The following is a 71014-nucleotide window of genomic DNA, read 5'->3' on the forward strand; positions in this document are numbered from 1 at the left end:
TCCTTGCTCCACCTCAGGAAGAGCAGGGATTTGAAAACTGGTTTCCCACCCCACCTGAGTGCCCAAAGGACAGGGCATTGAGCTATAAGGGAGGTGGGGGCTGCTTTGCCACTGAGGCTTTTCCTGAGAAAGGGCTGACTTGGCATTCTCAGCTGAACGCCCTGTCCAGCTAAGGACAAGTGAAGACAGGTGCCACGTTACCTTGGAGGGGCTGGGCTTATCCCGGCCCACTCCTTGGCATTACCCACTGGCTGACGTAGGCAGCTCCCTGCTCCGCACACCGGCTGCTGAGCATCCTTGTCTTAGGTGAGTGACTCTCCCCTAATCGTGCCTGTGAGTTACTCACTGCAATACTGAACATTGTGATACTAAAGTCCTGTCATCCCTGGCATGGTGCTTGAGGCTGGCTGGGGCATGAGCAGGGGTACAGATCTCAGACGGGGCTTCTGCCAGTGAGGGGTGTCCAAGGAATTGGGTCTTGGGTGGTCAAGCTGTGGTACAGTAGGTGGGTTTGGTTTGGTTTCTTGTCACTGGCAGCCCAGCTCTGAAACCCCAGGGCAGAGAGTCTGCAGAGCCACCTCCTGGAGTGTGTGCAAGTGCCACTTGTGGGCCCCTCTGGAAGGCCCTTGCTGAATTAGCACCAGGGTGTAAATCACCTGCTTGGAGCTGGGTGATCCCGCGGCCACTGCAGTGATAGTGGGTGGGTTTTTACTCTATGCAGCCTGGGTTTCCAGCAGATCGGGGCCGGTCTAGCCCTCACACACACTGCGCTGCAGGGGCTTGGGTGAAACAGGCCACATTTATTTACAGGAGCCACTGTCTAGAGTCGCACCGTTCTAGGCAAGCGAGCTCTGATTAGTGCATGCCCTGGTGATGAATCGTAGCTGGTGCAGAGTGTTTGGCTGCACCTGCTTTTGGCATTGGGCCATCTTCACCCCTCGGCAGCATGAAGGAGTGTATGTGGGCTAAGGAAGTAGTGCTCCAGGCGCTCTGGTAACCATTCCACCCCACGCTTCTCTCCTTCCCTGAGTGCAAAAATGCAGCTTCACAGCTTGAGGTTCTGCCCGATCCAGCCCCGGACGGCGGTGACTTTGGTGTAAACGCCAGGGAAGTAAGGCCTTGCACAGCCATAGCCCCAGCTTGTGATTCCAGCTAGAAACCACCGCCCTGAGGGTTCCTTGCAGGCCAAGGGGCCACCTGCATCGCCCTGCGGAAAGAGGGAGACCAGCCTGTGTCAAGGCAAGAGACCCCAGCAGTCCTTGACATGCTGGGGTGCCCCATGCCTGCATGCTGCTTACAAGTGCTCTTGCTCCCAGCAGCCAGTTCCTGAGAGTCACCTTCTCAGGGGCCCAGCCCAGCTCCATGGGGAGCTGCTCTCCACAACTCCCTGCTTCTGGGGTGGCTCTGCATATGAGCTTGTGTACACAGGCTGTGGCCTGAGATTAGGGGTCTCTTGTGAGGAGAGAGGCCCTGGGAGTGGTGACTGGCAATGAAACACAGGGCTGTTAGCAGGGGGAGGACAGCAGCTGCCCAATGCCCCCTGGCCACCTGGTGTTCCCCTGCCGCTCCCTGTGAGGGGCCAGCCAGGGAACAGTCGTGGGGGGGGGGGGTGAAGGAGATCCCAAGCAATCAGTGGGGGAGCAGGGCAAGGGCCCAACAAGGGAGAGGTTGGGCTGAGGGAAGTTTCTGCCCTGTGGGCCCAGCTCCAGGGCTCCCTTGGTCAGTCTGTGCTCACCGAGCAGCTGTCGATGGTGCCCTGCGGGAAGCCGGCACACACCATCCTGCTGCTGATCTGGATGGGGTAGAATTTCTTGCAGGCCTGGTCGCCAATTATATTTACTGCAGCCTTTTGCAGGTGCTTGGACATGAGGCCTATAAAGACAAAGATCACTGTCAGCCTGTGTGCCTGACCCTGGAACTTGGGGAGAGAGGTGTCCTGTGATGCTTGGCTGCAGCATGTGGCACCCAGGCTATGGGCCAGCTCTTGTGGCATGCGGGTGAGGCCTCGCTTGGGGAAGGCTGGGCTCTCTTCCTGCCAGAGCAGGTGTGCACTGGGCAGCTGGATACGTTAGTCATGGGTTGTGTTGATGGGAATGGTGCAGGTGTTCACAGGCAGATGATTTAGCTGGAGTGTGGGAATCAGGGATGGCACAGGCAACAGCCAAATGGGGGTGATGCACGCATCAGAGCAGGGGGAGTGGGAGCACAGCTGTAAGGGACTGACATGGATATTGGCTGCACTGGACAGGTGCGTGTATCATATGGGAGGAACAAGCTAGAGGGGGTGTTGGTGTTGGCTGGAGGGGTACGGCGCGGTGTAGGTGTTACTGGAGGGGTATGGCATGGAGGGCACCTCAGCTGTTGGCTGGAGGGGTAGGGCGCAAACAGTGCCCAGTTGGGGCAGCGCATGCATTGGCTGGACGCACAGGTGGCCATGGCTGTACTGTGTACAGCACGGTACCATCTGGGTCCCTGGGGCCATACCTCCTTCCTTGGTGGCACCCCAGCCTGTGATGAAACAGCGGGCCCCTTCCCTGAAGACGTGGGAATTGTCCGGGAGGCAGATGGGCTTGATGGTGCTGGTGAACCGCACAGCTGTGGCCAGCTCCAGCAGCGCCACGTCATAGTCCAGTGTGTAGACATTGTAGAATGGGTGCTTGTAGATGCGGAAGATTTTCTCCACCCTCCCGTCCGTGCCACTCAGGAAGGGCGTCCCCAGAACGGCCACCCACATCTTGGGGTCACTGTAGCTGCAGCATGGGAGAGAGCAGTAGGGCTGTTTAGGAGGAGGCTCAGCACAGCCAGCAAGGGGGCCCATTCCTGCAGGCGCTTGGGGCTGGCATACGCCATGGCAGCGCTTGCTGAGCCGTACGAGGAAGCGTTTGCCCCAGCCCTGAGCTCAGTGAAGGCCCAGCAGCCGGCAGTGCTGGCAGCAGCCCTCCCCTTGCCCAGGGTTTCAATGGCAGTGCCCCTATGACTGGTTCTCCATGGTCCCTGCCCCGGGCAGTAGCTGTGTGGTGGGGCTCTGACACTGAGCAGGAGTGCTGGCTTGGCAGCCTAGAGCCTCCCCCAGGGCACCCTGTGCAAAGGGTCTGAGTGGAACCAGGCAGCGTCCTGGAGGGGTGATGGACGGGGAGGCTGAGGACACGTGGAGGAAGAGCTGAGCAGACAGCCTGCCTCTGGTGGGCCAGAGGAGGGCCCGGCTGGGCCAGGCTGTGGTGACCCTGTCTCACTTACACATCGAAGCAGTGAGCTGCTGAGAGCAGCCATTTGTCAGCAATGAGGACGGCCCCACACTTGTGCTCCTTCCGCCGCAGCCAGAGGCTGACCTGCCAGGGCCACTCGCCCCGGGCCGCTCCGCTGCCACCCACGATCTTGCTGAAGGCCATGGCAGGGGTCTTGCCGCAATCTGAGACAGAGGGAGAAGGCAGCTGCTGGTTAAGCAGACATGAGAGTCTGAGCTCCCTCCCTGCCCCACAAGGGGCAGGTTCCTGGGAGAGGCGTGGGCAGCCCACGGGGCAGTACGACAGCCAGGCCCATGGAGCTGCCCTAGGATGTTAGTGGGGAGGCCAGGGGGACTGGGGGAATGGCTGTGGGAAGGGAGGAGCTGGGTTTGGCAGATACGGAGTAAACTGGTTTTGCTGGGACCCTGGTGCGAAGGACCCAACGGCTGTCACGGAAGGGTTGGGTTGGATGATCAGGGGGTGCTTCCTGCCCAGGCAGGCTGGGCCGTCAGGCTCTATGGAGCTTCTGGATTAGATCATGGTCAGACTTGGGTGGAGTGGCAGGCCGCGGGGAGCGGCCTGGGGGTAAGTGGCAGGATGGGAGCGGGACAAGCGGCAGGCCGTGGGTGTCCACTTCCTGTCACAGATTTGTACATTTTGGGTGGGGCTGGGCCTGCAGCTCCCCTCCAGAGCAGGGACTGACTCAGAGGAATGGGATGGAAGCCTGGGTCCCCAAGGCTCAGGCTGAGTGACAGGGGCAGGAGCAGCGTGGGGCCAGGTGACAGAACTGGGAGGGGAGAGCTTGGTAGGTCTTGGGGGGGGGGGGACAACAGTGGCGCATGCAGGGCTGGGCAGAGGGGAGCCAGGCGGGGCTTGGCTTGGGGGCAAGACAGTAGAGAGGGCTGGGCAGGCGGGACGGCTTGGCAGGAAGGCAAGTGGGGACAGCCAGGCAGGGCCAGGCAGTGGGGGTGGGGAGCAAGGCGGGGAAAGAAGGCCTGGCAGGGCCAGGCAGTACGGAGGGCCGGGCAGTGGTAAGGGCCAATCAAGGCCGGGCACTGGGAAGGACCGGGCAGTAAGGCTGGGCCAGGCAGTGGGGAGGGCTTGGCAGGGGGGGACCAGGTGGGGCTGGGCAGTGGGGACAGCCAGGCAAGAGGGCTAGGCAGGAAGGCCAGGCGGGGCCGGGCAGTGGGAAAGGCCGGGCAGCACTCACTGCAGTTGCGCTCGTCAAAGCCGTTGCTGCAGTCAGTGACACCGTCGCACTCCGGGTTCGCTTTCCCAATGCAGATCTTGCTGGAGCACTTGAAGGTGAAGCTGGTACAGGGCACCACTGGAAGGTGACAACCCACAGCCCACTCAGCATGTGGCCTGCGGGGCTGGGCCTGTCTGATATGGGGCTGGATTGTTCCCTGCGACGGAATGTGCTTGCTGCATGGCAGGAGCGCTTGTCTCCCCCATACTCCACCGGTGCAATGGAGGTGCCCCCCCACTGGTGCCTGCCATGCAGATTGGGTGCCTTCCCCTCCTCTGGTGACTGATGTGTGGTGGGGGCTCTCCCTCCCCGTTCACAGGCACCCCAAGCCTAGCCCGAGTCTGTTACCTGGGAGCTGGCTGGGCCTGGCAGCCCCTGTGGTCTTTGGAGCAGCAGTGGTGGTTTTCCTGGGGGTAGCAGCTGGCTTGGTGGTAATTTGGCTGGCTGGGCTGGTGGTTGCCTCATTGCTGCTGGGCTGGGCTGGGGAGCTGCTTGTGGTGGAGGTCCTGGCAGTTGCCGTGCTGGGTGAGGTGCCTGCTCCAGAGCTGAGGTTGGGCTTGGATGAGATGGCATCTAGGATCCAGTCCTTGAGTTTGGTTATTCTGGAGTACACCCCCGGCCTCTTAGCCTGAGCACAGCCAATCCCCCAGCTTACAACACCGGCCAGGTAGAACAGGCCTGGGGTCTCCTCACAGGCCAGCGGTCCACCCGAGTCCCCCTGGGGAGAAGCCAGGCAGTGATAGCTCAGTATACTCTTTCCAGAGCCCCTGAGGGAACTCCTCAAACAGAGGAACCGCCAGGTGCTACAGAGAAATGGACAAGAAACTGTGCATTGCACACTCGTGGAATATCCTGCTTGTAGGGGGAATTTCACCCAGCCTCTCAAGGTCAGCTCATGCCCTGAAGCACCCATACCCTCTCACCCCATCTAGCGTGACTGTGCACACTCTCTTTAGCTAATTCAATGGCCTGTTGTGTTTAGAATCTGAACCTCTGGGCCTTACTGATATCGTGGCATTGAGTTCCACAGGGTAACTATGTAAAACAGTATTTCCTGTTTTGAGTTTTCAGTGCACTGCCCTTCCCTTGTACAGAACAGCTCCTTGTTCTCCTGTCAGGAGGGTTTGGGGTCAACAAGTGCAGCTCACTGACGTGCCTTACGTGCATTTCTACAGGCCTCCAGGAAGCAGTCACAGTCTCTCTAGACAACCCTATGGCCAGCCATTAGGGGGCAGGGGCAGCATTTTGTCCCTGGGGTCTTGAATATTCCTGCGGTGTAGCAGAATTGTGGTTTAGAAGGTCACTCACTAAACTGCATGGGGCTTCATTTATCTTCCCTAAGATAGTAAAGAGCCAAGCTGCCCGCCGATCCTGGCAGATGGACCGTCCTTCTCATCGGTCCATGTCAGAGATGGGCAAACTTTTTGGCCCAAGGCCAAGGGCCACATCTGGGTATGGAAATTATATGGTGGGCCATGAATGCTCACAAAATTGGGGGTTGGAGTGCAGGAGGGGGTGAGGGTTTTGGTTGGGGGTGTGGGTTCTAGGGTGGGGCTGGGGATGAGGGGTTGGGGGTGCAGGAGGGTGCTCCAAGCTGGGACTGAGGGGTTTGGAGGGAGGGAGGGGGATCAGGGCTGGGACAGGGGGGTGGGGTGCAGGAGGAGGTCAGGGGTGCAGGCTCCGGGCGGCGTTTACCTCAAGCAACTCCCAGAAGCAGCAGCATGTACCCCCTCCAGATCCTAAGCAGAGGCACAGACAGGAGGCTCTGCGTGCTGCCCCATCCGTAGGTGCTGCCCCTGCAGCTCCCATTGGCCGTGGTTGCCAGCCAATGGGAGCTGCGGGGGCAGTGTGCTGAGCCCCCTGGCTGCCCCTACGCATAGGAGACGGAGGGGGGACATGCCGCTGCTTCCAGGAGCCGCACAGAGCCCCGGCATGCAGGGAGCGGGGCAAGCCCCCAACCCTGCTCCCTGGCTGGAGCGGGGCAAGCCCCCAACCCTGCTCCCTGGCTGGAGCGGGGCAAGCCCCAGACCCCGCTCCCCAGCTGGAGCTCGAGGGCCAGATTAAAACGTCTGAAGGGCCGGATGCAGCCCCCGGGCCATAGTTTGCCCACCCTTGGTCCATGTAGATCTTGCTTATGGCAGCACATGGACAAAACCTCTGGAAGAACCACAGTTGCTGCACAGTCTGTCCCCACCTTCCCCCAAGGCAGATGCTGAGCCCACGAGCTCCCAGCCACTCTCTGGGTCTTTCCAGGGTGGCCTGGAGAGAGTCAAGAACTCCAAGGTTCTTACCTGGCACGAGTCAACCCTCCCCTCCAGGAAGCCTGCACAAATCATCCGGTCAGTGAGGGAGAAGTTGTAGAGAACATTGCAGGTCTTCTGGTCAATGATGCCGACAGAAGCTTTCTGCAGGCTCTCAGGCTTTGTGACTGCATGAAAACAAAGGGATTAGAAAGCATGGGCATGCGAGGAGAAGGGGAGCTGATGCCCACTTGCTCAGGGCAGTCAAAGTCCAGATGGCAGCCTGCAGCTCTGACACAAGTGGCAGCCCAGATTCCAGGAGGCCACACTCCACACTGAGTACAGCAGAGGCCACGCCGATCCTGCTGGGACTCAGCCTTGGTGGACTGTATTTCCCAGCTGTGCAGCCCTTGGGTTTCTGTTACGCTGCCAGGCTGGCTCTTGGGGGGCTGGAGCCAGGCAGTGCTGCTCTCCGAGCTCAGCGACCGTGTAAGCAGGACCTGAACGCGCTCTCCCCTGACATCTAGTGATGCGCTGGGGGACAAGCCCCATCAGGAACAGGCCTGGTTTGCATAGACGCCTGCTCTGCCTAGGTGTGCAGCAGGCGGCTACTTTGCCACAGGGATCAGTTTGGGCTGGTTTGGGGTCACAAACCCTCCTGTATTGAATGCTGTTCTCCTGAGGGACCAGTAAAGGGCAGCAGCATGCCCTGACTGAGCACAGTTCTGTCACCTCAACTGAGCTCACTTGCGAAGCAGGGGAGGGCTGCCAAAACCCAGTGAAGAGGAGGGGGGTGGGGCCAGATGTTCTTACCTCCATGGGACCCTCCCTTCTCTTGGGTTTAAGGATGAAGCCGGTTGGATTCCATGGAGAGTCCTGAGTGCTGGTCAGTGATTGCTGGAGCTGAGCTCCCTGAGGGGCCGCTAACCCTTGGAGCTGGAGTGGGGCCAGTGCTGCAGCGAAGGCCCAGGAAGAGGCTGCAGCAGAGTGGCTCCCTGCTACCCAGCAAGGTCATGGAGAGCTGGACTCGGGATGTGGCATCACACAGGTGGCCGGTGGCGGCGGCAGCAGGTGGCCAGCAGCAGCAGGGGAGGCATTGCTTGACATTCCCCCCTTCCAGGGGCAGGGCTGAACCCATGGGAATGCACCTTTGAGCTCTGGGTCTTCGCTGACTAAAGGCAGCCAGCTGCAAGGGGGTGTAGTGCAGGGACAGGGGAGTGGTGTGTTCAAGGGACATTGGTTTGGACTTTCATACAGCAAGGCATAGGACACTGTGGGTAGATGTTTGTTTATGGTCAGGTGCTTTTGAACATGGTGTTTTCCCAACTGAATGCTGGGTTCCCTTGGGGGGGTGATGGATTCTGCCTGAAGGGGAGGGGCATGAGGTCCTGTCCCCTCCATGGCCACGCCTCTGTCCCCTTCATCCCCCAAAGCCCCACCTCCTGGCCAAGCCAGAGCCAGGCCAGGGAGCCTGGGTCCTTCCATCTGCCCAGGATGGGGGGCCCTGAGAGGCACGCTTCCCCACAGCTGCCTGTGTGACTCTTACCCTGACCTGGCTCTGGCCTGGCTGGGGGATGGTGCCTCCAGGGGAAGAGGAGGGGCAGGCGGTCAGGCCAGGCGAAAAGAGGACAGGCCAGCCCCTTTGCCCCCCTGTTCCGGCGCTCCTGGTTCCCTTATCCCTTTTAGTATAAGCTTTATGCACAGACTCAGTGCTTGTGAGGGGGGAAGTCTTGCCTCTCAGAGGCACCCAGGGGTGGTGTTTGGTTTTCCCAGGTTGCTGGGTGGGGGTCAGAGCTGGGTCTGTTTTGTCTTGTTAAGAGGATCCCCTAGATATTGAACCCATGTTGCTGCTGCCACCGCTGCCTGGCAGAGGGGTTCCAGATGTTTAACTTCTAGTGCCCAGGATCTCAGCAGCTTCCTGGTGGTCTCTGTCCCCTGCCTAGCAGGGCAATAGGCTCCCTTTGCTAGTGCATGTGCCTTAACCCTGTCCCCTCCCTAGTGTCTATCCCCCTGCCCAGTGCCATCAGGTCCAGTCTTAGCTGTGAGCTTGAGCTGTCTGGGGCAGGGACCTCGTCAATGTCACTAGGTAGCCCCTGACGTTCTCTTGGGCAGTTACTACGTATAGACAGGCAATGCTCCACCACACTCTGCCTCAGGCTCTGGCCAGCTGCCAGCTCCCTTGTCTTTCTTCCTGAGGGCAGAGAGTGCTTCCTTGGCCCTGATTCTCTCCTTGGGGTCCCAGAGCTCTTGTTGATTTCTGGCTCTCTCTGCTGGACACCTCCTTCCTATTCCCCTGGCCTGTTCAGCTTGGGCGGATGCAGCCGTTTGCTGCTCGGTCTCTCACTAGCTCACAGTAAATCAATGGATAAATCACATTAATAGAATATCAGGGTTGGAAGGGACCTCAGGAGGTATCTAGTCCAACCCCCTGCTCAAAGCAGGACCAATCCCCAGACAGATTTTTACCCCAGTTCCCTAAATGGCCCCCTCAAGGATTGAACTCACAACCCTGGGTTTAGCAGGTCAATGCTCAAACCACTGAGCTATTCCTCCCCCGTTACTCACTGTTGCCTTCTCTGACGTTTCCCCATCCAGAAATCATGCACTTTTTGCCAACGGGAAACTTCTGCACAGCTAACGGGAGGCACACGGGTTGGATGAACTTGTTGAAATGAAGGGGGCTGGCCAGTTCTAGCACAGCCACATCAAAGTCCAGGATGATGGGGTTGTAGGAGGGATGCTGCACCACTTTCTTTATACTGACTTTCACCGCGTTGCCGTCTGCGCCAGTTAAGGATGTGGTACCTAGGTAGGCTTTCAGATATTCCAGCTTTGTCCTGCAAGTGCACAGTGCCCCCCCGCCACATGGACACACACTGTGAATTCGGAACAGCTAAAACTTAAGCATCTTATGAGGGTCAATAAGTTTCAGGACCTGCAATGTGCTGTTCTGCGTGGACAGAACCTTGCTGGTTAATGTGCTCTTGTGAAAGGAGGCTCTTGCTTTTGGGTGACCTCTCCTTGGCTAGAGAGCAGCACAACTATCACCATTCAAAACAGCAATTCCATTACAAGGCTAATGCTCATCCGCCAAGGGCAGCCATATGGGATTCCTGCGGCTTCACTCCCCTGACAGCCGGGGCCTGTGGGGCGCACTCAGGCTCAGTCGTCACCTTTCAGAACTGACACTCTACCAAGGACTTGCTCTAGTGGAGGAGAAACCTGGAGCTAATTCGTTACAAGCCCTACAAGTCCTTTTCTAAAGCAGCTCGTGGGGCTGCTCTCGCCACATGCTGAGATGCAGGCACAGAGGAAGGGCTGGCCTGGGTCGGGCCCGAAGGCTGTCCAGCCCAGTGTCCTGTCTCTGACTGGCCAGCGCCAGGTATTTCAGAGGAAGGTGCAAGAAACCCACGCTGGCAGACATAGGGTAATCTGCCCCCCATGAGGGTCCCAGTCTAAACCCTGACAGAGACTGGTTTAAACCCTGAAACACAAGGTTTCATTTCCCTCCAATATTCTTGTTGTTTGCATTAACTATTGTAACTCTGACTATTCTTGTTGTCCATGATATAAAAGTCCAGTCCCTCTTTAAATCTTACTCAGTTCTAGACCTCAATGACATCCAGTGACACTAAGTTCCACAGTCTAATTCTGTGTATGTAGGGGTAAAAGCATTTCCCTTCATCGGGTTTGTACTTTTCAGTTGAAAGGAGACTACTCTTGGCCTTGTGCTGTGAGACAGGGAGAACAGATGCTCCTGACATATTTCTACATGATTCATTATTTTTATAGACTCTTATCGTGTCCCTTCTTCTAGTCTCCTCTCTAAGGCAAACAGTCTCAGTCTCTTCAACCTCTGATCCTAGGAGAGTTTTTTCAGTTTTGTTGCCGTTGGCTGAATCCTTTCTAATTCTGTACTATCCTTTTTGAGATGGGGTGACAGTGCAGCACAGTTTCCAGATGGGGTCGCTCATTGATTTTTATAGTAGCATTGTAATTGTTTTTGTATTCTCTTTCATCTCATTCCTTATGCATCCTAACATTGTGTTGCCCTTTCCTCTAGCTTGGTTCGAGCACTCTGAAGTTCCTCACGTCCTCTCTGGTCCTGACTCACAGCAATAACTGCAAATTTTAATTCCTCACTACTCAACCCCCTTCCTGCATCATTAGTAAATGTATTGAAACACCCTGGGACCTAGTACGGTACCTTGAAGCACCTACTGTTCACCGTCTGCCATGGTGAACATTGGTGATGGATTCCTATTCCTTGTTTCTGATCCATGACAATACTTTGCCTCTCACCTCATGACCACTCGGTAACAAAAGCTCTCACCAGCCCCAGATGATGCAGTGTGGCTGGGGCTGCAGAAACTGGAACAACACAACATACAGAGCTTTCAAGAGGAGATGGGCTCTTACTGATTGAAGCAGTGAGCTGCCGACAGCAACCAGCGCTCCCCAATGACAGTGGCCCCACAGAAGTGCCTCGACCCCTCCTTCAGGCTGACCTGCCAGGGGATTTCTCCTTTGGAAGCCTCGATACCTCCCACGATCTTGCTGGGTTTTGAAAGCCCAGGTCGCCCTCCGCACTCTAAACAGAAGCCAAAGCACAGCCCATCAGTATTTTCGCTGCCTCTGGGGATGGGTAAGGAGGGAGCCCTGACCCCTGCTGGCTGGTGACAGCTCAGGGCCAAGTCAGGGACATTTATCTAAGTCAGAGGTAGGCAACCTATGGCATGCGTGCCGAAGGCAGCAGGCGAGCTGATTTTCAGTGGCACTCATACTGCCCGGGTCCTGGCCACCAGTCCGGGGGGCTCTGCATTTTAATTTAATTTTAAATGAAGCTTCTTAAACATTTTAAAAACCTTATTTACTTTACATACAACAATAGTTTAGTTATATATTATAGACTTATAGAAAGAGACCTTCTAAAAACGTTAAAATGTATTACTGGCATGCGAAACCTTAAATTAGAGTGAATAAATGAAGACTCGGCACACCACTTCTGAAAGGTTGCCTACCCCTGAGCTAAGTCCTTCCTGCCAAGCTTGCTATTTCCACCAACAGGTGCCCCACTCCCCCAGGAGATGCCTAGGTATAGCCACCCATGGTCATCTCCAGGGCTTCCGCCAGCTTTCACCAGGACTCTCAAGCCCCTTTGTTCTCAGCGGCAGCGTGCTGGGATGGGGCTTAGAGTCACTGGGGCCTGCACTCCAGTGACCCCTCATACCCATGAGCCTCCACCAAATGCCTGAAACTGAAGGAACACCCAAAAACTACCTCCTCCCTCAGAGCCCTTCCGATGGGTGGCTAAGAACCAGGTGCCATGAGCTGTCAAACACAGGCTGGCTTCCGGAGCTTGCCCTGCTCCCTGGCCGGTGTGGGGCTGCAGGACTCTCTTTGGGTGCAGAAGTAGGCTTTGAACTGCCAGGAGATCTTTGAGTGGCAAAGGACAGCGAGGGCCTTGGGAGCAAGCACAGCCACGTGCAATTCTGCTACCTCAGCCACTGTGCTCAGGGCATGGAGAGAATTCCTGGTGTTTCACCAGGTAAGGGCTGGCAGTAACACTGCCAAGATCCCAACACACCTGCGGCTTCAAGCTGTGAAGCGCCTGATCTTCAGAGTGCAAAGTGTGCACAAAACTGCATGTGCAACTTAGATGCTTGGGAAGGCCACTGTTGGGGCTCAGGAGATCAGGGCACTTCCCAGCAGAGGCTGCGTTTTGTGTTTGAGGCTCATGTGGGCCACGCTGGACACAATAGAAAAGGCTGTTTCAATTCAGTGGAAAGGCAGAGCCCTGAACTTCAGGCCTGGGAAGATCATTGTAACTAGACAGCCCGACCCTCCCAGCACCTTGTGGACGGGAAGCAGTAGCTGGCTTGCTGGCAGCAGGCACTGATAAGGTGGTGGACACAGGTCTGTGTTTGCTCGTGGTGCTGTTGCTGATCCCTTCCATGGTGGCAGCATTGCCGTTTGTGCTATGAAGTGTAGTTGGGACAGTGAGGGCTGTGGGTATGGGGAAGGTGGAGATAGCATCAAGGATCCAGTCTCGGAGTTGGGTCACTCGGGCGTAGACTCCAGGCCGCTTGGCTTCAGCACAGCCAATTCCCCAGCTCACGATACCGGCCAGGAAAAACTTGCCAGATGGCTCTTCACAAACCAAGGGGCCACCAGAGTCACCCTGCAAGAGACAAAGAGCATGCGTCACTGAAGTCAGCGCCAACTCCAAACTGGGCACCATGCACTCCGCCTCCCTACACTTCGCTCTGTGTTCTAACCTTGTGTGCAGCATTGCTGTGTGCTGCTAAAGAGTTTCTGTGTACCACCCCACAGCTGGCTGCATTTCAGGGGTGGGTGAAGGATCCGAAATCTGTAATGTCTTTTGGGATCTGCTTGGATGAAACACATTAAGTGAATGTAACTAGTGGAGACCAGGGCCGGCTCTAGGCAGCAGCAAATCAAGCATGTGCTTGGGATGGCACATTTTCAGGGGCGGCATTCCGGCCATCTTTTTTTTTTTTTTTTTTTTTCTTTGGGCGGCAAAAGCCTAGAGCCGGCCCTGGCAGCAGCAGCGCGTCGTGAGCGGGGGGTGCCCTGGGGCCGGTGTGGTTCGCACCGTGGGGGAGCAGCACCCGCACCTTGTTGCTGGGCCGGGCAGGCTCTGAGCGGCCGACACTCGGGCTGGGGGCTGTCCCGCAGGGCACAGGGAGCCACCTGCAGATGCCGCAGGGCGGCCGCCCTCCAGCGCTGCAGCCGGGGCTGGGCGAAGCGGCCCGAGCCGCCCAGGGACTGCGGCAGGGTGGCCAGGGCGGCCAGAAGCAGCAGCAGCGGGGCCATAGAGGGTGGGGCACTGCCGTGCGGGGCCCGCATCCCGCTCTCCGGGGCTCCACTCCCTCTGGGGCTACCCTGCCCCGGCTCCTCAGCCCCCTGCCGGGGCGGTCCCCCGGCTCTGCCCTCCCGGGTCCCGGCTGGTCCTGGAGGCGGGAGCCCTGGCTGGAGGGACCCTGGGCTGAGGCGCGGCCCAGGAGCCTTACTGCTTACCCTGATCCTGCCAGTGCTGGACTGGCTGGAGGCGAGGGGGGAGTGGACAGAGTCCGCACTGGTGGGGGGGAGCCTAGGGCTGGGCCGGCAGGGGGTGCGGGTGGGGGGAGAGAGCCCAGGTCTGGGGCGGCAGGGGGTGCGGGTGGGGGAGGGCACTGGTGGTGGGGGGTGAGAGCCCAGGGCTGGGGTGGGGGACAGCCAAAATTTTTTTTGCTTGGGGCGGCAAAAAACCTAGAGCCGGCCCTGGTGGAGACACTTAGCTGTGGAGTGGCCTCTCAGGTGGCCAGCCTTAAATCCGAGCCCTTGCTGCACATCAAGGGGGAAATTATCTTTCCAGTGACCTAGGCCAATAGCTTCCAGCTCTTAACAGTCTCCTTATTAATGAGACTGACCATCAAGTCTTAGGTCAACCTTGATTTTCCTCACTGGGCCCAGTGCTCCTCCTGGGCTACTGGCTGTTACTCATCTGGGCTGTATACAGAGCACATGTCTGAGGCTTTCCTCTTCACCACGTGCTGAAGTGAAAGAGACGATGTTTCATCGGTTTGCACTAAGGTTTCAGATTTGATCTTTGGCCCTGTTGTGTGATTGCTGGGCAGATGCATCTGGAGCTCGCAAGCGACTAAGTAACAAAGATTACGTTCCAACCTCAAGTCTTTTGCAGCCCATCTAGGCTGTGACACTGCACCCATCCTCATGGTATCTGAGAGCCTCTCAAAGTTATCCAGTGCTGCAAAGATCTATCTTCCTCTAGGCTGTTCCAAGGAGGGCAGGGCTGGCTGTGGGCTTGCGGGTGGACTGTGACTATGGGCGGGCCAGGCTGCAGGAGTGGGCTGGGCAGTTTGCCGTGCCCAGGCTGAGGGGTTTGCTGCAGAATTAAAGGGCATTTTCCCCTAATGGATTTTCATGTTTTCATAGAATCATAGAATATCAGGGTTGGAAGGGACCTCAGGAGGTATCTAGTCCAACCCCCTGCTCAAAGCAGGACCAATTCCCAACTAAATCATCCCAGCCAGGGCTTTGTCAAGCCGGGCCTTAAAAACCTCTAGGGAAGGAGATTCCACCACCTCCCTAGGTAACGCGTTCCAGTGCTTCACCACCCTCCTAGTGAAATAGTGTTTCCTAATATCCAACCTAGACCTCCCCCACTGCAACTTGAGACCATTGCTCCTAGTTCTGTCATCTGCCACCACTGAGAATAGCCTAGCTCCATCCTCTTTGGAACCCCCCTTTCAGGTAGTTGAAAGCTGCTATCAAAACCCCCCTCAACTCTTCTCTTCTGCAGACTAAATAAGATTCATATATGATTCATAGAATCATAGAAAATCAGGGTTGGAAGGGACCTCAGGAGGTATCTAGTCCAACCTCCTGCTCAAAACAGGACCAATCCCCAACTAAATCAATAGTTCCCTCAGCCTCTCCTCGTAAGTCATGTGCCCCAGCCCCATAATCATTTTCATTGCCCTCCGCTGGACTCTCTCCAATTTGTCCAAATCTCTTCTGTAGTGAGGGGACCAAAACTGGACACAATACTCCTGGTGTGGCCTCACCAGTGCCGAATAGAGGGGAATAATCACTTTCCTCGATCTGCTGGCAATGATCCTACTAATACAGCCCAGTATGCCATTGGCCTTCTTGGCAACAAGGGGACACTGCTGACTCATATCCAGCTTCTCGTCCACTGTAATCCCCAGGTCCTTTTCTGCAGAACTGTAGCAGTGCATGGGATTCTTCTTTCCTAAGTGCAGGACTCTGCACTTGTCCTTGTTGAACCTCATCAGATTTCTTTTGGCCCAGTACTCCAATTTGTTTAGGTCACTCTGGACCCTATCCCTACCCTCCAGCGTATCTACTTCTCCCCTCAGCTTAGTATCATCTGCGAACTTGCTGAGGGTGCAATTAATCCCATCATCCAGATCATTAATAAAGATGTTGAACAGAACCGGTCCCAGGACCGATCCCTGGGGCATGCCACTTGATACCAGCTGCCAACTAGACATCGAGCCGTTGATCACTACCCGTTGAGCCCGACAATCTAGTGAGCTTTCTATCCACCTTATAGTACATTCATCCAATCCATACTTTTTTAACTTGTTGGCAAGAATACTGTGGGAGACTGTATCAAAAGCTTTGCTAAAGTCAAGATATATCACGTCCACTGCTTTCCCCATATCCACAGAGCCAGTTATCTCAGCATAGAAGGCAATTAGGTTGGTCAGGCATGACTTGCCCTTGGTGAATCCATGTTGACTGTTCCTGATCACCTTCCTCTTCTCCAAGTGCTTCAAAATTGATTCCTTGAGGATTTTGCCAGGGACTGAAGTGAGTCTGTAGTTCTTTGGGTTCTCTTTCTTCCCTATCTTATTGCTCTTATATAAATCCATGGTACGCCCATTTCTTTAATACTGTGTACAGATGTGGTCTCCTCATCTCACCAAAGATATACTGGCATTAGAAAAGGTTCAGAGAAGGGCAACTAAAATGATTAGGGGTTTGGAACGGGTCCCATATGAGGAGAGATTAAAGAGGCTAGGACTTTTCAGCTTGGAAAAGAGGAGACTAAGGGGGGATATGATAGAGGTCTATAAAATCATGAGTGGTGTGGAGAAAGTGAATAAGGAAAAGTTATTTACTTGTTCCCATAATATAAGAACTACGGGTCACCAAATGAAATTAATGGGCAGCAGATTTAAAACAAATAAAAGGAAGTTCTTCTTCACACAGCACACAGTCAACCTGTGGAACTCCTTGCCTGAGGAGGTTGTGAAGGCTAGGACTATAACCGGGTTTAAAAGAGAACTGGATAAATTCATGGAGGTTAAGTCCGTTAATGGCTGTTAGCCAGGATGGGTAAGGAATGGTGTCCCTAGCCTCTGTTTGCCAGAGGGTGGAGATGGATGGCAGGAGAGAGATCACTTGATCATTACCTGTTAGGTTCACTCCCTCTGGGGCACCTGGCATTGGCCACTGTCGGCAGACAGGATACTGGGCTGGCTGGACCTTTGGTCTGACCCAGTATGGCCATTCTTATGCTCTTAGTGGCATTGCAACCTTTTGAGGCTTCGCCCAGGAATGTGGACCCTAGGCACATGCCTAGTTTGCCTGTGTGTTCATCCAGCCCTTGCAAAGGAGGGCGCTGGTGGCTGCTCAGAGCTCACCCCATCGGGGCGTACAGATGCAGCTGGCTAGTGTAACAAGTGCCAGAGCCTTTAGCTGGGCAGGGGTCTGTAATGGGCCGCTTGCAGGGGCTGAGTGTGTGACTGGAAGGGAATGAGCCCCTGCCCTGGGAGTGGACGCCCACAACATCGCTGCCCGGTGCTGAGAGAGGCCCCTCCTCACCTGGCAGGAGTCGATCTTCCCCTCCAGGTAGCCGGCGCACATCATCCTGTCAGTGAGAGTGTGGCTGTACAGGCTGGCGCACAGGGCCTGGTCCAGCAGCTCCACTGTCGCCTTCTGCAAGGTCTCTGGTTTCACCACTCATGGGAAGAGACAAGGCAATAAACTCGATCTGCCTGTTGGGCCAATAGCCCCGAGCCCATGGGCCCCTCTTCTCTGCAGAATCAGCCCCACACCAGCCGCACACTGAGCGACTGGATTGGGAGCTGCCAGCACAGCGGCCAAACACTACAACCCCGTGGTTGGGCAGACTGCGGAACCCGCCGGTGCTTCTGCACAATAAAACACCCCCCGGCCCTTCTTGGGTGTGGCCCCTCCTGCCCCCCACCCTTCACAGAGTCTCCCCCAGATCTTCTCAGAGTGTGCCCCCTCCCGCCCCTGCCCTTCACAGGGTCTCCTCAGCTCTTCTCAAGGTGTGCTACCCTCTCCCCCTGCCCTGCACAGAGTGTGTACCTAGGGTTGTCAGGCATCCAGTTTTCGACCGGAATGCCCAGTCGAAAAGGGACCCTGGTGGCTCCGGTCGGCACCACTGACCAGGCCGTTAAAAATTCGGTCGGCAGCACAGCAGGCTCCCTGCCTGCCCTAGCTCCACGCAGCTGCCAAGAAGTGGCCGCCAGGTCCCTGCGGCCCCATGGCACATGGGTGGCCAGGATGGCTCCGTGCACTGCCCCTGCCCCTAGTGCCAGCTCCACAACTCCCACTGGACCAAACTGCGACCAATGGGAGCTGTGGGGGGCGGCGCCTGCGGGCAGCATGTGGAGTCTCCCTGGCCACCCATGTGCCTTGGGGCTGCAGGGACCTGAGGGCCTGTTATAAACATACAGCTATGGGTAGCATAAAATCCCTCTTTACCCTGTAAAGGGTTAATTCCTCTTTTACCTGTAAAGGGTTAAGAAGCTCAGAAAACCTGGGTGGCACCTGACCAAAAGGACCAATAACGGGAGAAGATACTTTCAAATCTTTGGGGAAGGTTTTTTGTCGGTGTCTCCCGGAGTCAACAAGGAACCAGGGGCAGGGAAAATATATCTCCCTAAGCCATATCTAAGCTAAGCATCTAATATTGCAGAAATAGTAAGTAATAGCAAAGAAAGGCGTTATCTTTTGTTTTAGCTTGTGAATTTTCCCTGTGCTAAGAGGGAGGTTTATCCCTGTTTTTGTAACTTTAAAGTTTTGCCTAGAGGGGAAATCCTCTGTGTTTTTGAATCTTTTGTTATTCTGTAAAGTACTTACCATCCTGATTTTACAGAGGTAATTCTTTTACCTTTTCTTTAATTACAATTCTTCTTTTAAGAACCCGATTGATTTTTCATTGTTCTTAAGATCCAAGGGTTTGAGTCTGTACCAATTGGTGAGGATATTATTCTCAAGCCTTCTCCAGGAAAGGGGGTGCAGGGCTTGGGGGGAATATTTTGGGGGAACAGGACTCCAAGTGGTCCTTTCCCTGATTCTTTGTCTAAATCACTTGGTGGTGGCAGCATACTGTTCAAGGCAAGGGAAAATTTGTGCCTTGGGAAAGTTTTTAACCTAAGCTGGTAAAAATAAGCTTAGGGGGTCTTTCATGCAGGTCCCCACATCTGTACCCCAGAGTTCAGAGTGGGGAAGGAACCCTAACAGGGCCGCTTCCTGAGAGCTGCAGTAAGTGCCGCCGGGACCCCACACCCTGAATCCCCTCCCACACCCCAACCCCCTACCCCAGCCCAGAGTCCCCTTCCGCACCCAAACTCCCTCCCAGAGCTCGCACCCCCCAACACCCCAACCTCCTGCCCCAGGCCTGAGACCCCTCATCCCTGGCCCCACCCCAGAGCCCACACCCCCAGCTGGAGCCCTCACCCCCCACCACCACTCCAACCTTCTGCCCGAGCCTGCTGAAAGTGAGTGAGGGTGGGGGAGAGTGAGGGACGGAGGGAGGCAGGATGGAGAGAGCAAGGGCAGGGCCTCAGAGAAGGGGCAGGGAAAGGGTTTACCATTTAGTGCAATTAGAAAGTTAGCACCCCTATGTGCACCCTCTCCCCTGGCCCTTCACAGGGTGTACCTCCTCCTCCCCCCTCAGGATTCCCACACACCCACAGCCCTTCTCAGGGTCCCGCCAGTCCTTCTTGGGGTGTGCCCCCTTCCTCCCCACCCCCGGCCCTGCTCAGGGTGGGCCCCCTAGCTTTTCTTGGATTCCCCCCACCTCTGGCCCTTCTCAGGAGTCCCCACCCTCTCCTCTTCCCTGCTGTTCTTGGGTGCCCCACCCCAAGGCTTACAGAAGTCTTCCTTGAGATAGCCCCAGCCAGAGATGAGGCACTTCCTGCCGGCCGGGAAGCGGTGCCCAGGGCCTGGCAAGCACGCAGGCTGGATATACTTGTTAAAGGGCACGGGGCTGTCGAGCTCCAGCACAGCCACGTCGAAATCCGCGGTGTCGGTGTTGTAGGAGGGGTGTGGGATGATGCGGCCCACGCCGGCTTTCACGGTGCTGCTGTCTGAGCCACTGAGGGAGATGGTTCCCATGTAGGCGGCCCAGACTGCTGGGTCCTGAAACCTGAAATGCACAGACATGTGTGATCCCTTCCAGGCTGCCCCTGCACAGTCGCTGTGTGTGTCAAAGGTGAGGCATGGCAGTAGCAGAGGCTGCTGGGCCTTGACCTGAGCTGAGCCACAGCCATTGTGACAAATGCCCCACCATGTCCCAGTGCCCTGCCCTCATGGCACAGTGCGTCCCCATGGTGCTGATGTGCCAGGCTGCATGGGCTCAGAATGGCTGGAGTTGGGCCGTAGCCCTAGGCCCAGGGCTGGATTTACACCTTACGCACCCCTAGGCTCAGCATCTTCAGCACCCCCCTGACTACAGCTGACCTTCATGTTGCACACAGTTTTAGAGCGGTAAGGTGCCCCTAGAACACTGGCACCCATCGGCACGTGCCTACTGTGCCGAATAGGAAATCCAGCCCTGCCTAGCCAGTACAGCAGGAAGCAGGATCCCAGCTGAGATGTGGCAAGAGGCTGAATATGGGGCTAGAGCAGTGCTTCTTCAACCCGCGGGCTGCTTGCGGCCCAATCCCATGAGCCATCCTCAGGGCCATACAGGTAGTATATATAGTGTGTGGATGCAGCCCCCATAACACAGAGAGAACCGCACATGTGACCCACATTGGTAAACAGGTTGAGAAGCACTGGGATAGAGGGCTTCTCAACCTGTTCCCTTCCCTGATCTCGGCTCTGCCCATGGGAAGGGGGTCAGGGAAGGTGCCATGGTCGGGGCCGTACTCATTGAAGCAGTGAGCTGCAGACACCAGCCACTTCTCAGTGAGGATAGTTGCACCACAGAAGTGTTCGTTGTTCTCCCTCAGGCTGACTTGCCACGGGAACTCCCCTCTGGAGGCCTCGGTGCCACCCACAATTCTGTGGGCTGTCTGCATGGTGGGGCGGCTCCCACAGTCTGAAAGGCAGAAGAGACCTTGTGTGAGCTCTGCAAACTCCCTCACTCCAGCCATGGGTGCAGACAGAGGCAGGTGGGTGCTGCAAACCTGCCCCAGCAGCCTTTGCTGGGGGTGGGGATGGATTCATTTCAGCAGAGCATACACCCATGGCCCTACCCGCTGAATGCCCCGGAGAGCGAGGCCATTGCCTGGAATGCCACAGATGGAGCATATTTTAAATTACCGTATATACTCGATCATAAGCCGGTTCGTTTATAAGCCGACCCCACCCCCAAGATGGATAAGTAAAAATGGAAAATTTTTATAACCCGTTCATAAGCCGACCCTATAATTCAGGGGTCAGCAAACTTTGGCTCCCGGGCCATCAGGATAAGCCGCTGGTGGGCCGAGATGGTTTGTTTACCTCGAGCGTCCGCAGGCACGGCGGTAAACCTAAGTAAACAAAGCGTCCTCGCGTGCCAGCTGCTTACCCTGACGGGCTGAGATAGCAACTGGTGGGGACATTTTTGGGGGGTGAGAAGCTTGGAGTCAGCGCAGTAGCCCCTGTGACCACTCCCCACATGACCCCACCTCTAGCCCGGGACCCCCACACTCTCCCCATCCCATCCCTTCCCACCTTATCTGGGGAGGGCCAGGGGAGGATGTCTCTGACCTGGCTGGAGCTGCTCCGGCAGGCTGGGCAGCACAACTGCAGCCTGCTGCGGTGGGCCAGACCGGTGCGGCCGCAGCATGTTCCAACGGGCCGGGTGGCGCGGCCACAGCCTGCTCTGGGGGGCGGGGCCGAGCGGCACGGCTGCAGCCTGCCAGCCCCGGAGCTGCAGCTGCTTTGGAGGCTGGGGGGGGAGCAGCGTGGCCAGAAGCGGAGAGACGCTGGCCCCGCCTCTTCCCTTCTGGCTGTGCTGCCTCTCCTTGCTCCCTCTGTTGGGGGGAGGGGCTGTGTCCCACCTCTCCCTCTCTACCCGTTCATAAGCCGACCCCCTTCTCTGGTGCTTCCCTTTTTTATTAAAAAAATTCGGCTTATGAACGAGTATATATGGTACTTTTGGAGTAGCTCTAGGAGGCCACGGGACTGGTGAGGACCCACGTAGTGGGGACATGCGAACACCCACAGAATGAGGATGGATGGGGACCCATGCAGCAGGGATGGGTCGCCAGGTGCCTGGTTTTCGAAAAGCCCAGTCGAAAAGGGGACTTGGCAGTGTCCGATCAGGCTGCAGCTCCGGAGCAGAGGGAGTCCAGCTGGGGGCGGGGGAGGGAGGTGGAGAGGATTCAGCTACAAGGAATGGGGTGTGGGGAGAGCAGCAAGTGACGGGGGAGAGGGGAGAGAAGTGAACAGGGGGCTAGGCCTTAGGGGAAGAGGCAGAGCAGGGGTGGAGCCTTGAGGGAAGAGGTGGAGCAGGGGATTCTGGTTGTCAGCTATTACAAAGTTGGCAACCTGGCAGGAACGGGCAAGGATCCATGCAGTGGGACATATGATTCGTGAACAGTTTCCTCAACAGAAACCAGTGTTCCTTACGGTCATCCAATCAGGGAATGGAATCATATCACATGATCTGCGTCCAGTAAAAACCAACCAACAAAGCTTGAATATCCCTCAGTGACCAGCTGGCATATGAGCCTAGCCCAAGGTGCCATGGCAGGGAAGAACTTGGAATGAGTTTCAACTTCATCGCCTGTGAGTTCACCCAGGAAACTACAGACCAGTTCTGTGCCAGGGAAGATAATGGAGCAAGTAATTAAGGAAATCATCTGCAAACACTTGGAAGGTGGTAAGGTGATAGGGAACAGCCAGCATGGATTTGTAAAGAACAAATCATGTCAAACCAATCTGATAGCTTTCTTCGATAGGATAACGAGCCTTGTGGATAAGGGAGAAGCGGTGGATGTGGTATACCTAGACTTTAGTAAGGCATTTGATACGGTCTCGCATGATATTCTTATCGATAAACTAGGCAAATACAATTTAGATGGGGCTACTATAAGGTGGGTGCATAACTGGCTGGATAACCGTACTCAGAGAGTTGTTATTAATGGTTCCCAATCCTGCTGGAAAGGCATAACGAGTGGGGTTCCGCAGGGGTCTGTTTTGGGACCGGCTCTGTTCAATATCTTCATTAACGACTTAGATATTGGCATAGAAAGTACGCTTATTAAGTTTGCGGATGATACCAAACTGGGAGGGATTGCAACTGCTTTGGAGGACAGGGTCATAATTCAAAATGATCTGGACAAATTGGAGAAATGGTCTGAGTTAAACAGGATGAAGTTTAACAAAGACAAATGCAAAGTGCTCCACTTAGGAAGAAAAAATCAGTTTCACACATACAGAATGGGAAGAGACTGTCTAGGAAGGAGTACGGCAGAAAGGGATCTAGGCGTTATAGTGGACCACAAGCTAAATATGAGTCAACAGTGTGATGCTGCTGCAAAAAAAAGCAAACATGCTTCTGGGATGTATTAACAGGTGTGTTGTGAGCAAGACACGAGAAGTCATTCTTCCGCTCTACTCTGCGCTGGTTAGGCCTCAGCTGGAGTATTGTGTCCAGTTCTGGGCACCGCATTTCAAGAAAGATGTGGAGAAATTGGAAAGGGTCCAGAGAAGAGCAACAAGAATGATTAAAGGTCTTGAGAACATGACCTATGAAGGAAGGCTGAAAGAATTGGGTTTGTTTAGTTTGGAAAAGAGAAGACTGAGAGGGGACATGATAGCAGTTTTCAGGTATCTAAAAGGGTGTCATAAGGAGGAGGGAGAAAACTTGTTCACCTTAGCCTCTAAGGATAGAACAAGAAGCAATGGGCTTAAACTGCAGCAAGGGAGGTCTAGGTTGGACATTAGGAAAAAGTTCCTAACTGTCAGGGTGGTTAAACACTGGAATAAATTGCCTAGGGAGGTTGTGGAATCTCCATCTCTGGAGATATTTAAGAGTAGGTTAGATAAATGTCTATCAAGGATGGTCTAGACAGTATTTGGTCCTGCCATGCGGGCAGGGGACTGGACTCAATGACCTCTCGAGGTCCCTTCCAGTCTTAGAATCTATGAATCTATAAATCTATAAGAACAGTCATACTGGGTCAGACCAATGGAGCCCAGTAGCCTGTCTTCCAACAGTGGCCAGTACCAGATAGTTCAGAGGGAGGGAATGAGCAGAACAGGGCAATTCTTGAGTGATCCATCCTCTGCTGTCCAGTCCAAGATTCTAGCAGTTGGAGGTTTAGGGACACTCAGATCATGGGGATTTGTCCTTGACCATCTGGAGGACAGGGTCATAATTCAAAATGATCTGGACAAATTGGAGAAATGGTCTGAGGTAAACAGGATGAAGTTTAATAAAGACAAATGCAAAGTGCTCCACTTAGGAAGGAAAAATCAGTTTCACACATACAGAATGGGAAGAGACTGTCTAGGAAGGAGTACGGCAGAAAGGGGTCTAGGGGTTATAGTGGACCACAAGCTAAATATGAGTCAACAGTATGATGCTGTTGCAAAAAAAGCAAACGTGATTCTGGGATGTATTAACAGGTGTGTTGTGAGTGTAAGCAGAGTCAGGATGAGCTCTACCCTGACATCTGGTGGTGAATTATGGCGAGTGTGGAAAAGAACTCCAGGGGCTGATCTTGGTTGCATAGGCACACCCTGGCATGGCATGAAACAACAGCAACTGAAAGTGGTTACTTTGGCTGGTGTGGGATCCCCAGTTTCTCTATTATTGGGACAGGAAGAATAAAGTTTTGTTACCCTGATTCTGTGAATCAAGGCCAGTGGAACTGTTGTATGACAGAAGGACTGAGTGAGTCCTTCACCATTACCTAAGTAGCACTTGCTTGACAAGGGGCATGGGTTACAAAACCCAGTGAATTGAGAGAGGATGGGGACAGGTATTTGTGCCTGATGGTATGGGCCCCCTCTGAGGGTTTGAAACACCAATTGTACCACCTCCTCGCTCCACTGTTGAATGTCAGAGCTAACTTTGATTCTATTAGGAGTCTAGTTACAAACTGCTGAGCTGAATTCAATTTGGGCCAATGCAGCACCAGCATTGGGGCTCCCCTACTATACTATGAGCTGAAATCGCTAAGAGCTGAAATCATAAAAGAGCTAAAAGTTATTAAGAGCTGAGATCACTGAGTGCTGTGTTAACTAGTGGGGGAGCCTGAAGCTATATTGCTCAGCAGCTGGTGGAGCAATTTGTGGGGACGACTGGAGGAGCAGCGAGCGGCGCGGAGCCTTGCGGGGCCGGTTGGAGTGGCCCAAGGAACGGCGAGCGGAGCTGTTTGCGGGGACGGCTGGAACGGCTCACAGGTCGGTGAGCGGAGCGGAGCAGCTTGTAGAGCGGAGCAGTTCGTGGGATGGCAGGAAAGTGGACTGGCTTGTGGTGAAGGCTGCGGCAGAACCCCCACGGGGAAACAGACGGCTGGCCAGCCTCGGATCACGTAAGGTGCCCCTTAACACTCTGCGTGCCCCCCCTTTTACTCTGGGGCTGCACTGACCAGGGACAGAGACTTTGGGGGTTGTTGGACTTTTGGGACTTTGGGTGGTTGCTGGACCCAAGAGACTTTGGGGGTGTTGGACTTTGGGGACTCTGGGTGATTTTTGGGTTGCTGGATTCAAGAGCCAAAGGGAAAGGACACAGCCCAATTTGCTGGGGTGGGTTTTGCTCATGGTTTGTGTTAGGAATCCTGTTTGTGGTGTTTTTCCAATTTTATGCTGATGTCGTTTACCTCATGTTATTAAACATTTTCTGCTACACTCAGACTCCGTGCTTGCGAGAGAGGAAGTATTGCCTCTTAGAGGTACCCAGGGGGGTGGTATGTAATTGTCCCAGGTCACTGGGTGGGGGCTCGAGCCGGTTTTGCATTGCGTTATTGAAACAGAACCCCTAGATACAGAACCCGGCCCTTGTTGCTGCCAACTTAGATGGGCAGAAGGGTTACATGAGCAAGACACGAGAAGTCATTCTTCCGCTCTACTCTGCGCTGGTTAGGCCTCAACTGGAGTATTGTGTCCAGTTCTGGGCACCGCATTTCAAGAAAGATGTGGAGAAATTGGAGAGGGTCCAGAGAAGAGCAACAAGAATGATTAAAGGTCTTGAGAACATGACCTATGAAGGAAGGCTGAAAGAATTGGGTTTGTTTAGTTTGAAAAAGAGAAGACTGAGAGGGGACATGATAGCAGTTTTCAGGTATCTAAAAGGGTGTCATAAGGAGGAGGGAGAAAACTTGTTCACCTTAGCCTCTAAGGATAGAACAAGAAGCAATGGGCTTAAACTGCAGCAAGGGAGGTTTAGGTTGGACATTAGGGGAGAGTTCCTAACTGTCAGGGTGGTTAAACACTGGAATAAATTGCCTAGGGAGGTTGTGGAATCTCCATCTCTGGAGATATTTAAGAGTAGGTTAGATAAATGTCTATCAGGGATGGTCTAGACAGTATTTGGTACTGCCATGAGGGCAGGGGACTGGACTCGATGACCTCTCGAGGTCCCTTCCAGGCCTAGAATCTATGAATCCTATGAATCTTCGCTAATAGCCACTGATGAACCTATCCCCATGAATTTATCTATTAATCCAGTTATAGTTTTGGCCTTCACAACATCCCATGGAAATGAGTTCCACAAGTTGATCGTGAATTGTGGGACAAAGTGCTTTCTTTTGTTTGTTTTAAACTGCTGCCTATTAATTTCATTGGGTGATCCCTGGTTCTTGTGTTATATGAAGGGGTAAATAGCACTTCTTTAGTCACTTTATAGACCTCTATCATATCCCCCCCCCCCCCATCCCTGGTCATCTCTTTTCCAAGCTGAACAATCCCAGTCTTTCTAATCTCTGCTCATATGGAAGCTGTTCCATCCCCCTAATCATTTTGTTGCACTTCTCCCAATTCTAATATACTCTTTTTGAGATGGGGCAGTCAGATCTGCACGCAGTGTTCAAGGTGTGGGTTTACCATGGATTTATATAGTGGCATTATGATATTTTCTGTTTTATTATCTATCCCTTTCCTAATGTTCCCTAACATTGTTCACTTTTTTGCCTGCTGCTGCACATTGAATGGATGTTTTCAGAGAACTATCCACGATGATTCTAAGAGCTCTTTCTAAAGTGGTAGCAGCTAATTTAGACCCAATCATTTTGTATGTATAGCTGGGATTATATTTTCCAATATGCTTTACTTTGTATTGATCAACACCGCATTTCATCTATCATTTTGTCCAGGGCCGGCTCTAGGCACCAGCAAACCAAGCACGTGCTTGGGGTGGCACATTTTCAGGGGTGGCATTCCAGCCATCTTTTTTTTTTTTTTTTTTTTTTTTGCTTCGGGGGGCAAAAGCCTAGAGCCGGCCCTGGCGGCAGCAGCGCGTCGTGCGCGGGGGGTACCCTGGGGCCGCTGCGGTTCGCGCTGCGGGGGAGCAGCGCCCGCACCTAGTGGCTGAGCCAGGCAGGCTCTGAGCGCGGGACACACGGGCTGGGGGCCGCCCCGCAGGGCACACGGAGCCGCCTGCAGGTGCCACAGGGTGGCCGCGCCACAGCCGGGGCTGGGCGAAGCAGACCGAGCCACCCAGGGACTGCGGCAGGGTGGCCAGAAGCAGCAGCAGCAGCAGCAGGGCCATAGAGGGCGGGGTGCTGCCGTATGGGGCCCGCGTCCCGCTCTCCGGGTCTTCGCTCCCTCTGAGGCTACCCTGCCCCGGCTCCTCAGCCCCTTGCCGGGGCGGTCCAGCGGCTCTGCCCTCCTGGGTCTTGGCCGGTCCTGGAGGCGGGAGCCCTGGCTGAAGGAACCCTGGGCTGAGGCGCGGCCCGGGAGCCCCACTGCTTACCCTGACCATGCCAGTGCCGGACCGGCTGGAGGCGAGGGAGAAGCGGGTGGAGTCAGCACTGGTGGGGGGGAGCCCAGGGCTGGGGTGGGGTGGAGTAGGGGGAGAGCCCAGCACTGGGGCAACAGGGAGTGCGGGGGGGGGAGAGAGAGCCATGGGCTGGGGCAGCAGGGGGCACTGGTGTGGGGGGAGGGGGGGAGAGCCCAGGTCTGGGGTGGGGGCAGCCAAAAGTTTTTTGCTTGGGGTGGCAAAAAACCTAGAGCCGGCCCTGATTTTGTCACCCAGTCACCTGGTTTACTGAGATCCCTTTGTAACTCTTTGCAGTCAGCTTTGGGCTTAACTATCTTGAGTAATTTTGTACTGTCTGCAAATTTTGCCACCTCACTATTCACCCCCTTTTCCAGATCATATATAAATATGTTGAGCAGCACAGGTCCCAGTACAGATTTTTGGGGGACCCACTGTTTATCTTTCTCCATTGTGAAAACTGACTATTTATTCCTATCGTTTGTTTCCTGTCTTTTAACTCGTTACAGATCCAGGAGAGGACCTTTCCTTTTATCCCATTACCGTTCACTTTGCTTAAGAGTCTTTGGTATGGGACCTTAGCAAAGGCCAAGTACACTATATTCACCTTTGTCCACATGTTTGTTGACACTCTAAAATAATTCTAATAGATTAGTGAAACATGATTTCCCTTTACAAAAAGCTGTGTTGACTCTTCCCCAACAAATTGCGTTCATCAGTATTTATGATAATTCTGTTCTTTACTAGAGTTTCAACCAGTTTTCCTGGTACTGAAGAGGAAGTTACTTACCTGTAACTGGAGGTTCTTCAAGATGTATGGTCCCTATCTGTATTCCACTGTGGGATGCACACCACGTGCCCAGAGTTGGAAAATTTGAAAGTAGTGTCCGTTGGTCCGCGCATGCGCCCTGACTCGCCTCATGCTCCTGTCCAAGGTGATAAAGGGCGGGGCGGTCCGACCGCAGCTCCAGTTCCTTGTTCACTGTGATTCTGACAGATCCAGAGCAGAGGGGAAAGAGGGTGGGAAGTGGAATACAGATAGGGACCACACATCTTAAAGAGCCTACAGTTACAGGTAAGTAACCTCCTCTTCTTCGAGTGGTGGTCCCTATCATATTCCTGTGGGTGACTGACAAGCAGCACCTACATTGGAGGAGGATGAGGACGGCAGGGTCGGCGTAAAATTGCTGTACCAAAGGAGTCACCCACCGCCAAGTCTGGCACTAAGGGGTAGTGTGGTGTGAACTTGTGAACAGAAGTTCACGTGGCTGCTCTACATCTGTCTATGAGAGGCACTTCCTGAAGGGATGCTGTGGTTGTTGCTTGAGCTCTAGTGGAGTGAGGCTGTGGGGGACATAGATTCAACATCTGGTAGCAGAGTTTAATACAACTGGAAATCTATTTGGAGAGTCTCTGGGTGGAAATGGCCTGTCCCCTGATTCTCTCTGCCACCGCAATAAACAGTCTAGGGGACTTCCTGATTATTTTTGTTCTCTGTAGGTAAAAGGCCAAAGCTCTTCGGACGTTGAGGGAATGGAGTCTACGTTCTTCTGCAGATACATGTGGTTTCAGAAAGAAAACGGATAAGTGAATGGATTGGTTACTATGAAACTGGGAGACCACCTTTGGTAGAAATTTCCATGTAGATGTAAGGAGAGTTTATTCTTGTGAAATATGGTGAATTGTGGATCCACCATCATCGCTCCAAGTTCACCGACTCTTCTCACTAAATTGATAGCAACAAGGAAGGCAACTTTCATGGAAAGGAGGGACATGGAGCAAGATGCCAGTGGTCCAAAGGGTGTGTGTGTTAATACTGATAGCATTAGATTCAGGCCCCATTGAGGTGTGATCGTTTCAAGAGGTGGGACAGTTCTTAGAATCATAGAACCATAGAATCGGAGGACTGGAAGGCACCTCAAGAGGACATCTAGTCCAGTCCCCTGCACTTATGGCTGGGTTAAGTATTATCTAGACCATCCCTGACAGGTGTTTGTCTAATCTGCTCTTAAAATCTCCCATGACGGAGATTCCACAACCTTCCTAGGCAATTTATTCCAGTGCTTAACCTCTCTGACAGTTAGGAAGTTTTTCCTAATGTCCAACCTAAACCTCCCTTGCTGCAATTTAAGCCCATTGCTTCTTGTCCTGTCCTCAGAGGTTAAGAAGAACAATTTTTCTCCCTCCTCCTTGGAACAACCTTTTATGTACTTGAAAACTGTTATGTCCCCTTTCAGTCTTCTCTTTTCCAGACTAAACAAACCTAATTTTTTCAATCTTCCCTCGTAGGTCCTGTTTTCTAGACCTTTAATCATTTTTGTTTCTCTTCTCTGGACTTTCTCCAATTTGTCCTTATCTTTCCTGAAATGTGGCACCCAGAACTGGACACAATACTCCAGTTGAGGCATAATCAGCGCAGAGTAGAGTGGCAGAATTACTTCTTGTGTCTTGCTTACAATACTCCTGCTAATATATCCCAGAATGATGTTTGTTTTTTTGGCAACAGCGTTACACTGTTGAATCATAAAAATAACAGGAGTACTTGTGGCACCTTAGAGACTAACAAATTTATTAGAGCATAAGCTTTCGTGGGCTACAACCCACTTCTTGAAGAAGTGGGTTGTAGCCCACGAAAGCTTATGCTCTAATAAATTTGTTAGTCTCTAAGGTGCCACAAGTACTCCTGTTATTTTTGAGGATACAGACTAACACGGCTGCTACTCTGAAACCTGTTGAATCATATTTAGCTTGTGGTCCACTATGGCCCCCAGATCCCTTTCCACAGTACTCCTTCCTACGCAGTCATTTCCCATTTTGTATGTGTGCAACTGATTGTTCCTTCCTAAGTGGAATACTTTGCATTTGTCCTTATTGAATTTCATCCTATTGACTTTAAATATGGAGATCTACCTATCTCATAGAGCTGCAAGGGATCCTGAAAGGTCATTGAGTCCAGCCCCCTGCCTTTACTAGCAGGACCAAGTACTGATTTTGCCCCAGATCCCTAAATGGCCCTCTCAAGGATTGAACTCACAACTCTGGGTTTAACAGGCCAGTGCTCAAACCACTAAGCTATCCCTCCTCCACTGAGCTAGCCCTCCCCGAATAGCTTCAGACCATTTCTCCAGTTTTTCCAGATCATTTTGAATTATAATCTGATCCTCCAAAGCACTTGCAACCCCTCCCAGCTTGGTATCATCCGCAAACTTTATAAGTGTACTCTCTGTGGCATTATCTAAATCACTAATGAAGATATTGAATAGAACCGGACCCGGAACTGATCCCTGCAGGACCCCACTCGTTATGCCCTTCCAGCATGACTATGACCCACTGATAACTACTCTCTGGGAATGGTTTACCAACCATATTTGCATCCACCATATCATAGCTCCCTCTAGGTTGCATTTCCCTAATTGTTTGTGAATGAGAAGGTCATGCCTGACAGTATCAAAAGCTTTCCTAAAGTCAAGATATACCACATCTACCACTTCCCCCCCATCCACAAGGCTTGTTACCCTGTCAAAGAAAGCTATTAGATTGGTTTGACATGATTTGTTCTTGACAAATCCATGCTGACTGTTACTTATTCACCTTATTATCTTCTAGATGTTTGCAAATTGATTGCTTAATTATTTGCTCCATTATCTTTCCGGGTACAGAAGTTAAGATGACTGGTCTGTAATTCCCCGGGTTGTTCTTATTTTCAGTTTTTATAGATTGGCACTATATTTGCCTTTTTCCAGTCTTCTGGAATCTCTCCCATCTTCCATGACTTTTCAAAGATAATCGCTAATGGCGATATCTCCTCAGATATCTCCTCGAGTATTCTAGGATGTATTTCATCAGGCCCTGGTGACTTGACAACATCTAACTTGTCAAAGTAATTTTTAACTTGTTCTTTTCTTATTTTAGCCTCTGATCCTACCTCATTTTCACTGGCATTCACTGTGTTAGATGTCCAATCACCACCAACCTTCTCGGTGAAAACCGAAACAAAGAAGGCATTAAGCACCTCTGCCATTTCCACATTTTCTGTTATTATTCCCCTCCCCCCACCAATGGAGTAATGGGCCTACCCTGTCCTTGGTCTTCCTCTTGCTTCTAATGTATTTGTAGAATGTTTGCTTGTTACCCTTTATATCTCTAGCTAGTTTGATCCTGTTTTGTGCCTTGGCCTTTCTAATTTTGTCCCTACATACTTATGTTATTTGTTTATATTCATCCTTTGTAATTTGACCTAGTTTCCACTTTTTGTAGGACTCTTTTTTGATTTTTAGATCATTGAAGATCTCCTGGTTAAGTGAGGGTGGTCTCTTGCAATACTTCCTATCTTTCCTACTTAGTAGGATAGTTTGCTCTTGTGCCCTTAATAATGTCTCTTTGAAAAACTGCCAACTGTCTTCAGTTGTTTTTCCCCTTAGACTTGCTTCACATGGGATCTTACCTACCATCTCCCTGAGTTTGCTAAAGTCTGCCTCCTTGAAATCCATTGTCTTTATTGTGCTGTTCTCCCTCCTACCATTCCTTAGAATCATGAACTCTACCATTTCATGATCACTTTCAATCAAGCTGCCTTCCACTTTCAAATTCTCAACCAGTTCCTCCCTATTTGTCAAAATCAAATCCAGAACAGCCTCCCCCTAGTAGCTTTCTCCACCTTCTGAAATAAAAAATTGTCTCCAATACATTCCACGAACTTTTTGGATAATCTGTGCCCTGCTGCTGTGTTATTTTCCCAACAGATGTCTGGGTAGTTGAAGTCCCCCATCACCACCAGTTCCTGTGCTTTGGATGATTTTGTTAGTTGTTTAAAAAAAGCCTCATCCACCTCTTCTTCCTGGTTAGGTGGTCTGTAGTGGACCCCACCATGACATCACCCTTGTTTTACTCCTTTTATCATTACCCAGAGACTTTGAACAAGTCTGTCTCCTATTTCTATCTCAACCTCAGTCCAAGTGTATACATTTTTAATATATAAGGCAACACCTCCTCCCTTTTTTCCTGCCTGTCCTTCCTGAGAAAGCTGTATCCTTCTATACCAATATTCCGGTCACACGTATTATCCCACCAAGTCTCTGTGATGCCAACTATGTCATAGTTGTGTTTATTTACTAGCATTTCAAGTTCTTCCTGCTTATTCCCCATTAGAGTACAGACATCTAAGATACTGATCTGATCCCTCCCCACAGTTCTGTCTTGTCTCTCCATTATCCCTGCTATAACAACCCATGCTCCCCCCAAATTCCAACCCTTCTCACAGGTCTCCATGTTTTTGACTTACCTGTGGGCTTTGGTCACCTGCCCCCTTTGAACCTAGTTTAAAGCTTTCCTCACTAGGTTAGCCACTCTGTATCCAAATATGTTCTTCCATTTCCTCAGTAGGTGGACCCCATCTCTGTTTAGCAGTCCTTCTTCCTGGAACAGCATCCCGTGGTCAAAGAAGCTGAAGCCCTCCTGGCAACACTTAGAAGGCCTTTCCAAAATCTAGCGGTTAGCAGGTGTGTAAAAACTAGCAAAGTGCTGAGGATGAGACCCGATGTCTCTAAGGATAGAATGTAGTCCAGGATTAGGGGAATCTTTGCAGTTTCTGGTAACATTTCTTCTTAGTCCGGTAACATTGTATAGTGGAATCTTTCCTACTGTTCGAGAGAATGACTTGTACTGCCAAGGAACATGTCTGTTCTATGGCTGATGCCCATCCAAATACCATGCCCTGGGGTGTAGAAGTTGCGGATCGGGATGCTTGATCCTGCCATTGTACTGGGTGAGAAGGTTGGGGAAATTCAGGATGGTGATCAGTGGACGGGATGACATGCGCAGGAAATTGGGGAACCAGAATTGTCTGTGCCAGAAGAGGGCAATCAGAATGACTGTCGCTTTGTCTTGTCAGATCTTGTGTGGCACCCACGGTAGGAGCAGTAGTGAAGGGAAGGAGTAGTTGTTGAATTGGCCAGACCAGGAGAGAAGAAGAGCATTGCCCTGGGAGCTGTAACCGAGGGATCCCCTGGAGCAATATCTGGCACACTTGTTTGTCTGAGAGGCGAATAGATCTCTGGTTGGGGTCCCCCATTGTGCAAAGATGTTGAGTAGCACTTTATTGTGAATTTCCCACTCGTGGTTGATTGCAAAGTGTCTGCTGAGTGAGTCTGTGAGTAGATTCTGTGTCCCCAGAAGATAGGCTATGGATAGAGTGATCTGATTGCCGATGCACCAGTTCTAGAGACTTACTGCTTCTGCACATAGAGCGGTGGTGGATTTCACTCCTCCTTGTTTGTTGATGTAGAAAACAGTGGTAGTGTTGTCTGACATGATCAGGAAATGAGAGTGAATGAGTGGAAGGAAAAATTCACATGCCCTCATTACTGCTCAAAGTTCCAGATGTGCCCAAGTTCCAGATGTGCTTCCTGGATTCTCGAGATATCCTGTGGACATGTGGAAAGGGGACTCTCCTGCATTCATGATGTGCATTCATGATGTCTATCCACCATAGGAGGGAGGATAGTACCTTGGCCGGGACTGTCAGCATGAGGTTCATAGCATGGTGGTTCAGTGATTATACAGACTGCAGCCATGTCTGAAGGCAACAAAGGTGAAATCTCACAAAGGAGATCATGTAAGTGCATGATGCCAAGTAGAGTCTGACACGTCTTGGCCAGTATGCAAGGATTGTTTGTGATGTGAGCTATGATGTCACGCATCTCCTGAAATCTGTCTGTGGGCAAGTATGCCTGTAGAGTTTAGGGTAGCCCTGATGAAGTCCAAAGATTGCATGGGGTTGAGGATCAACTTTTTGACATTGACACTGACTCCCAGAGAAGAAAGGAGGCAGAGTATCATAGAGGTTGATGTGTGGGCTTCTGGTGGGCCTGGTGACTAGGAGCCAGTGGTCAAGGTATGCAAAAACAGGGAGACCATAGCATCTGATATGAGCTGCTACTATGGAAAATAATTTGATGAAGACTCTGGAAGCGGTAGCTATCCCAAAGGGTAGTACTCTGTATTGGAAATGGTCAGAGTCCACCATAAATTGGGGAAAAATGTCTGTGGGCACGGTGAATATTGACATGGAAGTAAGCATCCTTCATATCGAGAGCCATGAACCACATGCCTTATTCTAAGGATGGAATTATCACTGCCAGCATGACCACGCACAACTTTAGTTTGCAGATGAAGCGACTGAAGTGACAAAGGTCAAGAATTGGTCTCCACCCCACCTTTCTTCTTGGGTATTCTGGAGGAACGCATTCTATTGCTTCCCATTGTAATAAGGAATTCACCTCTTGGGTGAGAATACTGTTGTCAGAGTGGTCCCCAAAGGGGGGGGGGGTCTTGGAGGAGATAGCATTACAAACTTGATCGTATAGCCACGGAGGATGACATTCAGCACCCATTTGTCCATTGTTATCACACTCCAAGTATAGGAAAAGAGTGCTAAGCAACCTCTAGATGGAGTCGAAGGGTTGTGAGGTGTTAGGCTCAGTGGTTGGCAGCTCTCAAGCTCACATCAAAAATACCTCTTTGCTTGTGGCTGGGCTTGAGATGTTGAAGCCTGAGAGGGGGCCCTGGGGAAGCGAGACCTTTGGACTTTTTATCACATGCATGGAGATCTGTACCTTAGTGTGGACAACTGGTGATGGAAGTTTCGTTTTGGGGCAGGTGTTTAGATGCCCGATGAGCAAAGGATAGCTCTGGAGTATTTTAGGGTACGTAGAAACTCATCTGTTTTCTGGTTGAAGAGTTGGTGCTTGTCAAAAGGAAGGTTCTCGATGGTGTTCTGGACTTCTGTAGGAAAACCAGACACATGAAGCCAAGACACTCTTCATCAGCCATGGCCCTGCAGGAAGTATCAGCCATGTCCACTGTGGATTGGAGGGCAGTTCTGGCTATTCGCTTTCCTTCCTTGACAAGGGCCTGAAAGCAGGCACAGTCTTGCTGCAGAAGACTGTTAGCAAAGTCCTTGAATTCACTGTAATTCAGGAAGTCATATTTAGCCAACAGTGCTTGATAATTTAGTTGGGGTTGGTCCTGCTTTGAGCAGGGGGTTGGACTAGATGACCTCCTGAGGTCCCTTCCAACCCTGATATTCTATGTTTCTATGATTCTAATTGGCTATCATGAATTGCAAACTGGAGGAGGAGAAAACTTTTCGCCCCAGAAGATAGATGCTTCCCATCCTTATCCGCAGGCGTGGATCAAGGGTGTTGTTGTTTAGCCCTGTCTGCAGCAGCCTGTTCAGAGCTGGGTGGGAGAATAGGAATTCTGAGCCTTTAGCTGGGACGTAGTAACATCTCTCCACTCCTTTAGAGGTAGCAGTACATGCGGTGGGGGTCTGCCACACAGTCCTGGCTGGCTCCAGTATAGCTTCATTGATTGGCATTGCTCTTTTTATCAGTCCCAAAGTGTGGAGACTGTCCAGAAGCTTATGCTGGGAGTCTTGGATCTCTTTCAGTGGGATTTGGAGTTCCCCCATGATTCTCCATAAAAGATCTTGACACTGTCTGAAGTCATCTGTGGGGAAGAAAATGATGCAGTAAAAGCTTTGCTTGGCAATGAGGATGGAAATCTAGCCAGCTCCAGCAAAACCGCCAAAATTGGTGTATAAAATTATTCCTCTGCCATTGGATCCGGGGACATACTTGATGTGTCCCCCGGGGGAAACAGGTGGCAACTCCCTCGTGGATCAGGCATGTTTCAAAGGAGGATACTGACCCCAGGTCCCCCCATATGGCCAATAGGCAGGATCAACTGGAGGTTTCAAGGGTTCCCACAGCATGGTGGCTCTGGGGAGGGTGAGGACACTCCCATGGGCGTCAGTCTATGTGGTGGTACATTGGAGAGGTAAAGGAAATGTGGTTCTTCCCCAGGGTCTGATTCATTGGAAGAGGAAAAGGCAGATTCCAGTTCCAATGGCAGTACTGTCGGAGTTGATGGAGAGATGTATAGCACATGCAAGGGAACGATAGACCCTGTACCACAGGCATGTCTTATGGCAGGGATATGAGTTCCCTGGAAGTGAAGGGACCCAATGGAGGAGGAGACTCTGAATCCGGTAAGGTGAAGACATCTTGCGGTGCAGCCATAGATCCGGATCTCCCCAATGTAAGGGGCACTCTCTCCTTTCTAGTCACCGGTACCAGCGCTGAAGTCTTTAATGGTGAGGGAGGCGCCGTAGATGGTGGCACTGATGGGTCACAGTCTGGAACCGGTGGATCCCACTGTTTATGGGTCTTCTTCTCATGCCTGTGGGACTTAGAACGTCCTACATCCCCTTGAGCCAAGCCAGTAAAGGGAATGTTCAGTTTCTTTGAGGTGGATTTGGAGGAAGACGTAGTCCCGTGCTTATGGGAGTGCTTCCTAATCTCCCAACTAGGCCCTGCCATGTGATCTGTGGGGTGGTTCTGCTGACACCAGAGTTGGACATAGTAGCAGTAGGAGGCACATGCCTTGCTGATTCAGGCCGATGTACAGGGGGGTTCCCCACCTGGGTCCGATTGTGGTCTCATGGCCATCTCCATGAGATACTTCGGTAGATGAAGTACTTGACCTTCTTGTGTACGGCTGGGGAAAGACTGACAAATCCTTCACCTAGCCGTGATGCGAGCTGCTCCCAAGCAGTAGAAACAGTGTTTGTGGTTGTCATTGACTGAGAAGGATCGCAGGCAGGCGGCGCAGATTTGAAGCCCAGAGTTCTGGGCATAGTCCGATACCCAAATGGGATACGTGGAGGGGGGACGGGGAAAATTCCCAAATACTAACAGTTTAGAATAGAGTAAAAACTAGTAAACTACTAAAACTAGGAAAAAATAAAACTGTAAAAACTACAACTAAAAACTGGTAAAACAATGTACAATGAATAATATTAGAGCTGCATCATAGGCAAGGACATTTAAAGTTCCGACCTGGACTATGCGGCCGTGAGAAGGAACTGGAGACAGTTGGTCTGCCCTGCCCTTCATTGCCTCAGACAGAAGCATGAGGTGAGTCAGGGCCCATGTGTGGAACAACAGACACCACTTCCAAATTCTCCGACACCAGGCACATGGTGCACATGCGTAATCCACAGTAGAACACAATAGGGACCATCACTCAAAGAAGTCGTCAGGCTTACGAGCCCGTACTTGTCATGATTGCCTCTGGAGCCTTTTCATTTTTAAATTGGCATTATGTTAGCTATCCTCTAGTCCTCTGGTCCAGAGGCTGATTTAAGTGATAGGTTACATACCTCAGTTAGTAGTTCTGCAATTTTATATTTGAGTCCCTTCAGACCTCTTGGGTGAATACTGTCTGGTACTAGTGACTTATTAATGTTTAATTGACCAAACTGTTTCAAAACCTCCTCTACTGACACCTCAATCTCCTAAAAAGAATGGCTCAAGTGTGGAAATCTCCCTCACATCCTCAGCAATGAAGACCAATGCAAATAATTCATTTAGCTTCTCTTCAATGGCCTTATCTTCCACAAGTACTTCCATTAGTGCTTCCTTTAGCACCTTGATTATCCCGTAGCCACACTGACTGTTGGGCAGGATTCCTGCTTCTGATGTACTTAAAAACAATTTTGCTGTTAGTTTTTGTGTCTTTAGCTAGTTGATCTTTAAATTCTTTCGTGGGTTGCCTAATTATACTTTTACATTTGACTTGTCAGAGGTTGTGTTCCTTTTTATTTTCCTTACTAGGATTTGACTTCCAGTTTCTAAAAGATGCTTTTTTGCCTTTAACCACCTCTTTTCTTCTGTTGTTTAGCCATGATGGTATTTTTTTTTTGGTTCTTGTGCTGTTTTTTTTAATTTGGGGTATACAAATTATTAGGTTGAGCCTCTATTATGGTGTTTTTAAGTAGTCTCCATGCAGTTTGCAGGCATTTCACCCTTGTGACTGTTCCTTTTACTTGCCATTTAACTAACATCCTCATTTTTGTTTATTGTCCTTTTTTGAAGTTAAATTCTTCTGTGATGGGTTTCTTTGGTATTTCCCCCCCATAAGGATGTTAAATGTAATTACATTATAGTTGCTATTACCAGCAGTTCAGCTATATTCACCTCTTGGACAAAATCCTGTGCCCCACTTAGGACTAAATCAAGACTTGCCTCTCCATGTGTGGGTTCCAGGGCTAGGTGTTCCCAGAAGCAGTCATTAATGGTGTCTAGAAATGTTATCTCTGCATCCTGTCCTGAAGTGACGTACCCAGTCAGTATGGGGATAGTTGAAATCCCCATTATTATTGCATTTTCTGCCTTTTAGCCTTTCTAATCTCCCTGAATATTTTACAATCACAACCACCATCTGGTCAGGTGGTCAGTAGTATATTCCTACTGCTATACTCTTATAATTCAAACACTGAAATTCTATCTATAGAGATTCTATGGTACTGTTTGATTCATTTAAGATTTTTTTTTACTTTATTTGACTCTAAGCTTTCTTTCACATATAGTGCCACTCCACCATCAGCGTGACCTACTCTGTCATTCCTACATGTTTTGTACCCTGGTATTACTCTGTCCCATTGATTTTTCTCATTCTATCAAGTTTCTAAGATGCCTGTTATATCAATGCCAGGTGCTCAAGTTCACCCATCTTAGTATTTACACTTCTAGCATGTGTATAGAAGCCCTTGTACATCTCGTCAGTATTCAGGTGCTTCCTTCATCTCTTGTATTTCAATGGGACTCTTTGACATTAGACTGTTCCTCACTAGCTCTCACCTGAACTTTACCAACTTCCTTCCTATCCTCTTTGCTAGGATATAGAGTGTGACATTCTGTACCTTGGAGGAGCATCCTGTAACCCCCATATTCCTCATCTGTATATAATTGTGATATTGCATATAAAACAGGCCTTGTGAGGTATCAGGAGACAGGTTATGATCTGCTGAAAGTCACTGTTCTATTGAAATATGTAGATCATTAATGCATATGAAGTTATGAGAATTGCGTTGTATGGTTGTCACTAAAATATGCTGTGGGTTTGGGAGGTGCCCAGGTACTAGCTCTCCAGAGACAATGACAAGGCAGGTAACCAAAACCCGGGTAGGTGCTGAACAGAAATCAACAACCATTGTCCAGCAAGGGAGCTTCAATCCAATGACTCACCTGCATAAGGCCACACCAGGGGAATTGCTCAGTCTTGCAATGCCCACCAGACATGCCTGGTCTTGTGTTCTCCAAGCACATGGGACTCAGGGTATAAAACAGAACAAGGGGCCCCAAGCTTGGCCTTTTCTCCTGCCCCTACCTATGCTGCAAGCAACAAAGACACTCAGAAGATTGAAGACTCCAACAGAGGAGATTGGCCCAGGTTTAAGGGACAAACCTGCATATTAAGGACTGCAATATCCAGTGGGGTGAGAAAAACTGCTTAATCTAGATGTTGCCCAGTCTAATAGGGTTGAGAGTTTAGATGCATGCTTATATTTTATTTTATTTTGATAACTAACTCTGACTTTCTGCCTATCACTTATAATCACTTAAAATCTATCTTTTGTAGTCAATACATTTGTTTAACTGTTTATCTTTACCAGTGAGTTTGCCTGAAGTGTTTGGTAAGGGTGCTTGCTCAGGTTTACAAAGGCTGGTGTATATCCATTTTCCATTGATGAAGTGGTGAACCAATTAATAAATTTGCACGGCTCATCTTGAGCAGTGCAAGGTTGTATATTCCTGAGGTATAAGGCTGGGAGCTGGGGGGATTTGGCTCTGTTGCCTTTCTCTGTGTGATTCATGAGTGTCTCTGGGAACATTCATGCAATCTAGCTGGGTGTGGGGCTCCACATGCTGTTGTGCTGAGTGATAACAGCGCCTGGAGGGGTTTGCTGCTTGTCACTAGCAAAGCTTGTGAGAGACAACCCAGGCTGGAGAGTTAAGGGGGCACAGTGGTCCCACAGTCACAGGCTGCTCCCAGGGATCCCATCACGTAGAGTTCCCCTTATAATAAACTCATTCCCAAGGAATGGCGCCACCTGAGCCGTGTGCTCCTCCGCACTTGTTGGGTTTCCTCACCCTCAGTTCAAAAAGTCCTCTACAACATTTTTAATTTTACATGCAAGCAATCTGGTTCTGTTTTGGTTTAGGCGGAGCCCATCCTTCCTGTAAAGGTTCCTCCTTTCCCCAAGGATTCCCCAGTTCCTAATAAACCTAAATCTCTCTTCTCAACACCATCATCTCATCCATGTATTGAGACTCTGCAGTTCTGCCTGTCAAACTGGCCCTGTGTGTGGAACTGGAAGCATTCAGAGAATACTCCCATGGAGGTTCTGAATTTAAATCTCTTATCTAGAAGACTAATATTATCCTCCAGGACTGCTCTCCTGCCTTTCCCTATGTCACTGGTACCTATATCTACCATGACCACTGGCATCTCCCCAGTACTGCACATAAGTCTGTCTAGATGTCTCATGAGATCCCCAACCTTCACACCCGGCAGACAATTCGCCCTGCGTTTCTCCCAGTCATCGCAAACCGAGCTATCTATTTTTCTAACAACTGAATCCCCCATTACTATTACCTGGCTCTTCCTAGTAACTGGGGTTCCCTCCCACAGAGGGGTGTCCTCAGTGCGAGAGGATACCACGACAACATCAGGAAGGAGGGTCCAAACTATGGGATTGTTTCCCTCTGCTTCAACCTGATATTCTTCTTCCCCAAGACTTTCATCCTCCTCAACAGCACAGAGGCTGCCAGACTGGGGGTGGGACCAGCTCTGCTGTGTCTTGGAAAGTTTTCTCTGTGTCTCCCTTAGCTCCCTCCAGTTCAGCCACTCTGGCCTCAAGAGCCTGTACTGTGTCTCTGAGAGCCAGGAGCTCCTTGCACTAAGTGCACACATACGCCCCCTGCCCGCAAGGCAGGTAATTGTACATGCTGCAGTCAGTGCCATAAACTGGATAACCCCACTCTGCTGCTGGACTTCTGCCTGCATTATTTTTACTTTTGCAGTGTTCACTGAATGAATCACTAGCTGTGAACTTGCTGCCCTGCTCCAGGCATTAGTGACTCATCGTCTGCATGGCCTTGTGTTTGTAATGACCATCAGCCCCAGTGAAGGACGCTGAGTGATCTCTGGAGATGGGCTTCGTTAACAAGCCCTAGAGCAGGGACAGCATGGGCACTGTCTGGGCCAGTATCCTGTAACACTGCCTGCCAGAGTGCATCAGCCCTTCCGGGGGGGGGGGGGGGGGGCACCTGTGGGCTGAGAGGGGCGTTCATGCTCCATGGCTCCAGCCAGTCCTGGCTCTCCCTGCTGACACTGCCAACAAGGGCCCACAATGCCAGTGGGCCAGGTGGTGTTTGTGCTGGGGACATAGGGAGTTGGGCCATCTATATGAATGTTGGTGAAAGACAACAGTGGGGCATGGATTCTCCTTGTGCTCTGCCTGCTGCTGCCCTTGGCCTTCCAGGCCTCTGCCCTTAGCACCTGAAGACAGCACTAGGCTATGAACAATACACCCATCAACTGCTTCAAAGCAGCTTCCTCCAAGGAGGAACAATTAGTAAGTCCTCTTAATTAGACAACAAGTCCATATCTGCCCAGGGATGCTGGGCCAATTCCTGGACTTCCTTCCTTCCACTATCAGCCTCCCAAACACACTTGCAGTTCCGACATGTCCCACTGGCCAGGTGTGCCCCCAGCACAGACAACCCCAGTGCGAGAGACCTACCACAGCCTGCCTCATCAGAGCCATCGGAGCAGTCGGCTCGGCCGTCACACTCAGGATTCTCTTTCCACACACACTGGCTATTCTGACAAGCAAATACATTTCCATGGCAACTGCCTGCAGGAACAGAAAGGTGGTGGTTAACCTGGCCCCTCCAGACTAAACAGTCTTCCAGAGCCCCCCACCAGGGACTGCAGATCCGGAGCCTCCCCCTGCAAGGCCCCATCCCCTGGGGCAGGACTCATTCTAAGCTTGTTCTGCAGAGAACAAAGCCTGGAGCTGGTGACAGAGGTTGGGCACATCCCCAAATGGATGGTGAAAAAGTCCACGACTGGACCCTCATGGAGAATGGAGAGAAAGTGTTTCTGGGCAAACTGGCTTCCCAGCCCTTCCCTGATGCTAATGGTAACTACATAAAATGCCCATCCCCCCAGCCTCTTTCCCGGCAGCCACAGGAGACACTGCACCAGCACGAGCAGGTGTGAACCCCACTGGGGCTGAAAGGAGCAGCTGTTACACCAGGGCTGCCCTTGGCCCTCTGTCAGCCTGTTGTGACTGCAGGTGCCTTTTGGTAGCTGAACCAGGGCTGGGTCTGTGCCAAGACCCTGGAGCCACCCCATCCTCTGGGAAAATTCAGACTTCAGACCCGGATTGGGACTGGCACATCACAGCCAGATCCATCTCTGGAACTGGACCTGAGGCCTGGGCTCCCCTGGCTCAGGGACCAGAGAAAAGGAAAGGCACCACTGTACTGTGCATGAACATGAATTATTGTTGGGCCAAACCATGTTACAAACTCAGAACAAAGCTACGTGTCGATGGTCTTCAAAGCTCCAATCTCCAGAGCAGAAGGGAGCAGGGAGATGGCTCTTCTAGCCCTGACTGTGAGCATGGCTGGATCCTCCTGAGTGATCCAGCTGGAATGGGCTAATCCTGGGAGGGTTCTGCTCCTTGGGAGGATGCAGGCCTTTGGGTATGAGCAGGCAAGGCACTGATCCAGGGAGAACTCATACCTGATTTCAATCCGATTCCATACAGAGACGCCCCGCTTGGCCCTGTAACACAATGGAGCGATAGGGAGGATGAGAGGATGCAGTAATTCTAGGGTCACAGGTCCAAGTATCTTCCAGCGTGGGGTTGGCTACTAGCACAAGATACTGGGATTAGTATTGAGATGCTCATCCTTTCAGCTCTCACAAGTGTAGCAGCCACCATCCTGGCCACCTGGGCCCTCCAGCTCTGAATGCCTGAGCCTCCAAAGCTTGAGCTAAAGAACCAGGCTCTGCAGCTGTAACAGACTTCTGTCCTCTGGATCAGATACAGGGGGCTCACAACACACATTGACCAGTGGGCCACCAGCTCACCAGGGCAGCGTTGAGGAACTCTGACATCTTAGGATGAGTCCAGTGACTCTCCATGGCTATTTCTCCAGTCAGTGACAGCCAAGAACTAACATCTCTCAGCCCTGAGCCTGGTGAGAGGGGCTTCCAGCTCTGATGACAGCTGGAGATGGCCTCTCTGAGCACAGCCAGGTGCACTCCAGCATGCCCCATGCTTTCCTCTTCAGACACCCCCAGGCCTGCGTGGAGAGAAGCAGGGGAGCAGTGAAAATACTGAAATGAAATCTTTGCTAGAAATCTTTCCAGGAGGCTGGAGGTCACCTGCAGCCAAACCCCAGCTGGGAGACATGCCCTCCCCTGTGTAATAGAATGTTAAACTATATTATACTGTTTGGCCACTAGGTGGTACTATGTGTAACATGCTTTACTTAAACTCACAACAGCCATTGTTGACAATATATTAAAGGATCAAACAACTCTAGTGTATCTCTATATCATGGAAGCTCTGTAGCCAGTCCTGGTACAGAAGCCTGACCTGCTAGTAGCAGCCCAGCAACCTGTCATGTACAAGGAGTACATGTCATGGTGTCAGAAGTAAACTAGTGCCAGAGGACAATAGAAACAGAAGGAAAACAGCAACAAAAGTTGCAGAGGGAAGGAAAAAAAGCAATAAAGTTTGCAGGATCTCATCAACATGTCACTCCTCAATGCCCAAGAGAACTTCAGATTTGAGACACCTTCGGAATGGAGAGACTGGAAGCAGTATTTTGCAAGATTTCTCATTGCTACTAAACTCCACCAGGAAACTGGCGATATTCAGGTATCTTCTTTAATTTATACTATGGGGAAGCAGGCAGAATGTATGTTTAAATCTTTTATCTTTACTGAAGACAGTCACAAAGATGACTGTAAAAGGGTTCTGGCTTTGTTGCAGATGCATAAAGTATGTTTGATGCATACTTTAGACCTCAGAGAAACATGGTTTCTGAAAGAGCATGTTTTTACCTGAGAAATGTTGAGTGTTTTATAAGAACTCTGCATGCATTGGCTGAAAACTGTGATTTTGGGACTGCACAACAAGGAAATATCAGAGACAGGCTGTTTATTGGGTTAACAGACAAAAGCTTCTCACAGCAACTACAATTAAAGACAGACTTAAATCTGCCCACAGCTATACAGAAAGCAAAGCATTCTGAACTAGTCAAACAGTAAACCAAAAGGCAGGAGCAACTTGAAAGACCTGAAACTAAGTTAGAAGCTCAAGTTCTAAACAGACACAGCAGAGTGCTAAAAGTGATTACTATAAAAGCCCTGAGGCTATGAGGGAGTTCCTGGTTAATGACAAATCTTTCCAGACTAAATGCACAAGATGTGGAAAAATTCATAGTTCAACAGATGTTTGTTTAGTCAAAGGTGAAAAGTTTAATAACTGCACAAAATATGGACATTTTGCAGCTGTTTGCCATACCCAGGCAGTCAGGGAGTTGACTAATATTACAGATGTTTCTGGGATCAATCATGTGTGATGACACAGAGCCTGCCTGGAAACTGAAACTGAATATTCATGCAAAGACTATTGACTTTAAAGTGGACTCGGAAGCAGCTGTGACCATCATCTCAGAAAGGACTTAAAATCACCTTCAACCCTTCCCAGAGCTGAAATCACCTTGACTAGCCCTGGAGGTAACTGAACTGCATGGGCCAGTTCACCAGAAACACAACTTGCAAAGACAAAAACTTTGCATTCAGAATGCATGTGACCAAAGGATCAAAGACCAATGACTTTCTCAGCTGCACTGTGGCAGACAGAATGGGCCTAATGAGAAAGGTGGAAGAATTTGATGGAGTATTTGGTGATATTGGAGTTTTGAAAGGCGCTCCAGTACAAATAACCTGAAGAGACAATGCTGAATAATACAGTGTACAAACACCTCTACCAGAAAGACCTTGGAAGAGACTAGCTGCAGATTTATGTGAATTCAGAGGACATCGTTACCTGGTCATAGTGGACTATTTTTCCAGGTATATAAATAATGTACTTGAAAGACATAACATATCACAGTGTTATCGAGAAACTGAAGTGCACTTTTGCTCATTTCAGTATTGCTGAACAATTAGTGATGGACAACAGACCACAATTCACTGCAGCAAGATTTAAATAATTCCAAATAAAATATGATTTTGATCATATTACTAGAAGCCCACTTTACCCACAAGCGAAGAGAGAGGATGAGAGAGCTATACAGACAGCCAAGAAAATCCTACAGCAGCAAGATCCATTCTTTGCTGTTCTGAATTACATATCAACACCAATAGCAGCTACTGGATACACTCCAGCACAACTCCTGTTGGGGAGACAACTCAGAACTACTATTCCAACTTTGGACAAGAATCTATCTTCAAAGTGGTCAGACATGAAGAGAGTAGCCAAATCAGGTAAAAAGGCTGAACACTTTTACTTTTACAACAGATTTCACTCATTTAGGGAACTGCTTGGTCTAGAACCTAGTGACTGTGTTCATGTCAGATTGGATGGAGAAAAAGGGTGGACAATTTCAACTGTCGTAAAGAAAAAGAATTCAGCGTCCAGCTCATGTGATTGTGACAGACAGTGGAGAGTTCAAAACAGAAAACAGAGAGTTCCTCAGAAAGAACAATCAATCAACAGAGGGAACTCTACAGATGGAAGATGCAGAACAGGAAGATGACTCAAAGATTCCAAACTGACCACAGCCAGTCATCACAACTAAATGGTTCTGCTTTCAGGATGTGTATCTAGAAAACCAGTACAATTCAGAGACACTTAACAGACAATCCATACTGCACTTTAAAGACAGTGTGATAGTGTAAATATTGTAAATGGTAGGAATGTAGAACTTAAAGAGGGAGGAGTGATAGACTGTTAAACTGTATTATACTGTTCGACCACAAGATGGTGCCATGTGTTAGCTACCTTAAGCTCACAACAACCATTGTTGGCCGTACATTAAAGGATCTCAGAGCGAATACATCTCTGGTATATCTTGATATAACGGAAGCTCTGTAGTCAGTCCATATCCGGCCTGCTAGTAGCAGCCCTGCAACCTATTGTGTACAAGGGGTACATGACACCTTGCTAGCATAGGCGGCGAGTTATATGGGCCCATGGTGCTCATGCTCCATCAATACTTAGGAACGTGGGCCTGGCTCCACCAATGTTTGGGCTTATCGTGCTTTGGGGGGGCACTGTGCTTTATGGGGATGCGGGGTCCAGGGCAGCCTGGGGGGGGTTAGCGGGTGGCCTGGAACCGGCAGCAGCAGCGACCCGGCCCCAGCCCACCCTGCTCCACTCCCTCCCCGCCCCCATTCCACCCCTTTCCCCAAGCCCCCGTCCCGCCTTTTTCTGGCTTCTGCCCCCGAGTGACACCAGGAGCCGGCGGGGTGGAGCGGAGCGGAGTGGGCTGGGGCTGGGTCACTCGCTGCTGCCAGCACCAGGCCCCCTGCTAACTCCCTAGGCCACCCTGGACCCATGTCCCCCTGAAGCGCGGGGCCCCCCAAAGCATGGGACCCAGGGCGATTGCCCCGGTCTGTCCTATGGACATTCTGGGCACCACCAAAAATTATACAAACCTGGTGCCCATGGCTCTGGTGATGACTTTCCCTTGCAACCCCCCAGGCTGCCCTGGACCACATGTCCCCCTGAAGCACAGGGCCCCCCCAGAGCACGATAAGCGTGGGGCCTGGGGCGGTTGCCCTAATCCATCCTATGGATGGACTGGGCACCACCTAAACCTGGCGCCCATGCTTGCTAGTCAATCCATTGGAGCCAACCAGAGCTAGAGTCTCCCAGGGAGATTGAATTGGGCTTTAAAAACCAAACTGAGATAAAGCTAAAGCCCTGAGGTGATTGGTCTAATCCAGAAAATTGTTTGTGGCTTTGCTAAGTGCAGCCCTTGCCTGTTATCAGCCTCTGCTCAGGTTACTTCTCTCTGGCGACAGGCCCTGCCTGAGGAGGGAACCTTTTGTGCCTCTTGGCAGGGACAGGAGATGCTTACCTGTGAGAGAGGCCGAGGCGATGGTCCCATAGGTGGCCAGCGGGATGCCCTGCTCCCTCAGTGCTGCAGCCAGCCCATATCTGAGGGCCTCTTCCTCCACACTGGAGCTTAAAGGCCAGGGAGCCTGAGGGCTGAAGTGCAGCCGGAAATGGACAATCACACTGGAGTTCCCATTCCTGCTGGAGGAAAAGACTCACTGAGCACATTTCTTCAGGACAGTGCAAGGATGAGCTGTGATCACAGGCCTGTCCTCCCTGTTAGGATAGAGATATTCAGGCCTGTCTGTAAAGGCCTATACTTTAAGAATGTAGGTGCATTCTTATCACTTAGCTAGTTATAGAGGTATAAGAGAAATAATCAAAATCACTCTTTGTATGTGTAAGGGACAGTCTGAGGCTCTGTTCTTAGGATAAGTAAGGCCTTTGGCTAAGCAGCAGAGGCAGCCATAAGCTGAGAAGTGAACGGTCACATCCTCACATTCCAAACTAGTCACATGGAAATAAGGTGCTATTGGGCTGTTAGGAATATCAGGACAGAATTGTATTCCTATCAGCTCCAGAGAAAGGAAAGAGCCTAGAAGATGTAAACGGAAACTTAGTTTGATAGCATCCTGTCTGGTAAGAACTCATTAATAGACACAGCTGGAAAACCCTTATGTCTGTATAGATGTAGTTGTGAAATTCTTCTGTATTGTTTTGTATGTTTATTTGCATGGTCTCTGTCTGGTTCTATAATTGTTTCTGTCTGCTGTATAATTAATTTTGTTGGGTGTAAACTAATTAAGGTGGTGGAATATAATTGGTTAAATAACCATGTTACAGTATGTTAGGATTGGTTAGTTAAATTTCAGTAAAATGATTGGTTAAGAAGGTATAGCTAAGCAGAACTCAAGTTTTACTATATAGTCTGCAGTCAATCAGGAAGTAAGGGGGGAATGGGAACAGGGAATGGGGGTGGGGAAATTGGAATCATGTTTTGCTAAGGGGGGAATGGGAACAGAGAATGGGAACAGGCAAGGCTCTGTGGTGTCACAGCTGGGAAGGGGGACACTGAGGAAGGAAACTGGAATCATGCTTGCTGGAAGTTCACCCCAATAAACATTGAATTGTTTGCGCCTTTGGACTTCGGGTATTGTTGCTCTCTGTTCATGCGAAAAGGACCAGGGAAGTAAGAGGGTGAAGGAATAAGCCCCCTAACACTCCCTCCACCCGCCCCTGGCCCCAAACCACAGTGCTCCTGGAGGAGCCTGTGGGTAGATGCCAACCTATTTGCTCAGTAATAAAACGTCAGGGTTTCCACACTGATTCTGGTCTGGAGGGTTCAGAATGGGCCTGTCACTTGCTTTAAAAAGATTAATGAAAAATATTGATAATTAAAATGTTTATCAAAAATGTTATTGAAAATCTAATTTACAAAATGAACCACATTTTGTTTTACCAAAAATTTCAGTTTTTGTCGAAAAAAATCATGACAACCATTTTAATCACATTTTTATAAGAATTAAAAATACTCAACATTTTTTGAAAATGTTTGAAAAAAAAATCCCAGAGTTGGCAAAAGGCCACATTTTGACAAAAAATAAATAAATCTCCCCGCCCGCCAAAAAGATAGCGACCAGAAGTCAATCCAGGCCAGACTCACGGAGCTGCAGTACTCCATGGCTGGCTGTAGGGGGCCACAGAGCAGCACACACTCACCTGTACTCCAGGACAGCGCAGCCAACACAGCTCCCTTCCAGCGGAGAGCCCTGGAAGCTGGTTAGAAACTACAAGGCAAAGAAGAGTGAGGCCAGCAATCACTGGCTCAGATTTTCTTTAAGCAAAACGCCCTGGGGAGAAGAGATCAGGGCTGGGGAACCTTGGGGAGCTGTGTCTGAGAAGTGAGTCTGAGTTCCTGAGCCCGCCGCCCCCCACGCCCTGGGCAATTTAACCTCCTTGCCAGCTAGCTCCAGAGAACTATTTTCACAAAGCTGTTTTTCCAGTTGAAAACCAGCCTGTACACAAGAAGTAGAACCACCCGGGGGTGCCACCAGAAATTTTCCCCTTGGTACGCACTGTCAATCCCTTTAGAGAGATCCCCACTGCAGCTGCTGGCCCCAGTGTCTCGCTTGCCTTCCAGCATGACCCAAATATGGGCAGTGTCCCTCCCCGTCCCTGAGAAGGGACACAAGCTGCTGGAAGCAAAGTGAAGCTGGGTAGGCCCTCAGGGGGAGCCCTGGTGCAGGAGCCGGCTCCATGGTAGCGGCAAGGAGGAGCAGCGCTGACCACCCCACTGCCCAGTGTGGTCACTCAGGTTTGGCCCCGCAGCCCCTCCATCAACAAACCTAGCAGCACTGTGCATGGGGCTTTAAATAAATTAAAAAATTTAAATTAATGGAGATATCCTATCTCCTAGAACTGGAAGGGACCTTGAAAGGACATTGAGTCCAGCCCCCTGCCTTCACTAGCAGGACCAAGTACTGATTTTGCCCCAGATCCCTAAGTGGCCCTCTCAAGGATTGAACTCACAACCCTGGGTTTAGCAGGCCAATGCTCAAACCACTGAGCTATCCCTCCCCCACTGCAATGCTATTCACTCTATTTTGGCCCCTCTGCCCCTCCATCATGATTGGGGTGCTGTGGGGCCAAAAGCTGAGTGGGCAGGCAAGGGATAGCTCAGTGGTTTGAGCATTGGCCTGCTAAACCCAGGGTTGTGATCTTGAGAGGGCCACTTAGGGATCTGGGGCAAAAATCTGTCTGGGGATTGGCCCTGCTTTGAGCAGGGGGTTGGACTAAATGACCTCCTGAGGTCCCTTCCAACCCTGATATTCTATGAGTAATGTGTATGGCTGTGGGTGCCACTAGAACCGCCATCTCACCTGCCCCCAAAAGCTGGTCTGGCCTTAGCTGCCTTTTAGCCAAGTGTCTTTAGCTTTGAGTAGGCATGTTCCACTCCCCCATCTGCTCCCGTCCTCAGTCTCTGTTTGCTTTTCTCTGTGCCATTTCCCTCCAATCTGTGCAGTTATGCAGGATGCCACAAGCATGGCAGCATCACCTTCCCCATTCCTCCAGCAGAATCACCCACCTCCCCTTTCTGCTGCCTCCCACCGCCTCTTCTTTGCAGGGCAGGAACCCAAGAATGTTCCAGGTGGGTCAGGACATCCCAAGCCCACAATATCAGCCCCTGCCAGCCCTTTCCCACTTGCCAGGAATGTTGCAGATGATTGCTGAGCAGGTTGCCTGCTCACCTGAGGCTGTACTGTGTCACTTCTGCAGCTTAGTGCATTTCCCAGAGCATGAGACTCCTGTGGTTTTCAAAAGTGTCTCTGAAGTATGGACTCCTCTACCACCATCACTCGTTGGGTCACCGCAGACAGATGCTAATGGCAGGGGGCTCTCTGGGACCCCTGGCCAATGTCAGAGGAACAACCCACTCCTTGCACCATTTTTCTTTTACTTCTAATATTCCCATGACCCCATAGCATGGCCACTGCATCCTCTGAGCTGACGAAATCAGGATGGGGCTGTTCTTGGAGCTCCAGGTGTCTCTTTAAACCACCCGAGGAGCCAGTGCTGTATGATGAGAAACTCCCAGCCTCCCTCTCCAGGGGCTGCTTCCTGCTGATTTGGGGCCACAGCTGTGCAATGCACAGGCAGCTGGGACTTTCATTGCAAGTTCTGGTTACCCATGGAAGAATCCAACTCACCAGCCTTTCCAGAGTGGGGGTCAACGTCCTGGAGTAGTCCGAGTTCTCCCTTTGTAAACTGCTGTCATATGCAATTCCTCTCAGTTCCACGGTGTGCTCAAAGCTGAGCTCTTGTGCAGAGCAATAAGCTGCAGACAGAGGTCAAGAGTGCCACAAGGGAGACAAGTAAAGGAGACTTGGAAGCTGACAACATCTAGGGGACTGGACCAGCTTCGAAGCTTTGGAAATCACGCATTTTAAAAAAAAGATTATCTGTCTCCCATCTTCCTTGTGCCTCTTGGATTTTGTGCTCTCCCTACAGCACACATCTCCCCTGATCTCCCATTAGCATCTTGGAAGCTCCATGCAGACAGGAAGAGCAAAATGCCAGAGATGGGATTCCCCATGTGGATATAAGACGAGAATTTTACCCTGAGTCTTTATCTAATTTGAATGTCAAAAGTGTGAAGTTTTACTAGTGCTGGGGGAGCTCTCAGCGTTCAAGGCAGCAAAGGGCCTAGAAACAATATAGTTTAGTTCATTGAAAAACATTAGTGATATTCTTGGTAATCCCAGCTCTAGTCATGCGACAGGGTCTCAGACAACTGGAAGTTGCTAAGTTGTGCTTAGCAACTGGAATAAACATATTGCTATTGGGATAAGCAGAGAGTAGAAAAAGAAACCAAGAAGTAGCCATTAAGATTTTATTTTCATCATCCTAGAGCTGCTTTTTGTTTCCTGCAGGGACAGGAAATATTCAGTGGCGTGTGGAGCCCTGCAACAATCTCACGCTTACAGTCCCAGTGTCACAGCTGGTCCCAATACAGCAAACCATCCCGCAGCTGCAGCCCGGGACATGCTCACTGAGCAAAGAACTTTGCTGGGCGATCAAGCCCTCCTGAATGCGAGAGCATTGCAGTGAGCTCATCCACAACTCCGGGCTTGGGAATTAGCACCAAAAGGCCATGCAGAGGATGTGGCTTTGTGGCAGCATTTGAATGCAGAGGTGGGCTTGGAGGGGTCAGCTGGCAAAGAAGCAGAGGGAGGGAGCCCCAGGCGCAAGGGACAGCAGCTAGAAGAGGGTGTGTAAAGGGCAGAGGGAGAGGAGAACCAAAGGACCATCTTGAGAGAGGCCCCCCTAGATGATGGGAGAAGGAATAGGAGGAAAGGAGAGTGGGGCAGAGTCGGGGTGGCATTGTGCAGGACCTTGGAGGTAGAGATGAGAGATTGAAAGGATTCATAAAGTGAGAGGAGGCCATACCCCATCACAGAGGGAAGGGGAAGGGCATCACTGTTTGGTGTCCTCACCAGAAGACTTCCCCTATCTCCCTGCTCTTTCTTCTACCTCTCCTTGTCCCCCTGTGATGGCAGCCATCCTTGGCCAGAGAGGACTGAGTGGGAGCTCATCAGTGCCTTGCTTTGCTGTTGAGAAACAGAAAACTCTCCCATCCAGATCTCATGAGTTCAGAGAAGGTCTGGAAAAGCATCTAACTCCTGGCTGAGTATCTGAGCTGAACCCAAACGTCCTGTCTTTTGAGGTTCACCTGCCATAGGAGAACAGGCCTGGGACATTGGCACTGATTGCCCAGCCTGTTATTCACAGACAGTTTTTCCTTTGTAGCTTATAAACAGTAAGAGCAGATCCAACTGCAAACTTACCCATTAGAATGCCCAGGGAAAGGAGAACAAAGCCACCCACGAGTACAGTCACGATGGTTACCTTACAGCAGGTGCTGTGTGCCGCCAATCTCACCCTCTGTATATCTGCTGCTGGCTTTAGAGCTAGGTCCGTTTGTTCCATGCTTTCAAAACAACTCTACAGGTGACCTAGGTGTTTGAAAAGAAGGAGTGGGCATGTTGGGATAACATGTAAGATCTCAGATACATTCATGTCAAGACGCCCAACTCAGGTGTTACCAGTCAGGAAGAGCATCACACATGAGGTCTCATCACTCATCACTTCCCCAGAACATGTGTCATGTTATGAGCCAAGGGCTCTTTTACTAGATCAGGCTTACAGGGTCTGAGACATCGATCACTCGGGTCACCTCACTGGCCAGGCACCAGTAGCCAGTACCATCATTTCCCCATGCTGTTGCAGTGATTAGACTGCTAGGATGGGAAACCCCTCGACACAACAAAACCCAGCTTGGATTTTCTCCCCAAACTCAAACATGTGGGTAACTCCTTTGACCCATCACATGGTATTGGTATGTGCTCTGTGCTTTGGGTTCCAGTATGGACGGCAAGTGAATGGCTGCAACACCAAGCAATATGGAGGCAATATTTCCAGACTGGCTGGAAAGCTCATGGCAACCTGTGCTGTGGAGGTTTCTAGACCAGATTTCTGCAGACCCAAGATGTTCGGATAGTTCAGCTCAGAAACCACCTGTTTGGGTTCTTCATTGAACCAACTCCCCAAGGCTTCGGAGGTTCACTGCTTGCTATAAGGAACCCCTTGTGTTTTCTGCTGTGACCTTGCAGGTTCCATCTCATTGTTACGTCATGTTTTGCTCAGATCATTCCCTGAGCCCCTCTTCTTACACTAGTTCAAGCATAGTTCTGCTCTGAAAAGTCACTTTGCAAAAGTGTCATCAATGGTAGAGCTGAGCAAATCCTGGGCTCTGAGGGTCAAGCTGAGCTCTTTCTGGCTCATTCATCACCTGCAAAAGAGACTCTGCAATCAGACAACTTTGCTAACTGCCCTGTTGATGCTGCCCAAGCAGTAACGGACTCCAGCTCGTTCTCTCTGAGCTGGGATGACCCTGCAGAGCTAACAGGAATCCAAAGGTGTAGAGAGTTTGTCTATTCTGAGCTAGGGGCCAGCCTTACACAGTTCCTCTTCACGCACACAGCCTATTTTTCTCGTCTGCACATGATCTCCGAGCCTGCGAGAGCAGCTGCCGCACCACTGACTGTCCTTCTCAGCAGTGTGAGATGTGCCATTAGCATAGCAGTACACAGGGATGGCTGCCCTGCTCATGTCCAGGATCCACACTGGCATGAGGCTAGTTAGCCATGGTTGCCAGCTCATCTCAAAGCAGGTTCTGAGCTCTGTCACTTTAGCAAAGACAAAGGACCTGGGTTGTTCTCTCTTTTTTTAACTCATGTTTATTGAAGTAGCTTAGAGAACTGTGTCTTTATCTCCTGTCAATGTGACTAACTGGATGCCTTTCTGACTTGGATGTTGTTCTAAAAGTTCTGTTCTACTTCAGCCACAAGTTACTGGGCTCCATACAGGAACATAAGAACGGCCATACTGGGTCAGACCAATGGTTCATCTAGGATCCTGTTTTTCGACAGTGGCCAGTGCCAGATGCTTCAGAGGGAATGAACTGGACAGGGCAATTATTGAGTGATCCATTCCCTGTCATCCAGTCCCAGCTTTTGGCAGTCAGAGGCTAGGGACACCGAGAGCACAAGGCTGCGTCCCTGACCATCCTGGCTAATAGTCATTGATGGACCTATCCTCCATGAACTTATCTAATTCTTTTTTGAACACTGTTATAGTTTTGGCCTTCACAATATCCTCTGGCAATGAGTTCCACAGGTTGACTGTGTGTTGTATGAAAAAATACCTCTTTATGTTTGTTTTAAACCTGCTGCCTGTTAATTTCATTGGGTGACCCCTGGTTCTTGTGTTATGGGAAGGAGTAAATAACACTTCCTTATTCACTTTCTCCACACCCATTCATGATTGTATAGGCCTCTATCATATCCCCCCTTAGTCATCTCTTTTCTAAACTGAACAGTCCCAGTATTTTTAATCTCTACTCACAGGGAAGCTGTTCCATACCCCTAACCATTTCTGTGGGCCTTCTCTGGACCTTTTCCAATTCTAATATCTTTTTTGAGATGGGACGACCAGAACTGCATGCAGTATTCAAGGTGTGGGCGTACCATGGATTTATATAGTGGGATTATACTTTTTATCTTATTATCCATCCCTTTCCTAATGGTCCCTAACATTGTTCGCTTTTTTGATTGCCACTGCACATTGAGTGGATGTTTTCAGAGAACTATCCATGGTGACTCCAAGATCTCTTTCTTGAGTAGAGACAGCTAATTTAGATCCCATCATTTTGTATGTATAGCTGGGATTATGTTTTCCAATGTGCATTACTTTGCATTTATCAACATTGAATTTCATCTCTTCATCTCATTTAAATGGTCCTGAGTTATATTCTAAAGCACAAGCCCTTGAGGGGGCTTGATCAGTCTTTCAGGTCATGTTCTCACTTCCGTTGAGTTTCCATGTGGAGGTCCCTGTGGAGGCGGCTCAGCCTGACAGAGTACGTGCAGGTCCCAGATCCTCTCTCTGTTGTGTTGGGAAATACTGAAGATGAACCTGATACCTCCAGAGAAGTCTTTTTGGAGTCTCCACTAGGTGGGACCTGGGTGTTTCTGCCGAGTTCTGAACAGTTCTAAAACTCTGAGAGCTCTTGATCCACACTTTGTTCCCTGTTCTCAGTCCAGGTCCTGCTTTTGTTCTGTGCCAAACATGGAAGTTTTGTTGCTGCCAAATGTTTATTTCAGCATCCCAGTCTCAAAATTCCTTCAGGTCAGGCCACTTCGGTGTAAGCTGTATCGGTGCCACAGGTGAAGGCGTTCTTAGTCTTTGTTCCATCAGAAGTTTTGCTGGAGATAGTCGCAACGCAAGCAGTGTTGACCAACATGCCAGGAGTGCTTTATATGGGTCCACTGATTTTTGAAGAAGTCTTTTTAAAGTCTGCACTGCTGTCTCCACCTCCCTGTTGCTCTGGGAGTAATGTGGACTGTAAAATCAAACTCCTGTGCAAACGCTAGGAATGTTTCAGAGATAAACAGAGGCCTATTATCAGTTATGAGAACTTCAGAAATTCCATGGCTTGCAAATGCTGACTTCAGTTTCTGGATGACCTGTGCCAATGAAGTTTGTGTAAGTACAGCCAAGTCAATATATCTGGAGAAGTAACAGATTACTATAAGGTATGTGTGTCCTTTCCGGAAAAACAAATCGGTTGCACCTGCTGCCAAGTTCTGTCAGGTAGCTTTGTAGAGAGTAATGGTTCTGGTGATTGGTTTTTTCCTTGTTGCATACCTCGCAGCCCTCTGCTAAGGTCTGAATTTGCCTGCTCAGACTGGCCACCATATGTTGTGCTCATGCCCTGCACTTGCTTATGCCTTGGTGCCCATCATTGAATTGGAGAGCATCTCTTTCTGAAGTACTGCAGAGATAAGAATTAGCCGTAATTTCAGAAGCAGGACATCAGCCATGTGGAGGTCATTTTGGTCCTGCCAATATGTAGGAGGCCTGTTGGAAGTTACTCCTTTGACCCTGCCCTCTTTGGCAGAGTTGAGTCAGTTTCTGGCAAGTCTCATCCTTTAGCTGGTTCTCTCTAATTTGCTGAAGTCGCTTGGCAGATACTGGAATAGCTGCCAGAACAAGCTCAATGTAGCCTGACATCTTTCTTTAAAGCCTTTTCTTTGTCCATTGGTGGCTGATCAACTGGGGCTATAGATAGTCTGCTGCTTTCCCTAGTATGTGTTCAATGTTGAAAAAAAGTCACATCAGTCAGTCAAAATCTCTGAATCCTAGGGGGACGGTCATCCAGCGGTTTTGAACACAAGAATGCCAGTAAGGGCTTGTGGTCTGTTTCTGTGTCAAAATTCAAACAGATATGCACTGAGCTGTTCACAGACCAAGTGACTGCCAGTGCTTCCTTTTTCACTTGCACATGCTGCTGCTCAGTTTCTGTAAGTCTTCTTGATATGAATGCAAATGATCTCTGGTCTCCTTCTGACTGTTTTTGTGTGAGCACTCTCCTAAACTGCATGAAGATGCGTTGTTGGATGGTTTACCAAACAGTGTGCCAAAACAGGTGGAGATGTCAGTAGTTCTTTTATTTTATTTTAAATGAGTTTTGTTGTGGGCTATGCCAGATCCAAATATTGTGACCATTAAGATCTCTTAAGGGTTTGTTAGATGAGCTAAATTTGATAAGAGTTTCTCAAAATGAGTTGCCATGCTCAGGAATCTTGTTATAGCAGAAACTTGTTGGGGTTCAGGTAAGGCGAGTAATGCCTTCAGGTTTTCTGAATCCAGCTGAATTCCCTGTTTGCTAATTATATGTCCTACAGATTTTATCCACTGCTTTCCAAATTCACATTTCTCATTCAGAGTGAAGCCAGCTTGTTGGAAGCATCTCAAAACTGCACGTAGTCACTCATCCCGTCCATTTTTATCTCTGCTGTATACCAACACATCAGTAGCATTGCAAAGGATGCCAGGCAAGCCTGGCACAATTTGAGTGATTCTCTTTTGGAAATGTTTCAGAGTAGCAGCCGTGTTAGTCTGTATCCACAAAAAGAACAGGAGTACTTGTGGCACCTTAGAGATTAACAAATTTATTTGAGAATAAGCATAAGCTTTCGTGGGCTACAGCCCACTTCTTCGGATGCATAGCTATGCATCCGAAGAAGTGGGCTGTAGCCCACGAAAGCTTATGCTCAAATAAATTTGTTAGTCTCTAAGGTGCCACAAGTACTCCTGTTCTTCTTTTGGAAATGTTTTGGTACATATGCCAAATGGAAGATGATTGAAACAGTACCTTCCAAATGGGGTGATTAATGTAGTTAATGGTACAGCTTCTTTAGCAAGGGCGATTTGCCAAAAGCCTGCTGTAGCATCTAATTTTAAGAGGAAGGGGATAGGGATGCAGCATGGGGCTGTGAGAGTGAAGGGAGTCACTGATGCCACAGATTTACTTTGAACTCCCCATCAGCTTTCCTAGCCCCGTGATCCATCTCCCGTACAATTTGCTTTTTGCCATTATACATTCCAGTTTCTCTGTTAGGTGTGGTCCTTGTATTGCTAGCAACACTAGTAGGGGAGTTGTCAGTCTGTGCTTACATATATTATTTTTGAATACCTTGCCATCCTTTCTCCAGTTTCCCAAGGAACTGGCAACAAACATCCAATGTATTGGCATTAGCCCCATGAAGAATCTTATTTGGTCTTTGCAGATCCCCATCCTAGGATCAGTTATAATCTTTTTTTGGAATTGCAGTGACTGCTGCCCCAGTATCAATTTTAAATTTAAAGTTTTGGCCATTTAGGTTCATGCTTGTGTACCAAGGTCTTTTCTGGTCTATTGAGGATATAGTCACTAGAATTGTGGCCCCATTGTCATATGATGATAATATTCCCTTTTGGCTTGTTTACACTACTCTGGGTGACTTGCATGCTATTGCATGCTATTGCAAAATGTCCCATATTTTGTGGCTGCCCTTTCATAAATTTGGCACTTTCATAGATAATATTCCGTCTGCCTATGAAATGGGCATCAAAAGCCTCTATTCTGTTGGTGTATTCCTTCTTTTCCTCATCAGTGAGGGGTAGGGTACATAGGATGTCATCAGCAGCATTGCCCATGGCAAATATCAGGGCATTTACCTGGTATTTTTGGGCTTTCTCTGTTAAACCAGAAGTCATCTGGCATTGTTCAAGTCTCTGGATCCAGCAAAGCCAGCTGCCTGACCTGCCAAAAATAAAACTCTCTAACAGAGCCAATTGCCCCAGGGCTCCACTGCTGTGCTGAGCAAGGCTGTGCCTCCTTCCTGCAGCAGGTTTCACAGGTTTGTTCCCTGCCTGTGTGCTTTTCTCACTCTTCACTGCTCCAGCAGTCTGGGGTCTCCCTTCACTCCTTCTTTAGAGAGACAGATTCACACACTGCTGACACCATGTAGTGTGAGGACATAGTCACAAAGTAAAGCTGCAACCAGAGAACTCCCTAAGCAGTAAGTTCCCACATTTATTAAGCTCTCCACTGCAGCACATCCTGGTCTGCTCTGACAACTGGGGAGAACCAGGGACTCCATGACCCCTCCACACTGTGCAGCATATTTGTTCCCTGACCTCCTATGACATTGCCTCCCCCAGTCCAGCCCCGTCAGGTTAGTGCTATTGGTGTATATGACACAGCCCCAAATGTTCAGCATTCCTTATTTTGTTGCAAATATTGGGTGTTGGCCTCAAGTGACCATGTGGCAGAAGCTGTTGGGGAAGCTAGAGGTTTTGGCAGAGGACAGGTGTTTGCATCCTGGAAGGAGCAGAGGTGTTGGAAAACAGGAAGTATCTGGTTTCATGCCCCCTTCTGGACTGGAGGGAGTTGACTTCCCATGTGGGGAAAGGGAGTGTGTGCTCCTCATTCCAAGTTCAGCATCCCTGACTGCAACTTTCTGTCCCACTGCGCCAAAGTCTGCTACTATCTCCAGAAGTAAGAGAGAAATGCATTAATGTGAAGTTTCTGCTGAATTGATTAGCACTGAAATAGTCAATGCTGATGCTTAACTTGCCATCAGCCTTCAGTGCTTGCACCTAATTTAAAATGTCTGGGGCAGTTCTCCTTTCTTTGAGCTATTGTTTCAGGTTGCCTGCAGACTCAGGCAGACATCACAGCCTCATTTACATTCAGCTCACATTTTGAAACAGACGGGCTATAGATTTAATTAAACCTAACTAGGGAGATATTGACAGAGTGCTAGCAGCTCCTTCAATTAAAATCATGGCTGATAAAGTTTGCAGATGGCACAAATTAGTGGAGTGGTAAAGAATGACAAGGATAGGTCAGTTCTACAGAATGATCTGGATCCCTTGGCAGACTAGTCTTATTTGAACACTGTGTACAAGAAAGGGCATGCAGAGTGGAAGTCAGGAGACGGTATTACTTCTGGCCATCACTGGATACTGTGCCTGCACTTCAGAAAGGATGTTAAGGAATGGGAAAGGGTCAGAGCAGAGAATGATTACAGGAAGAAACTTACACTCAATATATTTAGCTTATCAAGGAGAACTGTTAAGAGGTGACTTGATCATGGTCTACTACACGTACCTACACAGGGAGGAGACTTCTGATAGCAGAGGGCTCCTTCACCTAGCAGAAAAAGTCATAATAAGACCCAGTGGCTGGAAGCTGAAGCCAGACAAATTCCAACTAGAAATAAGGCACAAATTTTCAATAGTGAGGGTAACCAACCATTGCAACAACTTAACAAGGGTTGTGATGGATTCTGAAAAATCACTGGAAATCTTTATATCAAGACTGGGTGTATCTTTCTAAAAAATCTGCTCTAGCTTAACTATAAGCTTCAGGCTGAATGCAGGAATCCCTGGGTGAGACTCTGGCCTATGCTATGCAGGAGGTCATGTTGGAGAAGTTCAGTAAATTAAGCTTTGCAGAGTTAAGTAAAACAGAGTTTAAATTACATTAAGAGCCAAAGGACACTTAAAAAGAGATTACAGAGAACTACAGGGATGGCAGCAGCTAAAGAGACGGAAAGAGAAATTGTATGGAAACATTGTTAGGTGAACAGAGGGGTGTGAAAGGGAGTAGAGAGAAGTTCTGGTGCAAGACTGGAGTCACTGGAGGTGCACTGGAATGGGGACTTGTTGGTGCGGTTCCTATTTATTTACCACTGGTACATTTAGTCAGCAGTGCTCTGAAACAAGGTGCATGGGGAGCTGGGACTGGAAGAGGCCAAAGAGGAGGGAGTTACAGCTTTCATAGATTTTCAGGCCAGAAGGATGCATCAGAGGGAGTGCCTGCTGTTGGCCAACCATGACTCTGCTGAGGCCTGCCTCAGTTTCCCCTTCACTCACAGCCCCTTAATAAAATTATTCACACAGGCCAAATATTCAAAACATTCCCCCTTTTGGGATACAGATGAAATTAATAGGCAGCAGTTTTAAAACAAACAAAAGGAAGTATTTCTTCACACAACGCAGTCAACCCATGGAACTCTTTGCCAGAGGATCTTGTGAAGGCCAAGACTATAACAGGGTTCAAAAAAAGAACTAGATAAATTCATGGAGGATAGGTCCAGGATGGGCAGGGATAGTTTCACTAGTCTCTGTTTGCCAGAAGCTGGGAATGGGCGACAGGGGATGGATCAAATTGATGATTTCCTGTTCTGTTCATTCCCTCTGATAGATAATAAGACAAAAAATATCATAATGCCAGTATATAAATCCATGGTATGCCCACATCTTGAATACTGCATGCAGATGTGGTCGCCCTCTCTCGAAAAAGATATTAGAATTGGAAAAGGTTCAGAGAAGGGCAACAAAAATGATTAGGGGTATGGAATAGCTTCCATATGAGGCGAGATTAAAAAGACTTGGACTGTTCAACTTGGAAAAGAGACGACTAAAGGGGGATCTGATAGAGGTCTATAAAATCATGAATGATGTGGAGAAAGTAAATAAGGAAGTGTTATTTACTCCTTCTCATAACACAAGAACTAGGGATCACCCAATGAAATTAAGAGGCAGCAGGTTTAAAACAAAAAAAAGTAGTATTTCTTCACACAATGCACAGTGAACTTGTGGAACTCATTGCCAGGGAATGTTGTGAAGGCCAAAACTATAACAGTGTTCAAAAAAGAACTAGATAAGTTCATGGCGGATAGGTCCATCAATGGCTGTTAGCCGAGATGGTCAGGGACATAGGCCCATGCTCTGGCTGTCTCTCACCTCTCACTGTCAGAAGATGGGAGTGGGCGACAGGGGATGGATCACTCGATGTCCTGCTGAAGCGCCTGGCATTGGCCACTGTTGGAAGACAGGATACTGGGCTAAAAGGACCATTGGTCTGACACTGTGTGGCTGGTCTTATGTTCTTAAGAGGGAACAAAGTAGAGTAAATAGTTTTAATTGTTGTGTGCAGTGTTGTAGCTGTGCTGGTGCCAGGATATCAGAGACAAGGTGGGTGAGGGAATATCCTTTATTGGACCAATTTCTGTTGGGGAGAGAGACAAGCTTTCGAGCTACACAGAGCTCTTCTTCAGGTCTGAGTGTCACAGCCAAATACAAGATCCAATAGACAGAATAGGTGCTAACTCCTTATGCTAAATGAAGGGACCATTCAAGGTGAAGTGGCCCATTAATACCCCTGTAGTCATAGGCCAAAAAAAATAAAAATAAATAAAAAATGGGGGGGGGGGGAGGTAGTGGGTTACAGATTGTTGTAATAAACCGTAAATCCAGTGTCTCTGTTCAGTCCATGATGTTTAGTTGTGAATTTAAGCTCCGAGGCTCATCTTTTGAAAGTGGTGTGCAGGTTTCCTTTGAGGATGAGGACTGATTAGACACTAAAAATCATGGTCATAATAAAGACACCAGATTTATGACTTATTACAACAATCTGTAACCCACTAACCCCCCCTTTTTGTACTATGACTAAAGGGGTGTTAATGGGCCACTTCACCTCGAACGGTCACTTACAATATGTGCTAACTCCTTATGCTAAACTGTTTGTTGACTGTTTGAGTACTTTTCCCAGGTTGGAGGAAGAGCTCGGTGTAGCTCCAAAGCTGGTCTCTCTCACCAAGAGAAGTTGGTCCAATAAAAGATATCACCTCCCCCACCTTGTCTCTCTAAATAGTTTTAAGGAATCTGAAGTTTATTTTGAATTGTTGTGTATCTACATTTGTTTGCAATTTAAGTTTTAATTCTTTCTTACACAGAAAGTGAGCTGTGGAGTGGTTATAGATTTCCTGGTCCTCCAGAGTTACCAGAGAGGACTAGAAGGAGCTTAATAAATGTGGGAACTTCCCGGTTAGGACTTTTCTAGTTGCTGCTTTAAATTTGGCTCTTTGTGTCTATGTCCTCACACTATACACAGGACATGGGGTTCTGCTTAGCGATAAACTTCATCTGCTTGCCCTCCTGCTCCTAGCTTGAAAAATCTAGAAAAAACCACCCTGAACAGGGAGCAAAGACAGACAGTTGATAGGAGACACTAAAGCAAAGCTCCAACAAAGAAAAGCCAGTGGAAGAATCCACATAATTACAGCTGAGTGTTCCAGCTGGAAAGAACATTTTTAATAACTGTCCTTTCCTTAGTCATCAGGTAGATGACTGGTACAATATAAATAACTGATTTGACCCCAGGACCTTCACGCACCTGGTTCTTGCCTTTGATACAGAAACCACTGCAAGGCTTCAAAATTAAGGGATAATCATGTGATCTGTCATGCCATTGCTCTGGACTAGGTAACCGTGAGCCAGGAGCACAAAGATTCTTGTCTTTTCAAAGCTGTCGTCTGTGTGAGATGCCCACTCAGGAGGCAAATTGGGACCAGGCTGACGAGCCAGTTCCAGCCAAGTACAGTCATTAGAGAATTGTTCTTCTGTGTCCAAACTGGCACACCTGGCCAGCTGCCACATGCCCCACTCCTCCTTGACCACAATAGAGTCCTTTTATTTTAAAGGAGAAAATATAAGTCTCATCGGCATTAGCAGCAAGATGTTCTCAGCATGTGGTTTGGGGACAGGGGAGACACTCCAGGCCCTAGGATGAAAGCCAATGGGCTAATGCTGCTCCACTTCTCATTCACAAACTTGGGGGCTGCTCCTGCTTGCTTGGAATCTATCGTGAGCTCCCTCTGACTTCCACAGGGGCAGATAAATGAATTATGCCCCGGATTGTTCCCAATGTTTTGCAAACCAGGAGTCGCCATTAAAAATGAAGGAAACTTTTCAATCTCACGAAGGCCAAGGGAGAAACACACAACTCACCTATTATTTATAGCCCCTGGCCCTGCCATTCTCCTGCATGCAAACCTGCCTTGAAGCCAAAGGGCACAATGGACATGTACGGTCAACAGGACCAGGGTATGTGAAAGTGCAGGTAGGGCCCTGTGACAACAGCACCAAATCCTGCAGCATCATTGGTTTATTCTGTTGTCACAAGCTACCCTTCATGCCCCTCTCTTGTCCCCCCCCTCCACACAAGCTGAGGCTCAGAGCTGAGATACACAATGATGCAAAACTTGAAGGTGATTATTCTTGACAGATTATTTTTGAAGCTGGGTTTTGCATTCTGCTCTCTGGGCAGCCCAGCTCAGAGCCTCCCTCCCCATGTGAGCTGGGGAAGAGGGTGGTGGCTCATTTCCCTGGCCCCATGGGCCTTGGCTGCTGCACTGTTTTCAAGGCTGCTTAGCTCACCAGCCACATTTCTGGCATTCTCTGTTTCCTACCTGCAAGCTGGATGCCCACCTCTTCCCAACCCCTGCAGTCTGGCTCCATAGACCAATGCAGGGAGCATGCACTGGAATCCAACCTCTTACAGGGAAAGCTGGAGAACAAAGAGCAGGTGCAGGCAGATCCCAACAGAGCAGGGAGACAGAAAACCAAATGCCAGGCATTTGGCTCCCACAAAATGACTAATTCCACTATATTGTGAGGCAGCTTAGAAAAGAGACAGGTTTCTCAGTCACAGAACAGAGTGTCCATAGGGCTGTGGCTGAGCTGAATGGGGCAGTTCAGACTCTCAGAAATATTTCCCTACGTAAAAGAATAAATGGACACAAATCGGACATCAGGAATGGTAACATACAAAAGCCAGTAGGTGAACATTTCAATCTCCCTGGACATTCCATAACAGATTTAAAAGTCACTATTCTTGAACAAAAATACTTCAGAAACAGAATTCAAGGAGAAACAGCAGAACTAAAATTCATTTGCAAATTTAACACCATTAATTTGGGTTGAATAGGGACTGGGAGTGGCTGGCTCATTACAGAAGCAGCTTTGCCTCTCCTGGAATTGACACCTCCTCGTCTATTATTGGGAGTGGACTACATCCACCCTGATTGAATTGGCCCTGCCAACACTGGTTCTCCACTTGCGAAGTAACTCCCTGCTCTCCATGTGTCAGTATATAATGCCTGCATCTGTAACTTTCACTCTATGCATCTGAAGAAGTGAGGTTTTTACCCACGAAAGCTTATGCCCAAATAAATCTGTTAGTCTTTAAGGTGCCACCAGACGACTTGTTGTTTTTTCAGAAATATTGTTTCAGGATCTCTGCAAATTCAGGCAGATATCACTGCATCAGTTACACAATTTATGTTTTCAATGCTAGCTCTGCAGCCTGTATCTGTATCTATCTCTGTAACTGTCTCTTAGGGGGCCATTTAGGGATCTGAGGCAAAAATCTGTCTGGGGATTGGTCCTGCTTTGAACAGGGGTTTGGACTAGATGACCTCCTGAGGTCCCTTCCAACCCTAATATTCTATTTTTTTTATATTTAACTGAAAGCTGAGGTTCTGGAGCATATGCTGCAGTGAGGGACAAATACCATAGGCGCCGACTTCCCCTCTTTCCCGTGGGTACTCGACCCTCCTCTGCCCCCGGCCCCACCCCCCACTCCACTCCTTCCATGAGGCCCTGCCCCTACCCCGCCTCTTCCCACCCCTTCCCCACCCCCTTCCTCAAAGTCCCCACCCCAACTCTGCCCCCTCCCTGCCAATATTCCAACTCCTTCCCCAAATCCCCGCCCCACCTCCTCCCCTGAGCGTGCCATGTTTCCGCTCCTCCCCGCTCTCCTGGAGCATGCTAACACCTCTCTGAGGGCGGCTGGGAGGGAAACACTGGGAGGTATGCAAAGTGTGGGCCATTAATGGTGGTTTGGAATCTTGATGACTCCCATTAACCAGGACCATTGTCTGCAGATGGCTGTGTTTTACCTGTAAGTCTTCCTGTATACCTGTGTGCTGGCAGTGGGTAATGATGTCTTGCAGTGACATGTGATCATGTCACCTGAACTGGAATCCATCTGTAACCTGGTGCTTTTCCAGTGAGGGGGAGTGGAAACCCAGAGGGACAAAGGATTCCCGCCTTATGCAAAAGATATATAAAGGGGTGGAACAGAACAGAGAGAGGAGAGAGGATCCATCATGAAGAATCCCCTAGCTACCACCTGAGCTGGAACAAGAGCTGTACCGGGGAAAAAATTGTGCCCAGGCCTGGAAGGTGTCCAGTTTGAGAAAAAAAACTTACTGAAGCATCTCTGAGGGTGAGATTATCTGTATTCAGTTTGATTAGACATAGATTTGCGCATTTTATTTTATTTTGCTTGGTGACTTATTTTGTTCTGTCTGTTACTACTTGGAACCACTTAAATCCTACTTTCTGTATTTAATAAAATCACTTTTTACTTATTAATTAACTCAGAGTATGTATTAATACCTGGGGGAGCAAACAACTGTGCATATCTCTCTATCAGTGTTATAGAGGGTGAACAATTTATGAGTTTACCCTGCATAAACTTTATACAGGGTAAAACGGATTTATTTGGGTTTGGACCCCATTGGGAGTTGGGCATCTGAGTGCTAAAGACAAGCACACTTCTGTGAGCTGTTTTCAGGTAAACCTGCAGCTTTGGGGCAAGTAATTCAGACCCTGGGTCTTTGTTGGAGCAGACGGGAGTGTCTGGCTCAGCAAGGCAGGGTGCTGGAGTCCTGAGCTGGCAGGGAAAGCAGGGGCAGAAGTAGTCTTGGCCCATCAGGTGGCAGCTTCCATGGGGGTTTCTGTGATCCAACCCGTCACAGCCAGCATGAGCGAAAGCATGTGGAAGTCTGAGAAACTGGTTTGCTGCACACAGGTTTCCATAAGGGACAGCAGCTTTTGAGTGGCATGTGAGGAATTCCAAGCTCACATGTGCCACAGGAGTGAGGGCAGGGTAAAACCTGATGGGCTAGAGGTGGATGTTGAAGGCTCATGGGGGAATGGGACATTGAGGAAGACAAGCTAGAGGCAGTTAAAGGGCAGGGTCTATAAAGCCATTTAACCTTGATTCTCACAAGAGGAGCTCTGAGCCAGAGACTGAACTTGAGACAAGCCCAGGGAAGTCAGCAGCTGAACTCTTGACACAAACCAGGCCTGAAAAGAGAGCTACACATGAAGAAGAGGAGCTGCGTGACCCTGCTCGGTGATGCCATGAGGAACCTGCCTGAGCTCTGTGACCAGCTACAGAAAACAGCCAGGTCTGACACCTACCAGGAGGCAGGACTAATGACAGGAACTGGAATATCCCTGCGGCCTTCCCATTGGTTATAGTTCCGTGGGAGCAAGTGCTAGTGAAGGGAGGTTTGATATTAAGGATCACTTCATGGACTGATGAGACCTGAAGATGGGAACACCTTGTGGACCTTCCAGGTGTGCAGGGAGTGAAGGGAAGACTGATTCCATAGAACAGGCAATGGGACAAGGAGGGGTGTCAGTTCCCAGAGTACTGGAGCCCTTTCTAACAAGAGGCGACTGTTGGGATCAGACAGTCTCCAGAAAAACAGCCTCTCAGGGTCAAAACAGGCAGGGCTTGTTAGGTGAGCTTCAAGCTAAGTACGAAATGGGGAGACGAGCCCATTCAGCTAGACAGCCTGGTGTGCACTCCCCAGCCACAGGGGTGCTGCAGAACTGCTCAAGGTGCTTCCCCCATCCCCTCCTCCCAGCATACAATGCTTTGCCACTGGCTCAGAACTCCTGGGTGGAGCTATGTGAGGAGACGACACTTTTCCTTTTTCTTCCTAAGCAAAACGATCAGGAACTAAAGCCCCAACAATCCCTGCCAGTGTCTGTGATTCTGCCCTGCAGAGACAGAGGCTACATTAGCACCAGCCGCTTAGCTTCTGAGCTTGGAGCCCATTCAGGGCAGAGTGGATGATGACAGCAGCCAATCTGCCTTGGAGTCCAGCCAGCATGCTCTGTTCTGACAGCCATTACCTGGGATGTGCAGGCACAGAGGAGAAAAGCTTCTCTGGCATCAAAAGGTTACAAGGCAGCAAGAGGATAAGCACTGGGGAATGGTACGCAAACAAAGACAGAGGAAACACTCACTCCTTTATGCTCACATTTAAAAGGACACTTGTGCTCCAGCAGAGCTAACTGCAAACTGGGGAGGGATAGCAGTTGTTCTGAGGAGGTGAAATAAATGCTCTTTGGGGCTGGATGATAAAATAAAAAAAATCAAGGGATTGTTGGGTTTTGTTTTAACTTAATAACATCCCTTCCTGCCGTCAGTAAAGCAATTCTCAACATTGATAGCGCCATTTACACAGCACCGCACCTTCGCATAGTGCTTCACACAGCTTGGTGGGTATTTTTACCATTTACAGAGCAGGGGCTCCCCCAAGCCCCAGCAGGCTGGGCCCCACTGTACAGGGCCCTGCACAAACACCCAATGAGAATGAGCCAGGCCTGCCCAGACCTCACTCTAGCTTGGTTGGCCTTTTCTGGACCTCAGTACTATGGTGACCGTGGCACTGTGGAAGCATGTTCTCCAGGGGAGGTGACTGGAGCTGCACACTGCACTGCACGGACCATTGCACAATGGAATGATCTATCCCTTATAATTCTGTACCCCTTTTTAGGGTCTGTATCTCTTTTAAAGCTGTACCCAACTATCTCACGTGCCCTTGCAGGGCCAGGGGAGACTGCAGTGACTGTAACTTCCGTGGGAGTGTTGACTGCACAAGGGTGGAGCAAGGACTGTAGGATTCCTCCCAAAGAAAGCAAGAGGAACGACCTAGGAGTGGAATCAAACTTTTATTTCCTCCATTAGTTGTATCTAACCAGGCTCAGAGCAGAGAGCAGCTCAGGATAGGGTGACCATATTTCCCTATGCTGAATATGGGATACCTGGTAAAATTACTCATATTAAAGTTCAATCAGAACTACGCAGTACAAACATTCAAATTAACACCAAGTTGACTGAGCTCCCGTTAGAAAGAAATACTGCGTAGTTGGATTCTTTTTATTTACCTTCTTATCTTTAAGGCTGTAGGGTTCACACAGAGAGGGGTGACACATATCCCTGCCTCCCCCCCCAAACAGGGGGAGGGGTGACACACACACACACTCCCTCATGCCTCTCTCACACGGGGCGGTGACTGACCGACCCTACTCTCTCTGCCTGGCACTCTTTGCCCTCCATGCCTGGCTGCACCCCCGGGGACGGACCCGCCTCTCCTGGTACCTGGCACCGCATCTTCCCGAGGCAACATGTGGGCAGGGGGCACGCAGGATCACATGCCCCCCAGATTTCTGCCAGGGTTCACACCAGAATGTGGCCAGCAGCAGCCTTTCGGCACTGTGCATTAGGGAAGGGACGGGAGCTGCTTCCAGCTGCAGGGGAGGAACGGGGTGGGGGATGGGGATGGGGGGGAAGGAATGACCTGGCCCTGTCTTTGCAGAGCTCATCTCTTCCCCTCCCCCACCTCAGCTGGAAGCTGCTTGTCTCTTCCTGCCTGCCAGGGCCGGCTCCAGGCACCAGTTTAACAAGCAGGTGCTTGGGGCGGCCAAGGGAGAGGGGCGGCACCTGCGGCAATTTGGGGGCGGCAGGTCCCTCACTCCCTCTAGGAGTGATCGCGGCTTTTTTTTTTTTTTTTTTTGCTTGGGGCGGCAGAAATGCTGGAGCCGGCCCTGCTGCCTGCAGTGTCAAAAGGCAGCTAACACCTCCAGGCTGCTGTTAGCCACCGACATAACCTGTGCCGCGGCTACAGTGAGGGCAGGAAGGGGTTAATCCCGGGAACCTGACTGCAGGGGCGGATGAAGATGGGGGGTTAGCCCCTTCCCCGGGGGACTGCTGTGGAGCCTGCAGGTTCGGGGCATGAACAGGCTAGAAATCGCTTCCCTCCCGCCACTCCAGAGCTTAGCTGAGGGGCGGAGAGGCTTCCCCGTGCCAGCGCTGTGTGGGCATTGGCACATGCAGGGCTCGGCTCCTCCTGGCCAGAGCCCCGGGCCAGAGGGTCTTGGGCTTTCCCGGGGCGCCAGCCCAGCCCAACACAGTAGGGGAAGGAAGGAGCCTGCCGGCCAGGAGCAGGATCTACCAGTACTGATGTGGGGGAGACAGAAAATATGGGACAATTTTCCCATTTAAAAAAAAAAGTTGGGACACCTGCAGGAGGACTTAAATACGGGACTGTCCCTTTAAAAACGGGACGTCTGGTCACCCTAGCTCAGTGAAACACCATGACAGGCACACAAAAGAGTATTAGGAGGAGCTAGAGGAGTTGAAATTTTGCACAGAAAACCTGACTGATGATATCAACCCCAGGAAGCCAGAGACCTGGCCGGAGCCCAGGGGAATGGGAAGCAGCAGTGCAGTGTTGTGTAAGCGGTTGCTCTTACTGCTCTAGTGCCCCTTGGAATCCGGGTGCTACGTTGCAGGGACTTCACCACTAGAACCCCCCTGGTGGCTGCTTCCTTGGCCCCCGATGGCTTGTCTGTGAGTCTGCCATGGCCTGGCCCTCCAGCCAGATCACTTGCTCAGTCCCCTTCTGGGCTAACAAATGGTCCAACTATAATCCAAACGAATATCTAACTCCTCATTCTTCTGCCTCTCTCGGGCTCCATTAAAGTTTTCTGCTCCATAGCCCCTAATCCTGGCATTGCCATTGTCAGGAAGTAGTTCTCTGGGCAAGTGTACAGTGTAGCTGCCGGGCTGGGAGGAAGTCAGTTTAGAAAGCTTAGTCCTGGCACAATGGGAGAAACACCAGGTACATGGGAGAATCAGATGCACAGATGAAGAAATTCACAGGCAGCTTGCAACACACTCTCAAAAGGAGCTGGCATTCTTCCCCTTGGCAAAGCCTCCCCATGCTGTCCCCTTGCTGCCACCGGAGCAAATCTGACAGGAAAGGCAAACCTCCACTCAGCTGCCAGAGCTTGGGGGATATGCTGCTGCTTTTGCGTGCTTGGATCAGTTTGATTCTTTACCTTTATTCTGTGCTTTCCCACTGCCCTGCTATCGGCACACAGATCTTGGGGGAGGAGGGAAGAGCTGAAGTGGCCTCACCAGGTAACAACCCCTCTGAAAAAGAGAAAGAATCAGTCCCTTGGCTGCCGGGGAAGGGCACGAGCAATGGTCTGTGAGGCAACGACCCATTTGTGGCTCCATATAGTCCGTGTGATGCCAAGAGGGCTTGCGCCTGCCTCTTGGGCTTTGCTCTCAACTAGGCCCTTTGGCCTTGCTCAGATGTCACTCATCACAGCAGGAATTTCTTCAAGGAGGATGACAAACATTGGCTTTGCATAACAAACGTTCAATCCAAGTTCTTAATTATTGCCACATGCAGACTGGCTGGTATGGACGGCTCAGACAAT

General features: G+C 50.0%; 1 protein-coding gene across 1 annotated transcript; it reads right to left on the bottom strand.

The window, feature by feature from the left end:
* Nucleotides 1-1045: 1045 nt before the first annotated feature.
* On the bottom strand, nt 1046-52888 carry TMPRSS9 (transmembrane serine protease 9). The gene is made up of 19 exons (XM_065422214.1): nt 52747-52888; nt 51109-51236; nt 49121-49188; nt 47424-47599; nt 43063-43104; nt 42053-42166; nt 20397-20568; nt 19397-19671; nt 17094-17230; nt 12567-12894; nt 11133-11304; nt 9279-9550; nt 6765-6901; nt 4822-5191; nt 4435-4551; nt 3238-3409; nt 2485-2750; nt 1736-1872; nt 1046-1207 (listed from the first exon to the last, which is right to left on the bottom strand). The coding sequence occupies exons 1-19, from the start codon at nt 52886-52888 to the stop codon at nt 1046-1048; spliced, it is 3387 nt and encodes a 1128-aa protein (XP_065278286.1).
* Nucleotides 52889-71014: the final 18126 nt, after the last annotated feature.

Source organism: Emys orbicularis, chromosome 24 (genome assembly GCF_028017835.1).
Source record: "Emys orbicularis isolate rEmyOrb1 chromosome 24, rEmyOrb1.hap1, whole genome shotgun sequence".
Taxonomy (NCBI): domain Eukaryota; kingdom Metazoa; phylum Chordata; order Testudines; family Emydidae; genus Emys; species Emys orbicularis.

Bases quoted from the DNA above. Each gene is read 5' to 3' on its own strand.
- TMPRSS9 (XM_065422214.1), bottom strand. From the start codon at position 52,888: ATGGAACAAACGGACCTAGCTCTAAAGCCAGCAGCAGATATACAGAGG. The intron at 43,105-47,423 runs GTAAGCATCTCC...ATTGTGTTACAG, and splicing joins CGCCTCGGCCTCTCTCACAG to GGCCAAGCGGGGCGTCTCTG. The intron at 3,410-4,434 runs GTGAGTGCTGCC...CCTCTGTCTCAG, and splicing joins CTTTGACGAGCGCAACTGCA to ATTGCGGCAAGACCCCTGCC.